Here is a 72089-nt window from a genome sequence, read left to right as displayed (position 1 = left end):
AAAGTATCTACTTGCTGCTGAAAAAATGTTCAAAAACCCTATGGTTTCATTGTGATTTTTGAACTGTTTTTTCCCTTAGAGTATCAGATTTTGCAGATGGATAATTATATTAAGATCATCACTGCAGATGTATGTTCTTATTCCCATAACTCTTCCTCTCCATAGCAGTAACCACAGCTTTTTCCTCTCCCTCACCCCAAGTTGTCTGGTTTTAATCTTGAAACTATGGGCTTTTCAATGCCATAAGTGAGGTATCTGGGGAGATAATCTTGTCTCTTTATATTATCTCAGATGAGACAGAGGGAAGACAGAAAAGATATTATCAGGTCAAAAGTATGTCCAGAACATGGAAGTCAGGGACTGATTTCCGTACAGATGGATGCAATCTCTGCTTCAGCAGGGAGAACTCCTCCTGAATGATGAAGCCAACATCCACCTTCCTCTCTCCTATGCTCATAAACAGGCGTTTAAAAAAAAAAAAAAAAAAAAAGGAAAAAGATATGACAAAGGGTTTGTTCAGAACTAAATCTTATCCACAGCTCACATCACACAAGATTAAAACAAGTTAAAACCACACAAAATAATTAATTCTATACATCCAGTTTTCAGAACTAAAGGTTTCCCTTTATTTTTTTAGTCAGATAATTGAATTCTCACCACTGACTTTCTTTTACCTACTTATGTGTTCAAACAATGTAAAAGAGGTTTCTGTGAAACTACTTAAGATGCCATATGCTTGTATGACTCGTGACAACGCTCATATCTACATTACACACAGAAGGTGAGTGAGCCTAACCCTGCAAAAACACACCAACATTTGCCTCCACATTTATGAGCTAATACTTAGCCATATTTGTTCACTAATAAACTAGGTTTCAAAAATCAAGACCCAACTTCACTATAATCAACAAGATCATCTTGGGGAACACATCCTTACAGTAAATAACTTTTTTAGTTTTGTAAAAGCAGGATGATACTTGACCACAAATAGAAGCTAGATAACCAAGTTTAGGAAAAAAAAAAAAAAAGAAAATGTAAAATGTCTGCACAGGATCAAGATTTATGTAGGAAAAGGTTAAACATCAAACATCCCTATCTGTAGATCTACACTAGCTTAAAGACATGATTTTCAGAGGCAATAACTATCAATAATTTTGTCTTGTGTCCATGAGTACGGAGGTGCTCAACAGCACACAAAATCTAGAGAGTTGTCTCAGACAGCTTTTTTACTCTTTATTTGTTTAATGTTCATGCATGAATATGCTAGCAGGCTTCAAAAAAATCTTTTGACTAATTAGCATTCTTGTGTCAAAAAAAAATCAAGCTAAATAAGAAACCAATAATCTCCAGACCATGTTTCTAATTACATACTGTGTGAACATGCACATTATTTAATTGATAATATAATGATATATTATTTAATTGATAGTATAAAAGGTGAAAATTTGTCACCACTTATAAAAAATATATAGAAAACTATGAAAGTTCAAATAATGAAAATACCACTTTAATGATAGCTCCTTATATTTCTGTTATCTGCTTAGTGCTTACTGGCTAGAGACTTGGGAAAAAAAAACAGTCACTCTGGTATACAACCAAAAAGTGCCACTTAGAACATGAAAACCAGCCAGGAATACATTTAACTCACTAAGATTTAAGCTTCTGGCTTTTAAAAATTCTGATACTTAAATTATCAATTTTGTACTTATAGATGCCATAGTAATGAGTCCAATGGCCATCTGGAAGAGGAAATATTTTTAATAAGTTATTCATGTTGCTTTATGAATTTCAAATTTATTAGGAGGGGGGCTGGGAGTAGGGCTGTACCTAAGTAATTCCACTGCCTACTTCCCTCCACTGCTGTCTCAGACCCTTCTCCTGAAAAGGTCCAGTACAGAGCTGTCTGAACGCAGGAAAGAAGGTGAGAGAGATACAAAAGGATCTAAACAAAAATTACTGGTTCCCAAAGCAAAATGCATGTGGAGAAGAGAAAAATAATAAAACACCTCTAGTAAGGTCAGAGCTGCAAAACAAAGAAAGAGTAAGTACTACTCTTAACTCAAACTAAGGCTGAAGTCAATTGATGAAGTGACATATTTCTGGAAAATGTTGTTCAAGTAACATTTAGACCTCAAATCTAAGCTCAATGCATTAAGATAGCCATTAATATCTCAAGCCCTTCAACTTTGACAATGCAAGTTCTTTAAAATCAGACCAAGATCATGAAATTACCAGAAGCTCCCCAACTCCTGCAAAGAACTTCACTGCAGGGAATCAACAAAATGTTGATTCCTCTGTGTTTCTTGTAAGATATTCCCTTAATAAAGAGCTCTTCAGCTTGTAAGCTTCAAATGTTGTTGAACACAGCTGACTCATTCAACTGGAGTTAAAACAGGAAAAGACAAATTGTTGACTGAGTTCCTAGCTTTCTTCATAGAAGATAAGGGGGATTTGTGATAAAGATTCATTCAAATGCTGAATTACTCTGAGTCAGTGAAAGAGAAGAAGTCAGGGCATTAAACTGCTGTAATTGTTTCTTGAGACATGTAGAAATCAAATATTAAGATACAACATTTGTAGTAAGAGGAATTATATTAGCTCATCTGAGAGAGGCATCCAGCCTCTCAAGGGTTTTTTAGTGATGTGTTCCATTACATGGCTTGTACGCAGCATTCCTGAACACAAATTAATTTGACATTATTAAGGGGAGAACTACAATAAGATAGAACAATGCAGTATTACTCTCACCTGAGTGCAGACTAAGGAATAAGTGTCATATCAATCTGTACAACTTAATTTGTATGACTGTCCACATATTCCACTGCTGTACTCTCGGTAAACTTGCCCTTTCTGCCCAGTACTGTATGCCAAATTTTCTATGCCCATATGGTGAAACAAATGTTGTGGCTTTAACAGAAGACACAGAGGACATGGTGATTTCAGATGCCTTTTCTTTGCCTATAAGTATGTCTCAAAATTAGTTCTATCTGACTTTCTTCGCTGTCCATCCCCAGTAACTTCTCTTAGCACTATTTAATTTTGTCTTTAGCACTTAGCAATAAAGAAATTCCATCTTGCCACAAAGCATGCTATTTCAGTTATCATTAGAGTTTTGACTAGACATGAAAAAGACCCATTTTTCTATATGTAGATAAGGCAATCTCTGAAGGTGAAGGATGCCAGAAATACCAATCACAGCACATTAGAAGTATCCCAGCTGCTATAGTTGTTCCTTGGAAGGAAGAAAGGATTTTTCTTCTCTTGTCCTAAACGTACTGAAGGAGGTATCATCAGTTTGGCTACTTGGATTCACAGTCTTTAGGACAATACTATAACCTGGGAAGGAGCCAACAGTGGTATTTAATATTTTAGGTATAGTGTCAAAAAAAACAACCCAGAGTCTTTCCTAGTGTTCCTCACTTGTGGACATGCTCCTAGCCATGAGCATGCCAGACCAGGTCTACATTTCTTTTATCTAGTTCATAGGCATCTAAATCTAACAACAGTTATGTAAAATGTCTGCAGCCCTGAAGACTCTGAAGTGGAAGATTGATGAACCTCATCTCTCATCTTTGTTCTGAATTCCACTTTGTTCAGAGCTAGTCTACCACAAAAACCTTCAGGTCATGCTAGACCTAGTCAGGGCTCTCACAGCTCCAGGAAACCAGATAAAGTTCAAGTCAGGCAGCTGGAATATAACCCCTCTTGTGTGTCTAATTCAGGATATTAAACTATGGGGCCTATATGGATGAAAGATAGCTGCACTGGCTGTATCAATCAAAAGAGATCATTTGGATATACTAGTATATATTACCTGGAAACAAGCCAAATTGGTGAAAGGTGCTTCAAAGTGTGTATGTGCTCTCTTTTCCCTATTTTGAAAAATAAAGACATCTGTTCATTTAGTAACCTTCAAATACAAATCGCATGAACTTCTCAGGAACAAAGCTTCAAACATTCTGGCTGAAAGTCTTTTGCAGATGTGCAGAGTTTTCTTTCTATTTCTAAAAGCACCAAAACAACACTCGTGCTTTGGCTAAATACGGGAGAGCAACAACTACTCCACTGTATTGCACAAGTTTGCCTTGGACTGCTCTCAAGATAGGTAGACAACCTGCCACGGCCACCAAGCAAGAACTCCTCAGCAAGTACAACTCAAGTGACCACAGGTAATCATAAAACAGGATGTTTTATGGCGATTTGTGACACCACAGAAAGCAACTCTAAAGTGTCTAGAGCAGGACATAATGGAGGGGTCCCTTCTGACACGTCTCTTGTGCTGTCAATATGAAGTTTGATTTTAACTTAATTCTCAGTTCTCTTAATTGTGAGCATTTCAGCACATACTAGTCAGCACCAGAGAGGTATCCATGTGGAATAGAGAGCCATTTTCCTCCAAGCAAGCATATTTTTGTAAATTACTATTCTTATGCCAGCAAAATTTATTTCATGCTTCAACTTAAGAGGGGGGGTGGAAAACAACCCCAGAAAACAAACCCCAAAATCCCTACCATGCTGTGGTTTAAACCACTTTGTCTCGACAAACAACAATTAGGCTAGTGTCAGCAGAGTGAATCTGCAATTCAGCTGGGAACAGTCAGCAAATGCTGATAGCTAAATTCTCTTTTTGAGATCAAAATTTGAATTACTTGAGAGAGTAAAGAGCAGGGCAGCTCTCTGCTCCTATTCCTATAACATCCTCTGCTCCCATACCACTCACTGCATTAAGTGACTAGGATATTTGGTAAATAGTCATTCCTTCTGCACTGTTGAAGTCAAAGCAAAATGAAAATTCAGACTAAGAATTTGTCCCATGGGTGCTGCTGAGAGATCTTAAGCTTTCAAAGGGACATAAACCTGAACTAAAGCTTAGTACCTGCACAACATGACTTTAGGAAGGGGAAAAGTATATCCAGCAGCAGATTAATAACAGCTATTTGTTAGGCTTGAGCAGAGAGTGTTCCTTTGCTGCAATATGGCTCACTGAGCCACCACTGGTGTTGCTGGGGAAAGTCCTACACATTTCAGCTGCCAGTATTTAACTTCAACCTATTTGATGAGCCTTATCAAAGTATACTTCTCAAAAGCCAAGACAGAGATCTTTCTGAAGAAACAAACACATCAGAAAATCTTTCAATTGCTTTTTTTTAAGACAGAAGGCTTCATAAATGAACTTTACTCATCCTCATCAAATGCGAATTTGCAGTGGAGAAGCTACTGAAAAACATCGAAAGATTTCAGCGTTTGCTTATTTACATACATATGCCAATGAAGAAAGGACAACAAAAGCAACAGTGGCTTCCCAGCAGTCACACTACTGAATACATTTTTCAAATTATACATTCCTTGCACAGATACTATAAAATTTCCCTTTTCCATAGGGAGACACTGCTCTGTGCCACTTCCAGATATTGTCCTACTGTGGTACATGTTTAGTTCTCAGCTGCCATCCATAAGCAAGTGTTTCTCTTCATGCTGCAGTCTATAAATATTTTGCCTTCAGCAGAAATTATTTAAGCAGTATTTTTGAAGTTCAAAGAACTGTTTTAATTCTTTTTCAGTTTTGTGTATTTCTGTGTTTGAGGAGAATCAGAGGACCATAATTTCTTTCTCAGATGATCTTCTATTCTTTGCAGACAATCCTCTATTTATCACTCACCTTGGCTTGGAATTTTAGTACAAAACTGACTGAGAGGTTAAATTTTCACTCTATAAACTAAAAATCAATGATCAAGTTTTAAAATGCATGTTTAAAAGATCTTGAACTTCTCATTCATTTAATAAGCACATAAAGCAGTAGGGGACTGTTACAGGAACCCAAGCTCAGATAAATAATACAGGAGTAATTTAATTCTTTGTATGATACTATCTTGATCCCACAAACCACTTGATAAGGTGGACCATATACTCCCATCTCTACGAAACATAATTTCTTTCAAAATTTGATTAAAAACAAGTCCTGCTTTACTTTAGGTATAAGGCTTATTTATTTCCCCCCTGCTATTCCTACTACTTCTGAAGTTAATAATAATCAAACACCTGGAATTCAACAAGAATTTTCTACAGAAAACAATGTTTTGTTTCACTAGAAGTATAAATGATGTGAAACATTTCCATTCTTTTTTTTTTTATTATTTTTTGCTTATTATTTTGTTATTTCTTCTCAGACAAATCTACATGATAAAAACTTTAAAGAACAGCTGTGATAGAGTGAATTTGCTGCTATTTGTAAATGAAAATGTTTACTGTTCTTACATATTCAGATGGTTGTTCTATATTCAGGAAAATATTGCAACCTGTCAAACTGTCATATTTGCAAAATGGTAATTCTGAAAGTTTAGGCTTAGAACCAAGTCATTATTTCATATATGTCAAAGTTGTGTTTCTGCAAACACAGGAAAAAATCTGCAAACACTGAGAGTCTGCTCAGCTGAGGTTCTGGTCGTCCCTGCAGAAATACAGAAATATACACCTACCAGTTTGAAGTCCCTATAAATAGCTTATATGAATGAAACACAGGAAAATATTTCCAGATATTCACTTTTGATGTCACAGCATTTGCTCTGGGATCTAAAAAGAGTTGGTTTCATGCAGTCAGAGAGATGGCATGTTTCTTCCAAAAATAGTTAATATTTGAAATATTTATCAGATATAACACATTGCACTGAAACACATGTCCACAGTAAGTCAGTCAAAAGTCAGGTAAGTGATTATCTGAGGAAATCATAATCTGTTTTCAGGCCATTTAGGAAAAGAATTGTTACTAACTGGACTGGGTCTTAAAAATAAATGCTGGCTTTTGTGTAGACCATCTTGAAAACCCTTCTCTATTAAGTATCTTATAAAAATTTATCACAGCCCAACCTTTACGTTTCTCTTCCCACTCTCAAATTCACACAAACACGGACAAACTTGAATCCCATGCCAGAGCTCAGGTGCTTTTTGGTCCTTATCTCCCTCTGGACACTTTCCTCCCTTTGCAAGCATCATTCTGGGATTTACCTCCTATGAACACTTACGCTGCTCTTTCCAAGCTTTGTAATAAGATGTTCTTCCCCCTGTTCCTAAGTATTTCTTAATCTCTAGAGGTCTAAGCAAAGTTTATTCAAGATATCAAAGCAGGGGACTAGCTTTCTGCTCTCACCACCTGACATCCATCATTACAAGTTTCAGTTATACTTCCTTATTCCCAACTTCTTTATTACATTGTGCCTGAATATGTTCAGTTTGCCTTGAAGAGAATATGCAGAGCAAGTAGGAACAAAGCCAGGACAGCTCTTGAAAACACCATCCTATTTGGATGTGACCCAATAGTATGATTTTCTTCAAGCACAAAGGAGATCTCAGAGGACACGTGAGGCTCGTTAGGAGGCAGTGACTGGTCTGTACACCCTCCCGAGGGCAGTGCTGTACTGCACACATGCCCCAGTCAGCACCCAGCTCCACAGGCTTCACCCCCTGCAGAGCTGAGCAGCACAGGGTTTATTTCTCTTACTCCCTCTAAGGGTCTTTGGTACAGGTTGGTGTCCTTGATACCAAAGTTACAAACCTCAGCAACCTTGAAGGTATGAAGTCTGGGACAATATGAGTATAAATTAAATTTCATAATCAGAATAACTCTGACCAGAACAAATTAAAGCTCAGGGGTTTTTTTTAGCTTCCTAGACCATTTTACAACAAGCTCCACTTAGAGAGAGGACTGAAAGAGCGGACTCCTATAGAACAAATACACTGATATAGAAACATACAGTTACTTAGTTCGTTAGTTAGTTAATTAATTAGTTAGGATGTTGCTCTTATTTTGCTGGTTGGTTGCTTTTTTAAGCTCTACTTCTTTGAATTGTGCAGACTGCACTGCATAGGCATGCTGCTCAGGTCTATGCTGATAAACTCACTGGATGGCATTTCTGTCATCCTTCTTTCCTGGAGTATTTTTTTCCATTTAAAATAAAGTTTTTGTGTTTGAAAAGAATATGTGTTCTTGCCAAGTCAATGAACTTAAGCTGGAATACGAATTTGCAAGCCTCTTTCTCTCCCTGTACAAAGGTTAACACCAGCAAGTTATACCAAGATCTGTATGCCAGTAATGCTGAACATTGCCCAGAGTCTCAAGACAAATTTGAGTACTGTTCTGTGGTCTTTTACCTTACTTTTTACAACAGGGGGAAAAAATGCAAAACTCAATATTTTTAGCAAAATCAGTGAACATATGCACCACTACTGATGCCTTTAAATAGCCAAAATGTGCAGGAGGAGAAAGGGTTATCTTCCCTGAATATTCATGTTTATTTCTACCTGCTGATCACCAGATCAGGGTAATACTGTGATCTATTTAATACTAACTAGATTGGATTAATTTCTGATAGTCACACCAAAATTATTAATAGAGACTCACAGGTTTGTTAAATAGAAATCAGGAAGTTGACTTTTATGGATGAGGGGAGGGCAGAGAAGGCTGCCTATAACAATATTCTTGTGTCCAAGTTAGGACAATACAGTCTGCATGGTTGGAAATATAGATAGGTAAAAAAACTGGCTGAACAGTTGGGCTGAGGGTAGTGCTTATATGCCACCTGAAAACCAGTGACAAGTGGAGTACTGCAGGAGCCTGTTCTGGGACATGTCCTGTTTAATATCTTTATCAGTGACCTGGAGGAGGCAACAGACCACTTGCAGTACTCTCAAGGGCATGGAGACCATCCAGAGGGACCTAGACAGGTTGGAGAAATGGGCCAAGAAGAACCTTGTGAAATTCAGCAAGGAGAAATGCAAAGTCCTACACTTGGGCAGGAAGTGCCCCTTGCAACAATATAGGCTGGGGATGGACTAGTTGAGGAATAGCTTTCTGGAAGAGACCTGGAAATGTTGTCAGGCAGTAAGCTGAACATAAGCAGTGTGCCTTGGCAGCAAAAGCAAAAGGCAGCTTGGGCTGTATGAACAAGGGGCATAGCCAGGAGATTTAGGGAAGCAGTTATCCCTTTCAACATTCCCTTCTACCCTCACTATCCCCCATAACAGTGCTCACTGGACCATGTGTAGAGTATCTCATCCAATTTTGGGGCTACCCCATACAAGACAGACGTTCAGCAGAGGGTGACCACAGATGCTCAAGGCACTGGGACACTTGCCCTGTGAGGGGGCACTGAGAGACCTGGGCTTGTTTAGCCAGAAGAAAAGAAGACTTCAGGGAATCTCATTGCTACCAAAATGTAAATTCTGCTTCTGTCCAAAATCTCCTGCTCAGGACCTTCACTACACCTCTAACTTTGGTTGTGTAGGTTCTCTCTCTGTTCCACATGTAATTAACTTAATCTGACTAATTTGCCTTCCATACTTACAGTCACACAGTCTGGGCTAAGTTGTCCATGTCAGACAAGCAATATGACAATTTACTTGCTCAGACTGCATTTCTGATTATCCTGAGTTTCCAGTCAGTGAAAATTTACCTACAAAGAAGCTCTATGTGCAGTTCAACCAATTGATCTAAAAATTAAAACAACCCCCATGACCTGCATGTTTTTCTGGTTGGTCTCTAGGTCTGCTCCTCCTCCTAAAAAAAAAAAAAAAAAAAAAAAAATTATCTTTATTCTAAGCAAGTAAACTGTACTGGACCCTGTGTGCCTTCATGATAAGTCAGTATTTGCCTTAGTTAATTTGCCCATCCTTAAGAAAACCTACATCCGCATGGGGTAGGAGAGGCAACCTAGACAAAACACTGCAGCATTTAACAAAATCAAGCCCTCAAGGAAGGGGAAACAAGAAAAAAAAAGAATGTGTCACTAATTAAAAGAACAATAAAGCATTGACTTCTTTACAATGAACCAAAGTACAAAACCAAAGAGTATTCTTAGCCTAAGGATTATTTCTCAAGGACTCACCAGATTTTTGACATGAAACCCTCCCCTCAGACTCAAAGACCATAGCGTTTCAAATCGACAAGTTATAGAGAGATGCCACCTTCCATCTATAAGTCAACAGAAAGAAGAAATTTATGTAACATCTCGAGGGAACATGTGGCAGAGTGCTTCCTGCCCCACCACCACCCACCCCACCCCACCTGTGGGGGTTGTGATGGCTGCATCCAGCTTACTTCTGAACTTTGGGAGACAGATGACAGCATGGTATCAAAGGGCTGTCTGAAGCGGTGAGACAGATGTCTTGCTGGCATGCAAATATGACTGTAAATCAATCATCTTACTCCATAAACAGTGACCAGCCCAGGGCCCGTTGAGCTCTCCTGCCCAGCAGCAGGCTGCACACAAGGATTTCCCCCTGAGTAGGAACTCCTCTCAAGGTTACTGCCCAAGGTTAAGAGATTCCTTGCCACAACAGATTCTCAATAAGTGATTAATAGCATGCTAAACTTTGAAATCTTAACTAAGTGATATAGAGGATTCATTGTTCATATATAATCCTGTAGACATAAACTGTTGGCCAAACCTGGGACCAGGATTGGATCCAGCCACACCTAGACTCCTGTCTGAGAAGGAGTTTAGAAAGCAAAAGGGTCCACTCTGAACCTCATGACTCAACAGGAGAGTCTCTCTGACAGTTCTGTCTGACCTCGTTCCCTATACAGTAAATAATCAAGTGTACCTTGCCATCAAATATTGTGAAACCACTGTCACATTTACCATTGAACTTTGTTATATCAATGAAGTATATTGTTGTTTCTCTCTTATGAGTGAAGTGCATGACTCCATCCATGACAGAATGTGACCTTCCCACAGCAATGTTTCAGATACCAGAATCTGTCCATCCTAGTTCTAAGAGGATAACGAGGTCAGATGTTGCTATGGATAGTCAGCCTAGAATGGTGATAGTGTTTTCCTTCCATTGCCTTTTCAAGCATTCAGATCTTTAATAAACTTTGATAAACTAAGCCTTTCAAAACTTGGTCCAAAGACATGAATATTGCTTTCATTTTAAGAATTTTAAAAATGGGGCAAACACTGTCCTGGACCCTAGAAAGACCACAGAATCAATAATCTTTTCCACAGTTTGTTCACCCATACATAAGCAACATCTCCATGTACATTGGAATAGTACACAAAGGTATACAAACACAATTATTATTACTGTAAGTAAAATTCCTAGGAGTTTTTTTATCCATAGACTCAAATCAAGGAACCAGGATGTCAACCATTTGAATGTTTCTGCAGATCTATAAGAAGTGTCATCCTTTTGTATCTCATGAAGCATTTTAGTCTGCTTCCAGATTTCACTTTGCTATTCTATTTTGTAAAGTGATTTTAGCTTTAGTCTGAGCTTCTAGCTCAGACATTTCTTCTTGCAGGGCCTTTATAGCATAGCAAGACTTATTTCCAATTTTCTTAATTGCTGCCAAAATATTTACTATGTCTTTTTCCAATTCACTGACTCCTAACCATTGTATAAACTATCTGTCAAAGGAATGAAAAGCTGTTGGTCACTATAAGAGGTTTTGTTCTTTTTTGTAGCCAAAGTTGGTTATTTCCACTAAATTTGTCTATGGTTGTCATATTTGGAACAATTTCCCCTACAGTGCATAATCCTGCCCAGTTCCCTGGTAAAACTTTCCTTACCTTCTGAACTGGACAGACAATATTGGGCAAGCCGATATCTGCTCTTTTCCCTATTGTTATTGTACACTTACAGCTAGTGTCATTTCTCACAAAAATGTTTTGCAACAAACAATTTATCCTTTCAGGGGGGGAATTTTTTGGAAATATAATTCATAGATCTCATGTAAAGGTGCAGTTTCTACTTCCCATTCCCGAGATTCTAAAGAATTTACTTTAAAAGAATTATTATTCCACAGATTTTGCCATGACATGTTTGCAGGAATGGGTACTCCTATTAAAGGAATCCCTTTTCAACCATGTTCTGGAAAATGAGTACAAACCCAGCAATCGGACCAGTTTGCCATTGTAGCCATCCTCTGAATCAGACTGAGATGTAAATTTTTATCCCATGGATATCCTGGTTCCTGTTGTTGAGTCAGGAAAAATGGTATATAATACTGTATCATCCAAACTACTCTACTTTGTCCTTGATAAACATTTCTAGACATATATTTCACAAAAAGAATCACTATTATGAATGAAATACAAAACAATCAGTCCTTGAATACAATCTAAATCAGAATAAAACTTAATGGTTTCCCAGCTACAGTTCGTTTGATTCTTGAAATCTTCAGCTTCAAAGGTTGGATTCCTGAAGAAATTCACTCTTCCTTTGGAGCCTTCTTTACTCTGGTGTCCAAGAGTCTATTCCTTCCACTTTAAACAGCTGTATAGGTAACCAACAGGACCAGGTAAGGTCCTTTCCACTATTCCACAGGTCCAGATATAGACACTATTGCCTGGCTGGAAGCCATGTACTGGGGTATCTAAAGGTATAGGTGATCTCTGGTTTAGGTACCTGTGCAAGGAAGAGAGAACAATCCCCAAAGATAACATATATCCAGCTAATGAATGATCTCACTTTACATGCATTTGTCTATCTCTGCCAGTTAAGTCATTTACTGGCTATGGTTTACCATACAGTATTCCAAAAGGACTGACACTTTCTCTGTCCCTGGGGGTAATCCCAATTCTCATTAATGCTATTGGCACTACATGTCTCCATTTCCTCTCAGTTTCCTGACACAATTTCGAAATTTGTCTTTTTAATGTTTGATTCATTCTTTCCACTCCACTGGGGCCACCAGGGAGTATGCAAATCCCATTTCTTCTGTAGGAATTTAGCAACTCCTTGTACTATTTCAGCTATAAAATAGGGCCCATTATCCAGACATCTCTTCTGGGATACCAAATCTCAGAATTACCTCTTTGAATAATATTCTAACTACTTCTCTAAATTTGTTGGTATGGCATGGAAAAGCTTCAGGCCACCCAGAAAAAGTATCCATCAAAACCAGAAGATATTTAAAATTATTACATTTTGGTAATTCAAAAAAATCTATTTGCCAGTATTCCCCTGGGGCTTGACCTGTCTCACTTCTCTGCATTCACTATGGGGTTTGGGGTTTTGTTTTGTTTCTTTTTTTCTTTTTTTTTTTTTTTTTTTCAGTATTTCTCAATATTTCTCCACATTTACTTACCCACCAACCTTCTTCTGAGTTGGTACATTTTAAATGTTTGGCAAGCCGTTCCTCTTCTTCAGAGTATTTTGGAGGTTCCCAATGAACTTTCCTCAAAGGAATCAATACTCCGATCAATTATCTTGTTTCTACAACTTTTTTAGTTGTTTCATCAGCCTTTGAATTCCCTCTCACCACTTCTGTTTGTCCTTTCTGATGGGCTTTGCAAAGCAGAACTGCAACTTCTGTTAACTCTAAAACATCTTGTAGCAGCTTTAGAATCTCTGATCCATATTTAATAGGAGCTCGTTGGGAAGACAACAGTCCACATTCCTTCCAGATAGCTCCATGTGCATGGACCACTCCAAACGCATACTTGAAATCTGTATAGATGTTTACTCTTTTACCTTTAGACAGCTCCAAAACTCAGATTAGAGCTATAAATTCCACCTTTTGAGTGGAAGTGTTGGGCAGCAGTGCTTCAATTTCTTCTTGTTGGGTTACCATTCTGTATCCAGCCTTCTGTTCCCCTTTCATCATGAAGCTACTTCCACCTGTAAAAAGTTCAATTTCTGGATACATAACATGCAGACAATAATGCTCCAGCTCTCCCTCTCATTTATCGGAGCAGGATTCGAGTTTGAAGACATCCTTCAAGTGACATCATCTTGTTTGATCAGCATTGCCTGATATTGTGCTAGTCTGCTTGGAGAGATCCAGTGATGCCCCTTTTGTTTAAGTATGGTTATCACTGCATGTGGCACAAAAACTGTACTCAAGGCTGGCAGACTTGAGCAGGAACTCTCATTAATTCAGTACCCAGAGTCTGCACCATCCAACCATTCCCAAGAACATTCACAGTTCTTTCTTAGATAGGAGGAGGGGAGCTGTTTGACAAATAGCTTCTTTTTGTTCTGCACCTAATTCTCTTTTTCCCTGAGATATTTCAAATCCCAGGTAAGTCACTATAGTCTGAGCTATCTGGGCCTTTTTGTGGCAGACATGGTATCCAGCTAGCCCTAGGAAACTGAGCAAGTCAGTTGTGGCAATTTTACATTCCTGTTCAGTTCTGGTTCCCAAAAATGTATCATCTACATATCAAAACGGTGTGATGGAAGGATTCTTGCCTTATCATTCTTACAATTCCTTGGCAAGTACCTTACCGAACAGGGTCAGGCTATTCTTGAATCCTTGGGGCAGCACGGTCCAGCAGAGTTGCACTTTCCCACCAGTACTGGGACTCTCCTGTTCAAAGGTGAAGATCATCTGGTGCTCCTCTTTCAGGGGAATGCAAATGAAAGTGTTTTCCAAAGCTAGCACTGTAGACAATAGAGTGTAGGAGTTAGGTACCACAAAATGGGTCTTCATTGGTAAGATAAGAGTATTATATTCAGACTGACATTCCCATAACAAACCATATTGCACAAAGGCAATGATTAACAGTTCTAGTTCCACTCTAGCCTCTAATTTAATTGGATACTGCTTCTTCCTTACTGGTTGTGATCTTAACTTTAGGTTTTTTTTTCCTTCAGTTGATATGCACAATTGAACTTGCCACACTGTCTCCTCAAGCACATGTAGCTGAATAGATTCATCAGAAAATGTTAGTTGCGCTTTCAATTTACATAACAAGTCACATCCCAGAAATGGGAGGGGGCACTCTGCCATGTATAGAAAAAGTAATGAGTTAATGTAGTACCTCCAACTGTACATTCCATAGGGTTTAAAAATGTCCTTAAAGCTCGCTTTCCCATGGCCCCAACAATTGGCATAGACATTTTATTGAAAGGTCCCTTGCAACTAGTTACTACTGAATGGGTTGCCCCACTATCTACTAGAAAATCAATAGTTTCTTTACCCAGCTTTACGGGAACCATGGAGTCAGCTGGGGAGATTTTGATATTCTCCCTGGTCCCCTTCATTCAGAATCAGATGTCCTTAGCCTAATAAGGTTAACATCTGATTCTGGCCCTGCTTTTCCTGAGGATTCAGCAAATAATTTTTTTTCTCTGTGGGCATTCACGTTTCCCATACCCTTCTCTCCTGCAGAAAGCACACTGATTATGACCCACAGGGATACAGTTTGAGGATTTAACCCCTCGTCCTCTTCACCACTTCGCCCCACCTCTACTTCGGCCCCTTCCTCCACCTCTTCTGGGGCTTCCAGCAATTGTCTCTGCCAGCAGCAAGGCTTGTAATTTTATTCCTTTATGCTTCTCCTTGAAACTTTCTCTTTTCTCTTTCATCTCTGTTATTTCTACCAATTGTGATACGGACATTCCTCCCACTTTTGCAATGTGCACAGTACATTGACTGCACTTAATCAGCACACAAGCTATTAGTTACTATGTACACATCAAAGTTCTCACTTCCCACTCCTGAGCTGGAAGTGGGCTGGTCTTCTACATTTACTGGATCCCCTTTTGGGACCAACATCTGTACATCCTCAGCCTCCCTACCATCCTCCATACATTACTTTTTACACTCTTTTCCATTTTCACAACTTTTAAAACAGCTTATTTACTTTCCCTTTCCATTAACACTTTCTGCTAATACATAGATTCCATCAATGTCATTCACTAACAATTTACATTTTTCATCAGTTACTTAAAATAAAAATCAACATATTATAATTCAAGGTCCCATATTCCAGCCACCCTTCATCATTGTCAAGTTTATACATTGGGCACCATTAATGACAATATCTTAATAATTTTTCTTTTGTTAGGGGTTCACCTCTAAATTTATTCCAATGCTTAAGGATGAATCCTAAAGGGGTACAAGAGGTTATCTCAGTGGAGAAAACTGAACCCATACTGAAATTATTTCCTATGAAAAACTTCTTTAACCAAAGCTTCATACATTCAGCTTTTTTAGGAAGAGAATCCCCTGCTTCTCATCCCCTGTATGTATGTATGTATAGAAAAAATTTAAGCTCCTGCTGCAGTCCCTTAATGGAATGACTTATGCAGAGCAACCAGAATCCAAAACAGAAATTCTGACTCACTGATCCTCCCTTGCATCCCTTTACCGATATCTCGTAGAGGCGTTGCACTGTTGTGTTGCTTGCCACCTGACTGCAGGAGAGGAGCCAACAGAACTGCAACACGAGAGGGTCACCCACGCCAGGGCAGCATGGGAATGGCTGCAGCCTGTGGGAAGGACTCAGGTAGGAGAAAATTCATGGAGGACTGTCTCCTGTGAAAGGGGAGCCACATGGAGCAGGGGAAGATTATGCAGAATCCTGTCCTGTGTCATCCTGTCCCCTGTTCCCCGTCCCCCCTCCCAAGAAGAAAGGAGCGGTGAACTGACTGTAGTCCCCATTCCCTGCCCCCTGTGCTGCTGCAGGGGAGGAGGTAGAGAGATGGGGAGCAGAGCTGAGCCTGGGAAGAAGGGAGGGGTGAGGGGAGGTGTTTTTTGGACTTGGTAGTGCTTCTCACTGTCCCACCTTGTCTGTTAAGTGTTGAATTTGTTAGCGTTTGAATTAAAAATATGTTCTTTTTCTTCCCCTAACAAGTCTGTCGTCTGCCCACAACTATAATGGTGAGCCACACCTCCCTGTCCTTATCTTGATTCCTGAGCCTTTCACTTAATTTTCTTCTTCCCAGCACTGGGAGGGAAAGGGTGAGTGAACCACTGTGTGGTGCTGAGTTGCCCTCTGGGCTCATACCAGGACAGCTTGTACCGTTTATGGACAGCAAGATGAAGATGTTGTCTATTGTTTATGAATGCATTTGTGGTGGAGCACTGGCAGGACCAGCATGAGGCATCAGGCAGCCCAGCTAGAGTGAGTGCAGCATCTCCACCCACTCTGCCTGACACCGGGGAGAGAGCTGAGCCTGTACAAACCCACCTATTCTCACTCAAAGCTCACTGTTCCCTGTGTATTACTCCCATATTTCTGTCCAGGGCTTTCTGGACAGGAATACAGGCAACCAGTCCTAAACAAAAAGAGAACAGTAGCCTTAGTTCATTCACTCAGCAAAACTGAGAAACCTCCCTTCAATAATAGCTATTATATTAATTTTATAGGTTATGGAAGAATATTTTATATATTTATGGAAGAGGAACCAATGTGTTTCACAGCTGACTGGTTTGAGCACTCAAACTGTCATGTACAAACATCAGGTGAGGCTTTTATTCTTCTCAGTTCTCAGCAAAATACTAAGGGAGAACCTGTCACCAGCCATATAAGCATCATAATTTCTTGGCAATGGCCAACATTTTTGCCACAGTTACAAAAGAAACCGAGCATTAATTTCTCCTATGTAAAACTTCTAATTAAATGAAATTTGACTTTACGGATGACACTAGTTGTAAATAAGACTTACAACCTAGGAATCACCTGGAAGTCCAGAGAAACACATCCCATTCAAAGAGGCCTTATGGGAACTCATCCTGTTACCTTTTAGTCAGGAGGCAGAGGAGCACATTTAGCTATACTTAGAAGAGCTAAATGATGAATAGAAGATATAAATTCAGAAATGTTTCAGAAAGGCTCTTCTTGCCTACTCTTTCTGGGAGACACGTCTATTTGGTGTCGTGCAAAAGTAAAAGATGATTCCTTCAGTGTATCAGCACTGGGTGATGCAGGTGATGCAGAAACACCCTAACTACAGCCAGCACACTCATGTCATGCTCTGCAAGCATCACCACAGCCACACGTGGACCCACCAGACTCATGGCCACACTGGAGTGGGGCTCCCCCAAGCTGTATCACTCCCGTCTTCAATGTCTCCACCATTCCCACACCTCCGCAGCACCTGAGGTGGGGGGACAGGTGGGACAGAGCTGTCACAGGCACCCCCAGCCCAGCCCTGGTGTCAGGGCTGGAGCAGACAAGGGGGCCCAGGAGCTGTGGGGGGACCCCCAGAGACAGTGCCCAGAGCTTCTGGGACTAGGCAGCTCTTGGCACCCTGACACTGTGAAATTATCCCAGGGTTTTAAAACTGATGTAACAGGAGGTTTGGGGCAAAAAAAAAAAAAAAATAGTTTCTTAGTCACTTTCTCTATAATACTAGAAGGGCAGCTCATAGAGTATAGGAATGGGATATTTTATTATATAGAGAAAGCTGATGTAAGCAGAATTACTACATGACTGGAAAGTTAAAAAAAAAAAAAAATAGCTCTTCACTCCCTGGATAAAGCAAAGGAGAATATGTAAGTAGAGACAGGAGCTGTAGGCACTAAATCTTATTTGCCACACTGGGAGGAGAGTATGCTACAAGGTGCAGGAGAGGTCCCTGGGCTGCACTGCCCATTCTGCCCATAGTATTTACAGAATTACACAACTATTTCACAATGCTTCACACATTGTCCCTTTCCAAGAAGCAACTATTTTGTCCATCTGGAAGTGTTGTGGTCCCAACCAACTGCAGCAATCTCTGATGAAGTGAACAGCAATAGTGTCTGCCAGTTGCTTGACACTATCTATTCAGAAAATTAATCAAAACTGTGGGTCATCTGCTTCTCATCTAACCTCCCACATGCTCATCTAACTTCTGTGTCTTCTTTAAGATGATGAGAATAATCCATGTTCCTTTGTCTTATAGCAGGTTTTAGAATAGAGCAGTTATATAATTTGCCTTCAGTTCTGATGGTAGTGCAAGCGTATTTGTACCTATTTTTTCCAAATATGCAATGACTTGGACAGCCACGTGTCTTCAAACCAGGCCTGTGCCTTACACACCCATGCTAACTCTCCTGATGGTGGACTGACAGGACTCCAAGAGAGGAGATGAAAGGCTCCTGAAGGCCTCCTGGCCTGGTCCCCACCAGGGATAGGTACACTGCTGGGAAGTGTTTCATCTGGACGAAAAATCCATCCAGCAGCACTCACATGGAAGAAACCCTGACCAGTGCTTGGGCAATGCAGCCACAGGAAGAACATCAGAAGCTACCTGGTCCTCTAGACAAAGTGTTAGCCTGCCTTCATATACAATATCATGATAACACACTGCATTAAATACTAAGTACTCCAGAGTATATATTTGACAAACACACATAAACCCATCAAACATCTTGGTTTCAAAGAGTGTATTTGTATCTTCATCCAGACGGTGCCCTTCCACCTTGCAGAACTCATTTTGAATGTCTAGCATCCAACTGTGGTGCCAAGCAACTGAGCTAATACAGATACCTTGATATCACAGGCCTGTGAAAGCAGAAATTATTCAGACTGAAAGGGTTTTTCCTCTACAGCATTGAGAATAAATTTACACCTCACAACAGGAGCTATGCTGGGTCCTGAAACAAATCACTGTATGCATTTCATTACAAGGCACTGAAGTTTCCTCTGTGATATACTGTTTTCACTGAATGCATAATTCTCAGCAAGATTTCTGATACATATTTTATTAGGATATTATTTTTTATCTTAGTGATCCCACTCTAATTAAAGAGAAAACTAGGTAAAGATGGTAAATATGATAGGTACTATGTTGGACCTTGTTTTCACCAACAAGGAGCAGCTGGTGGGGAATATGAAGCTCAAGGGCAGCCCTGGTTGCAGTGACCATGAAATGGTGGAGTTCAAGATCCTTAGGGCAGTGAGGAGGGCGCACAGCAAGCTCACAACCCTGGACTTCAAGAGAGCAGACTTTGGCCTCTTCAGGGATCTGCTTGGTAGAGTAGCATGGGATAAAGCTCTAGAGGGAAGAGGGGCCCAAGAAAGCTGGTTAATGTTCAAGTATCACCTCCTCCAAGCTCAGAAGTGATGCATCCCAACAAAGAGGAAGTCAGGTAAGAATGCCAGTAGGCTGTATGGATGAACAAGGAATTCCTGGACAAGCTCAAACACAAAAAGGAAGCCTGCAAAGAGTGGAATCAAGGACAGGTAGGCTGAGAGGAATACAGAGAAATTGTCCAAGCAGCCAGGGGTCAGGTTAAGAAAGACAAAGCCCTCATAGATTTAAATCTGGCCAGGGATATCAAGGGCAACAAGAAAAATTTCTATAGGTATGTCGGTGATAAAAGAAAGACTAGGGACAATGTGGGTCCTTTCCAGAAGTAAACAGGAGATGTGGTTACCTGAAATATGGAGAAGGCTGAAGTACTCAATGATTTTTTGCCTTAACCTTCACTGGCAAGGGCTCCAGCCACACCATCAAAGTCGCAGAAGATGAAGGCAGGGGATTAAGAGAATTAAGAACTGCCCACTGTAGAAGATCAGATTCAAGACCATCTAAGCAATCTGAAAGTTCACAAGTCCATGGGACCTGCTGAGATGCATCTGCAGGTCCTGAGGAAACTGATAGATTAAGTGGATAAGCCACTATCCATCATATTTGCTAAGTTGTGGCGGTCCGGTGAACTTCCCGCTGACTGGAAAGGGGAAGCAACCCCCATTTTTAATAAGGGAAAAAAGAAAGATCCAGGGAACTACACGCCAGTCAGCCTTACCTCTGTGCCCAGCAAGATCATGGGGCAGATCCACCTGGAAACTGTGATAGGACACATTGAAAATAAGGAGGTGATTGGTAACAGCCAACATGGCTTCACTAAGGGCATATCGTGCCTGACAAATCTGGTGGCCTTCTACGATGGGGTTACAGTACTGGTGGATAAGGGAAGAGACATCAACTACCTGGACTTGTGCAAAGCTTTTGACCCTGTCCCGCATGGCATCTTTTTCTCTAAATTGAAGACACACAGATTTGACAGATGGAACTCTCGGCAGATAAGGAATTGGCTGGACAGTCACACTCAAAGAGTTATGGTCAGCGACTTAATGTCCAAGTGGAGACCAGTGACAAGTGGCGTTCCTCAGGAGTTGGTGTTGGGACCAGTGCTGTTTAACATCTTTGATGGTAACATGGACAGTGGGATCGAGTGCACCCTCAGCAAGTTCACCCACTGCACCGAGCTGTGTGGTGCGGTGACACACTGAGGGCAGGGATGGCATCCAGAGGGGCCTGGGCAGGGTGGAGAGGTGGGGCTGTGCAAACCTCATGGAGTTCAGCAAGGCCAAGGGCAAGGTCCTGCCCATGGGCCAGCGTTATCCCAAGCACAAATCCAGGCTGAATGAAGAGTGGATGGAGAGCAGCCCCAAGGAGAAGGACTTGGAGGTTTTAGTGGCTGCAGATGTGACTGTGAGACATCAATGTGCATGCACAGCCCAGAACCCACCCATGCCCTGGGCTGCAGCCAGAGCAGGGGGGGCAGCAGGGCCAGGGAGGGGATTCTCCCCCTCTGCTCCGCTCTGGGGAGACCCCCCTGCAGTGCTGGGGCCAGCTCGGGGGCCCCCAACAGCAGAAGGACACGGAGCTGCTCGAGCGGGGCCAGAGGAGGCCACGGAGATGCTGGGGGGGCTGGAGCAGCTCCCCTGGGAGGCCGGGCTGAGAGAGTTGGGGGGGTTCAGCCTGGGGAAGAGAAGGCTCCGGGGAGCCCTTCGAGCGGCCTCCCAGGGCTTAAAGGGGGGACAGGAAAGGTGGGGAGGGACTCTGGATCAGGGGGTGTAGGGATAGGATGAGGGGTAACGGTTTAAGCTGAAAGAGGGGAGATTTAGAATAGATATAGGGATGAAATCCTTCCCTGTGCAGGGGGTGAGGCGCTGGCCCAGGGTGCCCAGAGCAGCTGTGGGTGCCCCCTCCCTGGAAGGGTTCAAGGCCAGGTTGGACGGGGCTGGGAGCCCCCTGGGCTGGGGGAAGGGGGCCCTGCCCGGGGCTGCAGGGCTGAGACTTGATGATCTTTAAAGTCCCTTCCAATCCAAACCATTCTATGATTCTGTGAAATATTACAAGAACTGTTGAAAAAACATAGGCCAATATAGGGTATCCTGGCCATAAAGATTTTACCATTCAGTCTTTAAATAAGCACAAAGACAAGAGCCTTCTTGCAGATCTTGATCGGGTTGTGGAGTTAAGTAGGCCATCCTGAAAAAAGAACACATTTTTCCTTTTTTCAAAGTAGTTTTTTCTTGTTTCAAAGTTGGTCTTGTGTGCCCATGAGGCTTTTCAAACTGGTATTATTAGGAGTTTCTACACCAGCTACAAAAAACCTTGAGGTCAAAATTTACAGATGGTTTAAAATGACAACTCCATCTGGACCTATTAACTTCAATTACTTGAAGATCAGATCTTCAATATTAAATATTTTTACTCAGTAATAAATATTACTTCTGGGCTAATAGAAAAATTAAACAGTGTAATTGTGTTGTGTGAAAGGGGACAATAGAAAAATATGTAGCTTGTGGAGAGAGGATAGATTGTATCTTATACAGTTAAAATTAAAACATTTCCAAAAAAAAATTGAGGTCTTGCTCAAAATATCCTCAGTGACAAAAACATGTCAGTGCCCTTCTCAGCTTAATTTTCTTCTAATATACAACTTAAGAGTCATGTTTGGTAAATATACAACCAAATTCCCTAGAGGAGATTCCCTGTGTAATCATTGTCATAGGAAGCTGAAATAATCAGAGGTTTCAGGCAACTGTGAGAAGGTTCCAGCTGGTTCTGGCAAGCCTATATGCTAGCCATATGTTAGGCCAGGTTCAGCCTGATGCAAACCAGATAAATTGAAATAAGAGCAAAAAGCAGGGAAAATACTGAAAAGGAAGACAAATTGCATGGTTTCCCCTTAAAAATGAAATAATTTTACATGGCTACATTTCCAAATTAAGCCCCAGTTAAAGTGTAAATTCAGTATTAACTGTTCTTGGTTCTCTATCTTGACAGCTTACAACAAAAGCTGTTCCAAAACAATTTTGTAACTAGATATTAGAGAATATTTTCATCTACTAGAAGCCTGACCTCCAGCTAGTGAAGACTGTATGTCCAAGAGCCTGCACAGCCCCAAAGCATAAGAAAAGGACCCTAGAAATTTCTTCTCACTGAAGAAACACCATCTTTTTTAAGGTCTCTATCTTTAAGCGTTTATCTGCTTCAAGTTGTTCTGTTTTCTTATTTCCTTCTTGAAAAAACTTGAATGAATAGATTGCTTACATATGTAGTTCCAGTCCCCATACTTAGCATTGACTGACATGCTCTCACAGCCTGTGTGTGGTACATTCTGGACAATGAAAAAGCACAGCTCTCCATGTGCAATGCTTTCAGCCCAGTACTGTTGTCTTGCCGCTAGCAAAAATAAGAATCAACAAGTTTTTCATGCAGTAAAAATGAGGAAAAGACTTTTAAGACTACACAATGCTTAATCAAGCTTAGTAATTGCTTAATAAAAATATCCATTCAAATAAGTACCCTTACACTTGAGAAAAAAAGAGCTGCAAAAAGGGAAGGAAATGCAGGAGAAGAACCTATCCTGGGCCCAGTTAGCAGAGGCAGGTCTTGCAGAAGCAATGCTTGCTTCACTAAGATGTCATCCTCAGCCATCAGGGAAGCAAGAATTGGTTTGAATGCTGTAGCGCCAGACTTCTTCCTCTCCCCTTGTCCTGGCATAATCCCCTTGATTCTCATCAATATGAGATCTATTTGATTGCTGTGAAGAGCAGCATCTCCTCCCAGTCCTTGACTCACACAATGGAAGACGATGACCAAGGAGAAGACAGAGGGAGAAAGGAGTACAGTTCTTGTAGTTATCTGCACCTTTCTTTTCTGTGAGAATGGTTTGCACAAGTCGAATACCTCATGAATCAGACTGTACAAAGTGCTGTTGACTTCCACATGCTCCTCAGCATGAGAGGCTTTTGACCACACCCCTGAAGCCCACAGTCAACAGTGTCCAGGCACAGCCTTGACTCAGGACACAGTTGCTGTACAGTGTATGTCCCACAACACTTTCAGCATAAGGATGGATGATGCACCAACACCCCAGTGGTAGCATGATGTTAACCATGCATTACATCCAGGCACCCATACAATCACATATGGTAGCTTTGTGCCTCACTCTTCTGCCCTACATGGCCAAGTCAGACCCTCTTCTGCAATATTTGACCCTGCTGTATCCCTGACCCTTTTTTTGTCTTCAGACCATGACAGTGCTACCACTGTGGTCCTTCTCTACTTTAGGAGTGGGAAAAAAAGAGGAGCCAGAGCCAGGCTGCACTTTTCCTCCTCTTCCCCTAGCCATTGGTCTTCCTCCCTTTCCTGAGCAAGTTGCTGGTGCAGAGCTGCAGCACATATGGGATCAGTGAGTGCCCTGGGGCGGGAGGGAAGGAAATGCTCTTCTGTTGGGGAAGGAAGAGGTTTCTAACTGTAGAAGGGGGCAAAAGAGAAGCAGGCCTAAGTCCTCAACTGCACATTGTACTACAAGCCAATGTCATCCTGGGCAGAAGAGCCCTGGGGCTAAATCAGAACCTTCTGGCAAGGCAACCCAGCAAATGAGCCAGAAAGAAGCATTTGCCTTTTCTCCAGTCCCCCAAAACTCATTGACCTTTTTTAATCCCCCACAGATTTGACAGAAACCCAGCACTCAGCAACTTGATTTTATCATTGGATGCCCAAAGGTTCCAGTGCTGTTGCCCACCATTACTGAGGTAAAAAGAAGACTCTGGCTCTGAAGGCCATGAGACCACATGCCCGCAGAGGAGGTCAAATATCTGGTTAGTGAAACCTAATTTGGGGGTGTATGTGTGTTTTTTTGGAAAACTTGGAAACCCCCATTAGGCCAAATGTTCTGCCCCTTCATGCCTCCGAAAAGGAAGGCACCAAACCAATAGGCTTCCCTCTATGATGGCTCTGTAAAAGTAACCTGCTATCAAGACAATACTGAGTACAACCTTTAGGCCTTTGCTTTCAACTTATAATAGCTGGCAATACCAAAGGCACAAAACAAGTAACCAACAGATCACAACCATAAAAACATAACTGTACATAATCAAATTAAATTATGCTATCTGTTGCTTGCTCCTCTAGAACTACACACTGGGTCCCCTATGTCTCACATACCTGATGTATAAACATTTTATTCTGTAAGTACAAAGGACCATGTGAACTGACAGCAGTAGTCCCATCTGACATTGCATTGGAGAGGGAGGAAAAAAAATTATAACCCTTTCAAAGTACCGCCCCTGCCAATGTGTCTTGGATATTCAATATAAGCAAGACCTCTCACATCTTTAATTCACTGATTGAAGGTTAACTTCTGATTTATATGTGAAGGAAGCAGAACTAGAATGTTAAAAATACATACAGCGGAAGGCCTGTAAGAAAGGTATGTGGTAAATGCATTTGGAGTCTCATTTCTAATGCAGCTGAACAAAATGTATTGAGCATATCCTGCTGTTCCTCGCTGCCCTTAGGCTATACTACAATGCCAGGATGCCTTAATGCTATAGCAGTTTTTACAGTTACCTCCTTTTCTTTAGGTTTGTTGTTTTGTTTTTTTTTTTTTTTTAAGAAAAATAAATCTGTAGAAAGGCCTTAAAACCTGAGTTACCTAGGAAGCTCTACATAAATCAAAGGATTTAGCAGGATTAGTTTCACTTGACTTGCAGTGAAATTTCTTGCAATGAGAAAAGCCAGAACTGCCAGTCAAAGTAAAGCACTTCAGCTATGACTTTCAGATCTGGCTGGAAGTGCATTCTCCTCAGCTACACGCCTGGGGTGAGTAAATTATTTGTAATTTAAGTGGATGTTTTGCTTTTATTCATAAATTATTCATAAACATATATATTTTTTTTACTGTTTTTCTAAATTACAACAAAATAATTTAGGAAGATATAGCTTCAGTGAGAACTGTAGGTGTGATATGGATTTGTTCAGCAAGCTAAAATGAAAATATAGGGGCCAGAGAAATCTATGGTTTAAACACTCTGCTTATATGTATGCATAAATAGATATAAATCATTTACTTTAAAAAGAATAGCACAGGTCAGTTGAAACATGAAGGGTAATAACTACTCATCAGGTTTTTCTGAAATAAAAAAGTAATATATTAAAAAGGAGGCAACAAGTTTTAGTTAAATGAAAATATTAATTTCTGTAGCTCTCCTTTATAAGCAAGATAGTGCTTTCTTCCTGCTTTTTAAATTATCAGTTTGCCTTTAGAAATTGGACAGTTAAGACTTATAAATATCTTTTCATATGAAACACAGTTTTACTGCTTTTAGAGTTTTGTCTCATACTGGCCTCAAATTCTTTATATTGTAAGGGAAAATATATTATTTTCTTCAATGTGGAAAGTTAAATCTTGTTTTCTGTTTCAGGAGTGATTTAATTGATGTTAGATTGCTTTCTTTAAGCCATTTCCAAAATCTTTGTTGCCCGCTTCTGTATTAGCAACTCTTATTTATAAATATTATACATTTTATCTGTTCAGATTTATACAAGATGTCTTTATGATGTGCATAAAATTCTGAAACCTGTAAACACACTGATGGTATTAACAAGGATCAGATGTCTATTGCCTTTCTTGTATAGAAAATAAGAAGGTAGGAGTTCTGAATATTTGAAGAATTTAATTAATAGGTCTTTAAATGTGATGCTTGATTCCATGTGCGCGCAGTTTTGTGGCTCTCGCAAAAATGCTAAAGAAGTTTTATGCTTTAAGATTAATTCTAGCAAGTTTCTGAGAATGTGCACTCCATTTGTTGAAGGAAGATAGCGCGCTCGGATAATTTTTGTAGGACAATTAGATCAACAATCTTAATTTCCACTAGTTTTAATTTTTAAATGGTAGAAGAGAAAAATGAAAAAAAAAATAAAAATAAAAGAAGAAACATCTATTGTAATGCTGGATTTGTGAGGGATTTTTTCCCCTTTCAAACCCCTTTGCAACAAGAAAAGATATCAATTTATCACAGTAGCACTAATGAGAACTGCCTAATAGAAAATGTTGTTGCAACGAACAGAAATGCGGGAACATTAATTTAATATTATGGGGTATTTAAAATCCTTTTCTGTGTTTAGCTACAAAGTAGATGTAGTAGAACAATTAAAATTCATTTAGGAGGTTCCAAGATACCATCAGCACAGCCTGTTTTAATGCTTAGAAACATCCCTCAAAGCACAGTAAATCACTTAAGGTGTGAAAAACGTTATGACTGTAACATGAAGAAACAAAGCTATGAATGTAGAATGTAAATTAGCTATTTAATTAAAATGCTGGTTTTCCTTTCATGGCTTGGTCACAACTTTCATTACAGCTTGTAATTTAAAATGCAAAGAATAAAATAATTTCATGTCAAATATTGAAGCAAACCTCACTTTATATATATATATATATATATATAATATATGCATGTAGTGCATGTATTTGACATTTTGAGGCATAGTGATGCACCATGCATTAGTTTTGCAGTGATCAGAAATACAAGAGGATCTTCAAAGAGTAATGAAAATCCCTTCCCTAAAAACATTTACAATTTAAAGTCCTGAAAAGCTATCATGGACATGATCAGAGCTGAAACAGATACAAGTAACACATCCAGAAAATATTACTGACAGTAATCAGCGTATGTCTGCCACCTTTAAGAATCTGTCGCTATTGACTATTTCTTCCCTGCATTATTCCTAATGCTCTACCCTACCTGTTTTGCTCTTGATGTCTCTATTCTTTAGACAAGTGAAGAAACTTTTAACTGAGGATACATCCTCTGAAGTTTTGCCACTTATTTCTATGAAAGAAGGAGCAAGCCAGATAAGCTTATAACACAAATTTTAAATACTTAGTCTTCAGTTAAATCCCTTTCTGATTAAATCTGAAAGAAAAAAAAAAAAAAGGTTAGGATTAACTTTTCATGGGTGGTTGAACATATGGTTAAACATAATGAAAGATAGTATGGATTGATCTTTTAAGTTTTTCAGTCCATACTTTGCCTAGTAATGTTCCAGTCCAAAAGTTCTGACATTTTCAATATTTCCATGATCAATATACACTCTATATTTATTTTCTCTGAGAAATGAAGCATTTAAATTGCAAAGCAAAATCCTATATCTTGTATTGGCCACAATGTACTGAAAATTAAGGCAACAGGTAAAAAAATAAGGTCAAATCTGGCTGAAAGATTTTAGATCATCACGAGAGTGAAAGACAACACACGTTATGAATTTCCTAGCAATGAAAAGGAATAAGAGAAGCTGTGGTAATAATGACAATATCATAACATGGTAGGGATAGGGGGGTTTGGCAGTTTTTTATGTTGTATAAACACAGCAGTAAATCTAATACTAACCTGTAGCCTTGTGTGGATTTCATTCCTTTTAATTGCTTCCAGTGAAATAGCATCCTTTGATTTCTCAGATTTCAGGATAAAGCATTAAATACCAGACATCTCAAGCCTAAAGACAAAACATTCTCCTGATCTGATGTAGTATTATTTTACCAAAATGTAATGCAACTATTTACAATGTTTTATTTGAAAGTATAAATTAGGTCACTTTCACTTGCATCATGCATATGTGTCATTTCTCCAAATGCTAAGGTTTCTCTAAATGTTCTTGAAATATGCCTATCTTCTCTAGTACTTATTACAGAAAAAAAATGCTAATTTTAGAGCAGTGCAACTCCCCAGAACTGGTAGCAAGAGATGTACCACTGAAATTATAATGATCTTAAACTAACTTCCACTGATTTTTGCAAAGCCAGTTGTGCCTAAAGTGGTATTTCTGAGACTGTTGTTACATTTATTCCCATACAAAAGCCAGAACTAGATAAGATATAATGCATTTAACCAAGTGATCTGTTTTCAGGAGGGATCAGGACCTCATATTTCAGAGAATGAGAAACCTCACTGAGAGATGATAGCCCTTCTGCAAAGGAACTCTTTTATGGCTGATTGAATTGTTCAAACCTCATCCTATGATGATGTTTCAGACATTTCATTACACTATTTTTAATTCTTTTTATCCATTTTGTAATGTATGGATAAGGTTTTATTTGCCTGTAATAATCTGTTCCCTTTTTAAAATATTAGATATATTAGCTGCAAATTTTTACTCTGATGTTCCTTCTATTACAAGATTTTTGTTAGTTGTCAGTTATTTCCTATTTGCATTCCCAGATCTCACTGTATCTGAGAAATATAAAGGTTTCTAATCAGAAAATGCCTGATTAGACATGTCATTGAATTAAATTGATTCAGAAAGCTTGTAAGAGTCTCAAAGTATGGAAATGCATAAATACGATTTTGCTCAGATAGGGTTTTCCATCCCTACACTGTATTGCTGCCCAAGCTGGGCTTCCAACTTTATTATTTATATATTAGAAAAAACACCTTAATCTAAGTTGCAAAGGTTTTCAGAATAGCAATGGTTTCCCAATAAAACCATTTGCACCTGAGAAAAAAAAAAAAAAAAAAAAAAAAAAAAAAAAAGAGGTGTTACATTCTTGCACTGTATAAATGTGGAAAAACAAGGATGTATCTTGCTGCTTTCCTTCACACAAACATAAAATCAGAGTCCTTTCTGAGAGGAGTCTGGTCTCACATAGCCATGAAAGACATCAAATCCTATTACAAGATAGCATGAGGCAGTTAAAAAATATGTTCTGTAACTATCCACAGACTTATTCAATGGACTTTGCAGATGATGGATGCACACTGGTCCTTGACTGAATGGCAAACAGACAGCATGCGCATCCAGATCCTTATGGGAACAGGAGAAAAACTCTGTCTCTTATCTCATCCCAGTCCTAATGCAACTACTAACATCTGCATAATGATGTGCACATGAGGAGGGTACTGGGTACAGGTAGGAGGTAGGCATGAAAGAGTCAGGGTGTCATGCAACAGTATGTGTTGGGGATAATAAACAGTGATGAAGGGTATGGTGAGGGAGCCAGAAGAATTGACAGCATGGATAATAAAAAAAGGAAGGTGAATAAAGGAAAGACAGAAAAGAGAGCCTGAAAACATATCAAAGAGAGAAAAGGGAAACAGTTGGGTAGAAAAAGAAGTGTAGAAAAAAAAAAAAAAAAAACATAGAAATGTATGTTCATGAGAGAGTACAGAAGAAGAGGAAGAAAAACCAATATGTGCCAACTACAGAAAGAAGGAATAAGGGGAAAAAAAGGAAAGTCAAAATAAATACGAAATTAAAATTACAACAATAGAAAATATAGTGAACCAAACAGGGAGAAAATGAAACACTGGCTGAGATCAAACAGGGAAGAGAAAGACACACAAATGCACACACACCCCAAAATTTTCACAAGGCTACAATGCCTGGTACTGTGAATGCAAACCAGGCTTCCTGCATCATGTCTGACAACCTAAACCATTCTCCAGAGTGACAGCTGAGTTTCATTTCAAAGCAGCACAGAACAAATCCCTGGGATTTCTTTCTTTTTTAAATGAGAAAATTAATTACATCCCATAAATGTCTACAATATAACGAGATGTAAATTTGGTGCCTCCAGGCTGGAATAGAAGCTAAGAACAGAATTTGGTCCTAATTCAGATAACAGCAGTGTCTGAAAAATAGATGTTGCTTCATCGGAAATTTTGACTAAGTTATTTTTTATTTCAAATGCAAAAAAAAAAAGATAAAACCAGAACATTTTTAACTTGAACTTTTGAAATGGAATAAGAACAGCATTTTCTAAAAAAAGGAAATTGCTGATGCTGTAAATTCCCCTGCAGATATCAGCACATAAAGTTTTGTAATCGAAATTCTTTCAGTTGGAAAATTTGGTTACTGTTAAAGTTTTTCATGTGATAAATGTCAATTTTAACAATTGAAGACATTCCAACCCTCTAAAATTTGATCAGTTCTACCGCTATGTGTGCTACTTCATATTCATCACACGACAAAAGTGAAGCAACACAAGCAACACAACAAAGGAAAAGCATGTCCTTTCAAAAGCCTCAGAAATAGTTTATGTTCATGCAAGCCTGTCTCCCTCCTGTTGTTCTAGGTTTCTTCTCAGAGCTACTCTGTGAAGCTACTCAGAGGATCATGCAGTTATTTTTGCTCATGGTGTTCATCCCCATCTGGTCCAACATAGCTTCTCAAGCATCTCAAACACGTTTAAGTAAATCACAGAAGACACATTTTTTTGCCCACATTTCTGATTGCTGGACACATCTTTCCTTCAGGCAGGAACTCAGTGGGTAATCCCTAAATGCTCCAGAATCCAAGCTGATGCTCTGGACGCTTTTTGGAAAAGCAGAGGCTAAGCACTGTGTATTTCCTTTAGTAGGAACAGAAATCCCCAGGTGTTCTGCAATATAATTTAGTTCATATATTAACATCAAACATTATAGTTTCTGAAAACCTTTTGGCCTTTGCTATATTTGTCTGTACAACAGACGAGCAACATTCAAACTGGATTTAGTTACTTATATTGATGTCACAAAATTTAGGTAAGGTTATCTACACACATTTCAAATCAAATGGGGAAATTAAGTTTCAGTTAAATGTTCAAAGGATTACAAGCAAAATGGCCTATGCATGTAAGATTGCCCAAAGTAACCCCATCTTCCATGGTACAAGTTTTGTCATTATATGTGTGCTTAACAAGTAACTAATTATCTTTGTTTCACCTGGCTGAGTTCTTGCACATTTCTGCTGGCTTGCAAAGCAAAGAGTCTTGGCCACAAATGGCTGGTTTCACATTAAAAACTTGCTTCCTGATGACATCTCACTATTACCGCCATACTGCAACAGCACCTATCTTAGTAAGGAACATTAAAAGGGTGTTACAAATGTGCGGTTTAGTTACCTCTTTTATTGCATAATGATGCAAATATTAAGTTCTTAATTGCTACTTCTTTGAAGGCACTTAGAATTTTTTGCTTGACAGTATCAGGGAAGAGAATGGAAAAACACATTTCTGTATTTTTTCTTGCAAAAAGAGACATCTTAGATGCAGAAGGTTTTCTTTGATTTATAAAGTTATTCAGTTTGAAGCAAAAAGGTGTTAACAGCCCTTTTTCACCCTGGTGGGTTTTAATTTAAATGCTGAAAGTCTACATTAGTGCTATCAGTTTACTGCAGTAGCATTATAAACTCCTTAGCATTGCATTTGCATAATGATTTTATATGGTTATGTAAGTCTTCTGTAAAAAGCTGATTTTTGATCAAATTTTGTTCTCCAGATCTAATCATCTCCATGTGAATCTGGAATTGCTGCATTATGACTTAAGTAAAACTCCTTTAGACTTCTGTCTCTGCAAAAAAATTACCTTGAATCAGGAAACCATACAAACCCATGGTCACTTTTAAGTGTCTGAATAACTTCACTCACTGTAATAGATTACCTACATACTTAAAGCAAATAATTACGTGCTTTTTGTCCCCTCAGAGTCTTGCCATGTGTCAAATATCACTCAGGAAAAAAAAAAAAAAGAAAAAGCAACTTCACAATCTGTTAGTGCCTTAAATGAGTAATAGAAAAAAAAATTCTTTTTAGATTTTTGATGTTTACAAAATTTTCCATTGTGTGGGTTGTGAGGAGTGGTTCCAACTCCAAAGCAGCAATTCACATGGTCCCATGTTTTTTACCAATGTTTCAAGTCCTGTAAAATCAGCTTGTGTTACCCTGGTATCATCTTTCTCACCTAAACTATCATGTTTGGGAGGCCTACTGAGAAAAAAAAAAAAAAAAATAAAAGGACTTCCCAAAAGAGCTATTTTTTCCAAGCCAGGACTGGTCCTGATGAGATCCTGAGGGAACACAAAAACTATCTTTATAAAAATAAACTTGTTAATCACACAGAGAAATGCAAAGGGGCTGCGGTGGGTTTTTTTGCATTAAGGGCCTTTCCCATGTCCATCATCTTTTTTCATACAAACACTCCTGAGGCTGTTAAATGACATTTGATCACTCAGCTTCCAAAAATCCATGGATGCTTTGTCATTTATTCCAGTCTGAAACTTTTGGTGCAAACATGAGCCGTCTTGTCAGCGTCTAAATAACTTAACAATTGCCTATTTCTATCTATCCCCTTACAGAGAACTTAACCAATTAGGCATAAAAAAAAACTCATGGCACACATGACATGCACATGGCTGTAAAATAGCCAACAAAAAGTATTACTATACCATTGAAATATATACTTAAACACTTGAATTATAAAGGGACATTTGATATGTTTTGAATAATTGCGTCCACATTCTGGTAAACTCATCTGGTTTTTGTACATGCAGTTATCAAGCTTATGACAAGAGCTTTTCCTCCTCTATGTTCTTACTTTTAGTTACTCCACAAAACTATCTCATTGGAGTGGAGTTAATCAGTGAAAAACTCCACTATTCTCCTGCTTAGGAAATGACTGAGGAGCTGCTTGTGCACATGCCCAGCATTTATAATGATCTTTCTAGGGACTGAAACAGCCAGATACAGAAACTTGTGGTAATGAGCCCTAAACAAGTACGAAAGAGCACAGTAGCTTTTTTTCTATCTGCAGATCTTTTCAGTTGTTCCCCTGTTATGTACCTTTTTCTACCTGAGTGACAGAAAAAACTTGGCTGCCATCAGCTGAAAATGTCTCTGCCTGAAGAGTGCTGGATCAGGACTGTCCCTACGGTTTTCAAATGGGGAGAAAAAGGAGGGGCTGAGGGACAACATTCCATCAGACTTTTTCAGAGCAACAGTGAAAAAGAGAAGGGAAAAAAAAAAAAAAAACACAAGAGCACTGAGAAACAGCAGAAATAAAAGTAGAAATTAGTAGAGTGTCTATCCTCATTATAATTTTGTCAGCTAAAATTTAGTAAATGCTTCTGGTTTGCTTTCGGGAGGAGGTGATATTTAAAAGCAGGCTGCTCAGCAGTCAAACGGGAGTACAAACAACTCCAAAAGCTTTGCCTATGTTCTGTGCAGATCAGCAGAACAAGGGAGACCAGCTGCATTGATTTTCGTTAGGGCCTGATGACTAGGACAACAGCTTACTGTTTCGGTAGGACCAAAACATTTAACCTCTTCTATAGGGCATTTAACTTCCACTGTGTTGCTTGGACTTAAAAGATCGTGCTTTACTGCTACATGGAACTGGAGATATTTGTCTTCCTTTACGCTCAAATCAGTCCTGCAAATCTATCTCAATGGTGTGGGAAGCAGTAAAGCTTTAAAACTCTCTTAACTTTGATATTTTACCTTTTTGCTCTTCTGCATTTATTTGCTCCGGTTTTCTGTTCAAATACTTCTTTTTTAGTATTGCCCGTGATTTAGATTGTTTCAATTCTGTTTGATATATCTGGCTCTTCAATTTTTTGTTGCAAACTTTGCTTTTTAGTTTCCTCTACTTCTATTTAAGTTTTTTTCTGAAGTTATTTTAAATGTTGTAGTATCTCTATACAGTGTTTTAATGTGTGATTTTAATGTTAACAAAGTACATTTCCTAAACTGTATTTTTACACTGCTTCAATTGGTTAGTTAAATCATTTTTTTTTCCCAGTCCAAGTGAGGTAAATAAAATTACTATATAATACTGAAATAAAATCTTTATTTTCCTGAAGCTTTTATAACTCCTGAAAGATTTTAAGGGTTTATAGTTGATTTGTTTTGGGAGTGGTAATATTTCTCGTCAAACTTTGAACTGTAATTCTTTTTCTAATATGCTCTGTAAGTTCTCTCTATAGCACGGCACAAAAAAAAGAAATTTTACGCTACACATATCCAAGTGTCTAATCCTCCTTTAATATTCATGGAATCATAGAATTTTGTGCAAGATTAGCAAGTAACAGTTGCTTTATGTAACAAGACATGAAATGTAGAGATAATTTATTATTACCATTTGCAATACCAGCATTTTTCTTCCAACCTAAATTTCTTCAGCACTTCTATCAATTTTCTAGTAACTACAGTCACTAGAAAATGAGCAATAAAGTTGTTCATTTTATTACGTTTGTTATTTTCCTAAATGGCTGCATTTCTTACTGTTTTCCATATTTTTGTCTACTTTTTTCCTGCTTTATATCTCCTTGTATATTATACAGCTCTCTTTTTCTTTTGAGTTGCAGCCATATGATGAAAGAAAAGGTTAGACCATTGTGTTCAAAAGTGCCTTTGTTGCTTTGCTGGAGTTTTCAAAGTTTGTGAGCCATCTTCTTAGTATCAGAAACACTTCTGACTAAGACAGGAAGGGTTCTTTAGAGGCATTATTTGACTGTAGAGTCTGCCTCGCCCTCCCCCCCCCCCCCCCCAAGTTACGTGCATTTTATTTGGATAATTTGAAGTCTCTCCAGTCTATATTTTAGGTAGTTTTAGTCACCGTCTCTCTCAAAAAGGTCTTTTCAGGCTATTAGGTGGGGGGGGGGGGGGGGGGGGATTTTTGTGGTTTGTTTTTGGTAGTTGTTTGGGGCATTTTTTGTTGGTTGGTTTTGTTGTTTTTTTTTAAAAGAACATTTGTCTCATTTGGCTTTCCAAATACTGAAATGGCATTGTCCTATGCATCTCTCACTTCACAGAAAAATTCTTTTTTCTGTGTTGAAGCAGGCTCAGAAAGCTTTCAAAAGCATTCTAGCCCAAATGCAAAAATACACAAATGATCACAGATAGGGAAAATAACTAGGGAAAAGTATTATTTTTCTTGTACATGGAAAAAAACAATTCACTGAAAACTGAAGAATTTTGCCAGTATAGGTTTTTATCTTTAGTGTTCCTTTTAATCTGTTACACACAAACAAGCTTGTAAATAGAGCTACACCCATGAATTAGCCCACCGGATTTTGCAGAGTAAAGACCTACTAAAACCCTTGATTAGATAGTTAACACCTTGCTAATTAATTGTGCATGCTCCTGTGGTATACATATTTGCACAGAAGAAATACTGCATAACTTTTTTATTTTTTAAGTTTTAACAACATTTCTTAAAAACAGCGAATTTAATGGAAAAACCCACTGACTTCTTGAATAACATTTGTTTATGAAATTTATTTTTCAAACCATACTATTTATCTTCAATCTTCTTTGACTCAGGTGATTAAAATTTTATTTAATTTGAAATATGTATATTGAACTTGAGTTATAAGGAAGTAGAAGGCAGCAGTGACCAGTGCTCTACTCGTGAAACACTCACTACACCTTTTCCATTTGTTTCTCTCTGCATTTGTAACTGCTTATGCCATGAAAAAAATCCGAGATGCAGTGTACAAATACTTAGGAAGACATTACATTAATGTCAGTGTTTAATTTCGCATTTGAAATCCATTCAACGTGATAATTTTAACTGTTTAACAAAGTATTAAGTATGTTTTCATCCTGTCAATAGAAGTATTTCAGTTAAAAACGTGTAAACCGAGTGTACGCATACAAGCCTATTTCTTCTCTTCCTGCAGAGCACACTTTTTAGTGGATTTTGCCATGTACTTTTCAAAGGTGTCTATAACTAAGGTATTTCCTGTACCAGTGTAAAGCAACCCTGAAATAAGGAGCTCTTCTCAGAGCAGCTGCAGGTCCAGTATCCAGCTGCTGATGGCAGCAGGTATGTTCTTTTAGGGCAACGCTCTGGGAAGGCTGCAGCTGGTAACGGTGCCCATGCTTCTTGAAGGTGGCAATATGTTTGCTTAAAAGGAAAACTACAAAGGTGACTGATGCCACTGTGGGGAACCATCCGCAATGACCCACAATGAATCATCAGTTGTAACATATGATAAAATCAAATAAAGCTCTGTGCCAAGAAGATCTCGTTCACTCCTGTGGTCAATTAAAAACATGAGTTAGAAAGAATCCATACAGACACCTTTCTGAGCCCAAACCATGCAGAATCTACAAAGACGTATTTCCTATCCTATTTTTTACACAAAGTGGCAGACAAGCAACTTCAGGCAGATCATCTGAAAGCAATACACTTTGCATTTCAAGGGAAACAGTGCATGAAAAAAATCAGCACGTTGCAGTTACTACATATTTTTTATATATCCCTAAATAATATCTATGTATATATCTCTATACATAGTATTTAGGGATTCACCCTGAGCTTTGTATCATTCGCATGTTGAATTTCAAAGCTTGTTGTTTCAGAGTATGCTTTTTTGGATTTTGGAATGGGCTGATTCAGTAGGTCTGAGTCAAAGCCTGACATTCTGGAGATAAATATGATTTATTTTACTAGAGCTAAAGAGGTTTTACAGGTCTCAGGATTTAAAAAAAACGAAACAAAACAAAACACTACAAAAAAAAAAAAACAAGCAAAGCAAAACAAAACGACACAAACAAAAACAAAACAAAGCAAAAAAACAACATACTTTGAAATAAATAAGCGGAGAGGTAGGTCAAGTTGATAGGAAAACAGTAGTGCCATAACTGTAAAAGCAACATTTCTGTCTCCCAGATTATGTGTGAGAAGGGTGTCCCCAGCATGCCCTAGCTGAAGTGAATATCCACACTCTTAGCACAGATTCAGATACTTGTAAGATCATAAATAAAACTAAAGGTCCAATCACTAGTTAGCACATAACACAAACAAAATGTAATTTTCAGCAATTTTGCTTAGAGTTTGTATTTCTTGATTAAAAAAAAAAATGGATATGTATATATACTAAGTTTCTGTAGTAGAAAACCCATATCAGCCTTTGGATAGGTGTTCTAATACATAATTGTTAGTGTGCCAGAGTAGTCCAGATCTTGGAAATGTTTTAGACCTGGCTTCTACTTCTGGTGACTTAATTTCATTATGCTTTTGGTATCTTGCTTGAAAACCCTTCTGTCACTCCATCCCCCCTCCAACCCTGCCAAGTATGTTCAGGAACTGAGACATTCTACGGTTTCTCTTTGGTATTAAAGACATTGAGCTTTGAGAGCTCTTTTTAGACATACTTTTCCATTCCTTTGATCATTTTTACAGTTTATTCAAACTCTTTCCGCTCAATTAGTGTTGTTCTTGGAGTGCCTTCCAAAAATAGCCATACCAATCTCAAATAAATACTCTGTCTCCTATTGAAGTTGGTCCTGTTTTCTCATTCAAGAGCTACATTAACACTTATCACAACAGTGTTACACTGAGAGCTCATTTTCATCACAACCCTTTTGAGTCACTGCTTTCCAGAACAGTATTTCCCAACCTCAATGTGCAATATTCATTTTTTTTCTTAGATGTTTGTCCATAATTTTTTCATTCTTAGAATGTGTGTTGTTTTCCTATGGGTAGTTTATCAACCGACACATATCTTCCAAACATAAGTCTTCATCCTTATTTCCCACTTATGGTCCACACATGGATTTCCTTTCTTCCATGGAGAAAGCTGTGCCTCACAGCACTTTGTAGAGATAGTCCAGATCTCTCGTTGATCTTGTGTAGATACCCAAGACTGCTCTGATGTCTTTCTTCCATATGGTACACAACATCTGAGTCACTGATGCCAGGTTTTTCCACACATATACAAGAACAATGCAATTGGTCTTACTCTTCTTTTCTATTTCCTCATTTATAAAAGGGCATGTAAGTGCAACAAATTGATTTGCATTATGTAACTGCATACTTTATTGGCTCCAACTGTTATTTGTCCATACCACAATCAGGAGAACACAGCCTAGCCTGGGTGTGGAAGGAATGTCCAGAAACATCCATTTCTCCCCATAGACATCAACAACCATGCCAGAAGTTCTCCCTCCCATTCAACGCTTTCTTGGCTGTGGCAGGCCAACACATCACCAATATGCAAGTGGTACCTTCAACAGAAATTATGCTTATTACCAGACAAACATTAGCACGAGTCAGAACCCTCTAGTTTAGGATGTCAGGGATATAGGCAAGCAGAACAGTAGGATATTAGAAGTTTTTAAATCTAGCCCTTTAGTCATAGCCCCTTCAAGTTTCCCTTTTGCAGGTCTTTCTGCCATCAGCTGAGGAGGAATTCCTTCCTTCTCCTTGGCATCCAAGGGCAGGAGGGAGCCCGCTGAGGAGGCACCTCCCAGCTCTTCCCCAGCAGCCTGAACCCAAGTTACAGCTGCGCAGTGTCAGAGCCAAGCCTGAGCACAGGCAGACAAACCACCAGCAGTGGGGAAGAGGCTGCAGACCCTTCTGGTGTACTCCAGCCCCAACAGTGTCTCAGATATAACATCCTGGACTGATCACCAAGTCTGATCACCACAGCTGTACCCCATCCTTTATGCATGTACTACACAGTAGGAACCTCTACCAACACTACATCTCCTATTACTCACTTTGCTTTCCTTCCACTGCAAATAGGTATCATATGGCACTCAGCACTCTTCCAGTTCCGTTACCTTCACTGTGAAAACTCTCCTCTGACTTTCAAGCAAGTCACTTAAAATTAATCAGCAGGAAAAGCCAGAGCGTGATTTTATTTTGGTTTTACCATCAGATATAAATCGACTATTGTTCCTATTTATCACATTGTCATCATCATCAGAAGGATTATTGCTGCCCAAAGGGTTTCTGAAGCTAATCCACCATCAGCCTCCACCAGTCACAGATCAAATATCTCATAACTCATTTCCTATTAAAAAAAAATAGCTTCACCTCTTAGATGTCTTGACTGTAACATAAAATCCAGTTTCTTCCTGAATGTACAAATTGAACACAACCTAAGACAATAAAGGCTTTATAGTGAATACAAACAGGAAATCTCATGTATCCATGTCTATAAAAGCCCCTATCTAGTCATGCATAGGATGAGAGTAGAAGGACATGTCAAAAAAGTAATGTTTCTTAATCAAAACAATATGTAAGCTCTTACAAGATAATACAGGAATAAATATTTCATATAATTGTTTCTCTGGAAAGTGAACATGGAGCAACAATAGTTTCACAGCTTATTCTTTCCTACAGTCTTCAAAGATAGACACTTCGCTGGTTTCCCATTTTCTGAGAACATGCCTACCCTCCTAGAGGCAGCTCCATAGAGCTGGAACTAATTATAATTTATATTTCTCCCAAATGAGATAGGAGCGACTCAAGCATGCAGAAAATGAGGGACAGCCCAGAACACTTGAATGCCTCATAAAGTGCCCTAAGTCCCAGTACAAAGGCAGGAGTACATTTTCAAGCAATCAAAGAGTCCTGTCCCTGAGCTTCAAACAACGTCAGGACCAGAAGAACACTGTTTAAAGCAATTTTAAAAGGATAAAATATTATAAGCGCTTGATGTTAGTAAAAATAAATCAGAAGATTTGAATTATTTAAAAACTCTGTATCATTTTGCAGATTAAATTCCAAGTAGGTCCTGTAGAGTGCACTGGAGATAAGGCCCCCTAATAATGCTATGCATCTATTACATGATAGCATATGACTTGAACTTAAACCAAAAATAACAATACAGAAAAGACAAACTTTTTTTAAAAAAATATTCCATTCACTATTGGAGTAATAACAGACATTGAAAACACTTTACCTTCCACCAGTCAATCAGAAGACAAGTAATGAATTTGTTTTAAATCAACTGGTCTAAATAACTTGTCACAAAGCATTTAACATGCTGACTGATTATTAGCAGGGAGTTTATCATAACTGAGATGTACATCTAGCACTGAGAGAGGGGATCACTCCTCCCCCTGTAGTCCTTAAAGCAGGAATACAGGATTCCTTCTCTAATCAGTGGACTGACCGATTGATCAATTCATCTATCTATCCACCCAACCACCACCCCAAAGTTTCATCCCATACTGGTGGAATCAGTTGCTCCTTCAAGGAAGGCTAGATAACCAGTTTAAAGTAGGTGCTAACTGTTAAACTGGTGAATGGGTGGGAAGCTCATTTTCGATAAGACCTGGAATAGCTAGATAATTGCTGGTAACTTAAGTGACTACACGGACAATAAAGCCATTATATGTGCATTGGCTTGACTCAGATCCTAGAAAAACTTTAGAGCAGAAAATAGAGAACTTGATTAAAAATAACTAGAGTGGAGTAAGGAGATTTTTTTGGCATCAGCAAGGTCTCTAAAAGAACACTACCTCTGCTTCTAATGAAAAATTAGAAAACTGAACAGAAGACCCTTGTGGGTAACTGAAGACCTGTGAGAAAAGTAATTTATACTTAGTAATTCTATGACCTCAACTTGTTCACCTGAGCTGGGAGAATATTAGGAGGCTACTTGCTCATTCAAGAACCTCTCAGGAGGAGAAGAAAAGAAAACAAAGGCATTTTCCACAGTGAAAAGGAAGGTTTAGGAGGATTCAGTTCCTAGAAATTGAAATAAGACAAATTTAGAGTAACAAATTACCAGGCATTTTATCACTTTGTTTAATTAAGAATTAAGCAGTGAAGTCCAGTCAGGGTCTATGGCCTGTTATAGAAGAACTCAGACCATATGATCACAGTGGTTTGTTTGATTTTGTATGCTTGTAGCTTCATGCCAACTTTACTCTCCCCTAGATATTTAGCAGCACATTTTTTATCCAGTCCTATCATAGGGGCTTCTGGGTACTTTCTCAAGAGCGTTTCTAAAGCATCAGTTCAACAGTCGCTTCTAAATCCACTGTAAACACAGTAACAAGCACAAGAGCTCTGTTACAGGCAGAACCCATGAAACAATTTACAGGAATCACATCATTCATAATGAGCCCTACAAATAGGCATAAAAGTTAGTGGTTCCCTATGTGTTTTCCACTTGGGCAGAACAACACCCCCTATCATTCAGAACTGCTTCTTTTGACATTAGTTGTGTCTAGTTATTTCTGATATTACAATCTGGTTTTAGTTTTAAAATTCACTTCACCCTGAATTGTGGTATCTAACATCTGAATAAAAAGTGAGACAAGGACCCAACACTTTGCTTTATATGCACCATCACAATGGATAGTTTTTAAGAGGATGTAGTTTTGTCTGGATTTTGGTTTGGTTTTTTTTTTTTTTTTTAATCTGTGTTGGCTATGAATATGAGAAGTGGCATAGCAGTCTGTCTGACAGACATATGTATAACTCATTCCTAAATATCTCTGACTTTGGAGACTGAATAATTATCTCCGGGCGAGCTATTCCGGTGCTTCCTTATCCTGAACATTAGAAAGGTTTTCCTTATGTCTCATCTCAAACTTTTGTTCTGTAATTCGAACATTTGCTGTTGTCCTGTCCATCTTAAACAAAGAATGCAGAATCTGAGCAGACAGGGATGGCTCCAAATGATCAATAGAAGGGAGGAGAGCAAGCAGCGTAACTTATATTGAGTTATATAAACAGTGATGGACAAGTTTTTCTTCTAATAAGACTCTTCCTTTTTAGTGCAAACATAATTGATCTCTGAACTCCACTAAATCTTGGATTCTAGCTGCCACAGAGTGATTCTCACCCTTTTCACCATCCTGAAACTTGAGCTATGATGGCACAGCGGACTCAGATGAAGGTCCTCAAGATGGAAATGCATTTTCTTCCTTTTCAGCCCAACCAGGCTGAAGTGGTTTTAGTCTAAACTGTGAGATATATGGCTTAATTACAGGGATTTCAATAGAGGACTGTAGCTGCAGAGAGAATAATAAGCACAAGTTGGTTTGAGAGTTTGTTGTGCTATCCCCTCCCTTACACACACACACGGAGTTAAAAATGACTGCATTTATATATATCTACAAAAATAATACATACAGCATCTGTAAATCAGGGATTTTAAATATACACAAGCCAAATTATGCCTGTCATTGCATATTTCTGCACATGGCAAATCTTTTTAGATTGGCTGTGTGCCTTGTTTGTCTTAACTGCTCTGTAGTCATCAAGAGTCCCCAAGCAGTCTGAGGTCATAAGAAGTGTTGATGCAGTCCAGACGACTTTTACAACTGCATCTGTGTGTATGGTTATCAGACACAGATAAAGGAAAGGGTCAACTTTCTATCTGATCAAATTATGACTACTCTTAACAGGAAGAGACTGTAGAGGCTGCTATCAGTTTCATATTGATACTTTTGTTATATATATGCATTATATGAGATAATCGAAAGTATGAAAGCTGTAAAGCCTCCTGCTTCAGTTACTGAAATGTGTGTTGTCCCAAACTTTGAGAACACCACCCATCCAGAATTTTGGCACTGGAGTCCTCCAGGATTTGAGGACTGGCTTCCCCAGAACTCAGTTGCTGCAGTCCTCCAGTATTTGAGGACTTGAAGGATGACTGTTATGTTATTCTTTATTTGATGAAGGAACAGGTAACATTAGACACAGTAAAGAGTAAAGCTCAAAGTCAATACAACTGAGTTTACTATGCCTCAGGTACTTTAAGAACTGCCTTCCTTTTTCAAAGTAAAGAGGGAACATTAAAACATTTTCCACTGTAGCACATTTTACTTTTATTGAAAATAAAATAAAACAGTTTGATGCGATCAAGGAAATGAGGGAATGGCATATGTTAGTAAGATGCTTTTAAAACTGTGCAGTCAGATGTAATAAAAGTGTATTAGTATGCAGGCATCCTTAAAAAAATTCAAGAATATTTGACTCCTAAAGCATTGTTTCTAGGCATAGAACAAAATCCTTTTACCTGATAACTTTCAGGTTTATCACAAGTGTAAATAAAATGTTCTCACATTTGTCATGAACATGTATGAGGGAATGGAGGCCTGCACCACTTTCTGCATTAAGTCATGTCACGTGGAATATAAAGAAATAGGACAGTATCATTGGAGAGATTGCTAGGTTACATGTCATCTCAAGCAATGACATTGTCTAAAAATTTTATTATTCTTTGTTGGTATCCATTCTAATTTAAATGCATTATTGCTCCACATGGGTGACCAAAATTGGACACAATAAACTAAATGAAGACCAGTATCTGCATATAATAGTGAATGCTTTCATATTTCTGTTACAAATATTTCTCTTGATATAACCTATAATTGAATTTGCTCTTTTCACAGCTGCATCACATTGTCACTCTGGGTCATGCTGTGATCAATACATCCAGTTCTTCCCCTTCTATCATTTGAAATCCAGAAGCTATTAACTTCAGAATTTTTTTTTTCTCTATAGCTTAAGTGTTTGAACTTGGCCTCTGCACTGTTGCATATCATCCAGTTTCACTGCTTCATTCCTCAGGATTATCCAGCTGGAGATGATGAGGACAAGGTAGGGAAACAATGAAAAAGTATCAAAGCATAAAATAACTAAATGCATGAAAGGCAAGACAAATTTGTCTAAAGGAAACTCTGTGTCAAAAGCAACAGGGCACGGTGGATCACTGAAAATTAAAGAAAACAAAAGGTAGAACCAAAAAATAGAAATAAAAGTAGGGGAGCAAGAAGGGTAGACTGAGTTTAATAAGTTTAAAAAAATGTTAAAGTTAATATTTCACAGAAACTTAACATACTGCATCAAACACTACAGAAGTCTCTGGTGCAGTTGTCTCTGTACAACACACACAACTCATTTTAGTAAACTGATTGTGGTTTTGGTATAGAGAAGCTAGAGAAAAGACAGTGTCCCTTGTGCTAGGTCCCTGTAAAGTCCATAGATAAGACTGGAATTAAAAATAAAAGGAATGAGAACGAATTGAGAGAAGCCCTCCAATGCCAGTTTACACTTTGACTTTGGTCAATAGTATTTTATAGCCTTGTTTTTAATTTAAAGGAGGAAAGAAGAAATTTGGATGTAACACACTGTCATCCAATAAAAATTTTAATCCTAGAAATTAATGTAATTTTTTTGTTTAAAAACAAGTTTAGATTGCACCATTTTATACAGGTCAATAATGATTTAAACCCATTTTATAAAAAAGGGAAGCTGAGTTCTTGGAACTACCTGGCCACAGCAGGAAGGGACATGGTGTCCCATCATCTCACCACCCTCCATGCGAGGGTCTCAAGCAGGCAGCAGGAACAGGTGCTTGTCCAGCAGCAGTTTGGGCAGGTTGATGAAATCCCTGAGGGAAAGGTGTGTGACCACTGAGCTCCACTTGCGGTTCTGGTTCCAGGTTAATTTCTGGAAAGCTTAAGGGAAAACACATAGGCTGGAGGAGAAACTTAGCTGATAGCACAAAGTAGAGTTGTTAGAGAACTATAAAAATAGTTTCAACTGTTACCCTTAAAATAAAAAAGACTTGGACTTCAATTTGCTTGAAGTCTGAAACGGTTGCTTTTCAGCTACAGACAAGTCCATCTTCATACATAGCACATAGATCATTTTTTAACAAAACAGGTTATATTTAGACCCAAGCACACCTTTACGTTTTTCTAAACAAGGCAAAATGCAAATGGAGAACATGAAGTAATGAATGAAGTGTCAGACTGAAACAGTCTCTCGAAACATGCAACCTGTTTTCCACAGTCAATTTTTTAAGAGCAAATCAGAAAAGTTAAGTTAGAATGGTTAGCTATCCAGAAAAGAAGTACACAAATGTGATAATTAAATAGTGGTATTTCCCCTGGCCCTTGACTAACATAAAATAGATATTGGGGGGGGGGGGGGGGAGGGGAATCAGGAATCACTGACTCTTATAAATATGTAAGCATGTTCAGAAGAAATGCAATAGCTATTATGGTTTGTGTAAAATGCACTTGTGCAATTATTTTTACAGTTATATATGAGGGATCCACATAAATGTAAATCTGAATTCCTGTTTCAATGTCAAAACTCATTGGTAAGTGGAATTAACGTTGCTCTCATGGATTCCAGAACAGCTGAGTTTGCAGAACTCAAATGCTGTGGTAATTATAAATGCAAGTGGTTTGAACTAGTGAGAAACAAACCCTGCAGAGACATGCCCATGCAAGGAGCTGCAAACAGCAGGGCTGGAAGCAGTCAAGAAATTTATCTCCAAGCATGTAGTGGTATTTATTATACTACATCTAGTTGTACTGAAAAAAAAGAAGAAAACTTGGAGTATTTTGAGGATTTCCTATTATGATCAGTAGCAGATGGAGATATACAGGATATTTCCCACAGGAAAAAGCCTTTTACATTGATCCTGCACTTAAGGTCAAAGGAAGGGGATGGATGTGCGCATGAGGAGACCCGCTGTACTCCATTTCATCTTTGTTGTGGGTAGTGAGGCCATAAAAGTACTTTAGCTATGATGATTATTGGTAGTTAGGTGGTTAGGTTATAGTTATGATTAAGTGAAAGCAGCACATTCAGTGTCATATGTAGGGGGACTGTGGATGAGGAGCACACACTGGAGTTCAACAGCTGACCAGCGTGAATCACAGCACTTAACTCTCAGTGCAAACACCCTGGAGACACTGCTTGAGTCCATGCAAGACTGCTATGGATGGCACGGTGACAGTGGTGCTACTCTGCAGGGCACACTGCTGGCACCGCCGTGTTGTACCACCCAGGAGGATACAGCCACCGGGTCTCAGCCACAGGGAGTGCCCTGGGCAACCCCTTGAGCCTCGCATCTCTGCAGGTCACCGGGGGAGGCTCTGCAGGAGGGGTCTAGCAAACTCAGTGTCCTCCAGGACAAGGCTGAACCCAGTGTCTGCATCAAGAGGAAGTGGTGGGAGAAAGTCACCAAAGACGACCTACTGGAGATGGAGGCCCCTATCTGCCAAACTCCAAAGATTTCTTGCTTGCTAGGGGCTAAGATTTGAGAAGTTGCAGAGAGACTGCCAAGGTTCCTCTGGATCCCCATGCTATTACCCATTGCTGCCCAACCACACAGCCAACAACAACACAGCCAAGGGAGGCTTTGAGCATACCCAGAGCGACTCAAATGGAGCAGGGATAAGTAAAAAGATGGAGTACTTGATGTCTTCTCCAGTCTGGTCAGGTCTGCTTTTAGCCTGAGCCTAGAGGCAGAGCCTCTGGGAACACAGCATTACCCACTGCAGACAAAGATACAGTACAGAGGGCACTTAATCAGCTAGACATAGAAAAGTCCCTGGGGCCAAGCAGGGTGCATCCCAGCATGCTGAAGATGCTGGTTGATGTTACTGCCAGGCTCCTCACTTTGAAAGGTCATGGCAGCTGGGGGAGGCTTCTCATGCCTGGAAAAAGGAAATATCGCATCCATCTTCAAAAAAGGCAAGAAGGGAATCCATGGAACTGCAGGTCAGCTGGGCCGACCTTGATCCCTGGGAAGGTGGTAGAGCAAATATTCCTTGAAGCTATTTCCAGCCACAGGAAAGACAAAAAGGAATTGTGAACAGCAAACATGGGTAGACCAAAGTCATATCACACCTGGCCTGCCTGATTGCCTTCTGTGCTGAGGTGACTGGAGATGCAAACAACTGAATGCATGCATAAATGGAAAAGAGAACATATTGCTCAGTGTACACTCTGAATTCAAAAAGGCCTCTGACAAGGTCTCCCATAGTTTCCTTATAGCCAAACTGGTGAGATACAGAATGGATTAGTGGGCCCTAAGGGAGGTGGAAAACTGGCTGGTGTACAGTTTTAAAGGGTAGCGATCACTGGTATGAAGTTCAGCTGTTGGCCAGTTACTAATGGAGTCCATCAAGGGTCAAAACTGGGGCCAGTACTATTTAGCATCTTTATCACTGATCTAGTTGATGGAATGGCGTGCACTGGCAGCAAGTTTACTTATAACTTACTTATTACAAATTGGTAGGAGTGGCTGATAGGCTGAAGGAGCTAATCAAATTAAAGGTTTTGTGAATTCTGCCCATGGAGATATTCAGGCCTTGACTGAATGAGACCCCAGGTCAATCTGATCTAATTTGGCACTGGTTTGAGCAGGAGTTAGGACTACAGATCTCCATATGTCCCTTACTGCCTAAATTACTGTACAGTTCAATAGCAAATGACTAGTCAAAGTTGATTTAAGGAATACAGTTCCACAGCACCACAGAGATTACAAAAGTATCTCATGTAATAAAGACAGAGGGATGCATGGTTGATTTCTCTAATAGCTCAGCCAGAAAGAAAGAGGAGAAAATTTAGTACTGCAGGATAATATTGCCACAAGGACCACAAATATTTAGGGACAAAGAATAAATTCAAGCAGAAAATTAAAAGGAAATTTAATTTCTATATGGAAAGTAAGGAGGGAGATATGGAAGGGCTTTACAATTGGAGTAACAGAGGTACACCTGGTCTTGCACCTACAAAGAGACAAACGTGCTGATTATGGGGATAACAGTGTATTGGACTCAGAAATTCAAGAAGTTCCACTCAGTTTTTCTCCTTCCAGTCTCAAGAGCTAGAGGGTTAATCATAGAATCATAGAATGGTTTGGATTGGAAGGGACTTTAAAGATCATCAAGTCTCAGCCCTGCAGCCATGGGCAGGGCCCCCTTCCCCCAGCCCAGGGTGTTCCCAGCCGCGTCCAACCTGGCCTTGAACCCTTCCAGGGAGGGGGCAGCCACAGCTGCTCTGGGCACCCTGGGCCAGCGCCTCACCCCCTGCACAGGGAAGGATTTCTGCCTTAGATCTCATCTAAATCTGCCCTTTTTCAGTGCAAAACCATCCCCCCTCGTCCCACCCCCACCCCCCTGACCCAGAGTCCCTCCCCACCTCTCCTGCCCCCCCCTCTAAGCCCTGGGAGGCCGCTCGAAGGTCTCCCCAGAGCCTTCTCTTCTCCAGGCTGAACCCCCCCAACTCTCTCAGCCCGGCCCCCCAGGGGAGCTGCTCCAGCCCCCCCAGCATCTCCATGGCCTCCTCTGGCCCCGCTCGAGCAGCTCCGGGTCCTTCTGCTGTTGGGGGCCCCCGAGCTGGCCCCAGCACTGCAGGGGGGTCTCCCCAGAGCGGAGCAGAGGGGGAGAATCCCCTCCCTGGCCCTGCTGCCCCCCCTGCTCTGGCTGCAGCCCAGGGCACGGGTGGGTTCTGGGCTGCCAGCGCACGGGGCTGGCTCACGGGCAGTTTTCCCCCCCCCACCCCCCCCCAGTCCCTCTCCTTGGGGCTGCTCTCCAGCCACTCTTCGCCCAGCCTGGATTTGTGCCTGGGATAGCACCGGCCCATGGGCAGGACCTTGCACTTGGCCTTGTTGAACTTCATGATCTTTGCATGGGCCCATCTCTCAAGCAGTCACACCAAATGATTAGAACATCAAAAAATTCAGACTACAAAAAACTAAAATGAAAAAATTTGCAATACCCTTCTTTCACAGCTAAAATAATGCCAAACTTGTGCCAATTGTTCTAAGCATTTTTTTTTTCTATCAGATCATCACGTATTTGGTCTTAATCATTTGATTCAGTTTCATTCTAGCTTTCTATCCACACACTAGGCTTCTGAATGCTGGGGTTTTTTACTTTGGATTTGTTTCTTGTGGAGTTTTACCTATAATTTCTGAACTTATGGAAATCTGTTTTCTTGAAGTCCATTGGTTTAGTTTGCTCCCCTCTCTCCTTTGTTTATGAAGACTGAACTCTGTCAAACACGTATTTGTTCTTAATGATTCTTCTACACTATTGTTAAAGGAGACTCGAACTCCGTCGTGGGTTACTCTAGGATTTTATTCAGGTCCAGCAGCGTTGGGTCACCTCCGCAGAGAGTGACAGCTTACATGAGTTCGCATACATGTATTTATGCACCTACAAAGCATTACCTAATCCAGAATACACAGAATTATACTTTATCAGTCATTATTATCTTGACAGTGGGTTTCACATCTTGTTCTGGAGTCCGACCACTTCGTTGTTTGTTTCTTCTTTCTTTTAGTCTTCAAGGGAGATTACCTCAAGTTCTGTACGTCTCAGTTCTTAGTAGTCACAATGATAGATCTCCCATTGCTTCGGTAGCTAAGGGCCAGTTTCTCATACATCAACATCCTTTGAACTGTCAGGCCCACCATTACCTTTGTTACAACATTTTATTGATGCTCTATTCAGTTGACTGTGCTTGCAGCCCTGGGCTGGGGCTATACAGGGGACAGAGCTGATGGAACAGCTTGTGCAGCAGCACTGCATTGCAACATTTTCCCAACAACTATGAGACAATTTTTTATGGGGCAATGTCTCTTGTTGTTGTAATCTTCTGCTATTAATCTTACTGGTTTTGAAGATTTCAGAGTTTTTCTCCTTAATTCTCAGTTTTACTACATACATATGCTATATTTACTTGCTGTGTTCTGCCCCCCATATTAATTTCTTTTTGGAAATTTCACATTAATTTCCTGAATACACAGTCTAGAAGGTCACTATATCCCTTGAAGACACTATCTGGGAAATTCTAGTTTACTTATTAATATTTTTGTGAGGAAAAGGTGTGCTTCTAGTGATAAGCCTTTAACATCAGCCCCAATTCAAATCTTCATCCATAACACTTTCTGCCTTAGCATTGTCATTCCCAGTATCAGCAATGACAACCCCCATTGCTAAAGAACCATCAAGTTCAAGATTGTCATCACTTACTAGATAGCTGTAAACCAGAGCTGATCTCTGACTCCACTGGTGGGTCTTATTACATACTTAGCCTTGTAATGTGTGAAAGTGTCAATGTTGTGTGTGAAACCTATTTGGAGCAAAAAGCAATCTAGAAGTGATTTTCTTCTATTGAAAACACAACTAATCGTACTCCTTCAGATGGGCACACAACTTGCCTTCCCAAACGTATAATTCTCTCACAGTTCCTTTTAATCACTGTTGGGCCACTGACAGATGGGTTTTTTCTTTCACTTTAGAAATTTTATGTATTTTCAGTATCTCCTTGAATCACAGATGAGGATTTCTCTGCTGAAGTGGTAGATTAAGTAACCTTTTATGTTTAACTTTACTTAAGGAACTCTTAGACCTTTAGTTTCCTGACAGTTCTCCTCAGTAGTTGTCATTTTGTTCAAGATAGCATGCTGAAATGTTTGCCACAGTGTATTTCATCTATTGTTTCTCTATACATGCACTTTCACTTATACTATAGTACCTAACCAAGCATTTCTCAGCAGCAGGATTCCTAAATAGCTTTTAATTTCTGTAGCTAGCTTAGGGAATTTTGCTGGGAATTAAAACTTGTTTGGCACAGCTCTTATAGTTGTTGCCGTTGGATGCATACATCTTCCCATTATATCAGGCCACACCAGACACTGCCTTTATGAGGATGAGAGAAGAACCAGTCAGCCACTTGTCTTTCTACAAAATTTCAGCAAAGCAAGTCATGGCTGTAATGTTTCCTCCCTTTTTGAGAAATAAGCCTCCCCTATCACTAATGTGGGGGATGCATTGTTACCTAACAGAATCAGTGAAGGTGATAAAGATTAGAAAACATTTGGAAACTGAACTTCATGGGCAACCCCAGAGAAACTCTTCACTTCAGTCTGAAGTGCAGGCTGTATAAAACAACCTGTATGGGTCTTCCTGCAACAATTTGAACAGTGAAATCACAACTACCAAGCTGTACTTAAAGCAACATATTACTAGAACAGAATGGTGAGGAAAACATATTCCCTGATGTGCCCAGGAAATTAAAAATTTCTTGTGTTTTTATTGTTTTGGATGTGCTCAAGTATTTGGCTTTTGCAGTTGCATTTGAAAAGCATGAAAACTTGATCTTCAAATGGCCTAAGAACAAAAAGACCAGAACAAAACAGAGGAACAGAAACGTGCTCTTATTTTCCTTCTCATGCTTCCAAGGCCAACTTCTTAACATGCAAAGGCTGGAAACCACACTAAACAAACCAGAATTGAGCATGTTAGGTCTGTATGTATACTACATAGCCACAGTTTCATAAAGCTGACGTTATTAAGCTCTTATTGAACTTTTCTCCTGTTTCAATAGCATGCAAAACAAGGGCAGATGTGTTGAGTGGGGTTGGCAAAGAGCTTTCTGGGTGAACATGGATAAACATGGGAAGGGGATTGAGGAATTCAATTGTCTACCCAAACACCAAAAACTCTCTGCAAGATTTGGCCCTGTGATCCTTCTCTCAGAATCTCAGAAGTGTACAAGAAGTCCCTGTAAAAAGGGGACCTAAGATTTTCAGCCCAAAACTGAATGAAACAACTCAAATGCATTGAGATTCAGGTTAGACTCCAAACAGGGCCTCCAGCTTTATTCTGTGGGGAGAGCTTTGCTTGCACTGATTTAATTTTAAATTATTTTGTGCTTTGAGGATCAGGTATTTCTTTATATTTACTCATGTGTTTTTACATCTTGACAATGCCTTTTAAAGCATTGAAAAAGCACATGGCTTTGCTTTGCTTTCTGTGTAGTCAATCCTAACCTGCTGTTAGGAAACTAATACTGCAGAGAAACCCCTGTGACTGGGGACAGTGGAGCACTGCCTGGAGCACTAGTGATTCCCATTTGTCCCAAGTGGATTCATTCTTTTCCCTCCAAACACCCCTTAACACACCATTTCCTTTTTTGTTGCTATTCCTTTGCTGAAACCTGATGGTTGAGATGGGATTGCTCTGGAGACTGGATAGCATGGCTCTAGATGACTGTGAAATAATCACTCAGAACCTCACAGGTCATCCTATTAACCTTCGTATTACATTTAATTTCCTAACTTTTTCAGACTCCCTTCATGTTAAAATCTTAACATCTTTCAAAGCATCCACTAATTATTGCTTTTTCCCTTGCATTCCCTCTTTTTCTGTCTTATCCTTTTCAAAATGGGAGCACAGCAGCAGAGCATAGGTGATTTGTCTGCGAGTTACCGAGTGATATAACACATTTTTCAGTATTTTATATTTCCTTGTGCATGTACTTTGACATTTTATTTTTCTAAGCAGCTGTTTTCAGCTATTAATAATGATGTTGGTTTATTTATGAGTTGACCCAAATTTGTCAGACCTCCTAAGAAAATTTCAACTTGTCTTTTTCAGTGTTTATGGCAGACTTCATGTATGAATGTCTCAACTGTTCATTCTGTTGTTGTATGAGGATAAATCTCTAAATAGAGTGAAATCAGCTGTGACAGGAAATTAGTTCCCCTCAAAAGTGCTGAATGTACAGGGTGTTTCTGGGGAAATCAAATTTCTTCATGAAGACTTTTAATATGTCCCAAAAAATAGATTATAAAGAGAAAAAAGTTGTTTCACATCATCTTTCATCTTCCAAATTTACATTCAGGAAAAATGCTTGTGACAGCTAACAATTGGGGTAAATATTAAAATACCTTATTTACATATTAAATATAGTAAGACATAGCCCAGAGAAAATGGCATAGAGGAGGGTACTGTGAGCTCTGATGACAGTCAACAAACTTTTAAATGCTTGCTTTTGTTTTGTTTTTAAATGTACTTTTGTCACTCTCTTGACAACAAAGGGCACTGCCATATGTTAACTATTTACTTACATAATTTGCTAAACTGTGGCTAAAGTTCAGTGGTTAGAGTTCAGTGCTGTGAAAACTAAGTCCCCATAAACAACAGTTAAAAAAAATAATACATTAAAGTCCTCCTAATACATTTTAGTTTCGTTAAAGCAAAAAAATAGTCACCCTCTAAAGATACTAATATTAAAGCAATTTACTTCTCCACTTTTAGGAGCTTGATAGGAAAATAAACTCTTTTAAAAATAAGTGTTCATCAAAAAGCAGATGTGAATCTTGCTGGAGCTAAGGAAAATTACTTTAAGGAAAATTGCCTTAGACAGCCCCTGATGAGTCCCAGAAAGAAAATTAAGAAAATAATGAGGAGAATTAGGAAGTAAACCTCTCTTTAATGCCAACAACAAAAAATAAAAACAAACTTGGTCAAAGCTTTGTGATATGTTGCAAAAAATGAAACCCAAAGTTAGAAGCATCTTTTTTCTCATCTTGACTTCTGATTCCACTTTTCATCTCTTTCACCTTTTCATGAACTCCGCTGCACACATGTAGCAGACTATGCTGCTCTAATGAGTGTTACCTCTGTAGCCAGTTGGTACAGCTTTCAGATCAAATGCATATTCATCAATATATACATTTTCCAGGTTCAAGCAATCACGTGAAGGCTGAAAAATTCCTACCACGTAGGTGCTTTTGGCAAACAAAAAACATGTGCACAACAATTCAAATCAACACATGCAGCTAGGTTTGCATTTTAACACCAGAGCATGTTCAGATGTCACTCTGTTTGAAGTGAACAGATGCAAGCTGTAAAATTTTACTATTTTATTACATTTGTGCAGGCACAATTGTAGTCATTGGCAGTTCTGTTGAGATAACGACAAGGAAGTACAATAGAAACAACATTTTGGGATGGAATAAGTTTATTTAAACAGTACTTTGGGGGCATGTTGACATGGTCTCCAGCAGACAATTATGTGCCACCTGTGCAGATGGGCAGCACATACTAATCTGAAAATCAAAGATATGTTATAGAGCATATCTTGCAACCAGGCTAAAAAGTTGCTTAAAAAGGCAAAATCTATAGTATGAACACCACTATGCACAAATCTAAACAGCTGCCATCTCACACCTCGCTCTCTTCACTCCAGCTCAGAGCATGGAAAGAATTAGAGCCCAAATGTTTACATCTACCTGTCATATACATGTCCTGTATCATAGAATCATAGAACAGTTTGGGTGGGAAGGGACCTTTAAAGGCCATCTAGTCTAACCCTGCCATGGGCAGGGACATCTTCAACTGGCTCAGGTTGCTCAGAGCCCCATCCAGCCTGACCTTGGATGTTTCCAGGGATGGGCATCTACCACCTCTATGGGCAACCTGTGTCAGTGTTTCAGCACCCTCATCGTAAAAAATTTCTTCCTTCCCTGTATGCCTAGATCCTGCAAAAATCAGCATACTTAAATGTTAAGCAAGCTAAGATTTTTTAAGCAATATATTTTATTTGACTGACTGCATGTTTGGAAAATGTAGACTCACTTGTGGAAACACAAGCCATTATTCAGCTCTTTTTTGAATTTTAAGCATATCCTTAGAGTATGAACATCACCAGAGATACTTGATTTGTTAAAATTAGTTACATAAAAAGAAGTTTTAATTTTGACCTGAATCATTATGACCATTATATGATTATAATAATCTTGATGCTTTCTAAAGACTATTCTAATATATGATTAATAATCATATAATGTGTTAGAATAGTCTTTAGAAAACATCAAGAAATCTCAGTCAGGTTTGGGCATCTTTTGTGAAAGGAGATGGGAAAAAAACTATAAAAGGGCACCTCTATTGCATTAAAAAAAAAAAAATCAGGATAGATTCCTGACCTAGCAAATATTTTCATGTACTTCCCATTATTCATAGGCAACTACCATAGGCAAAGGCTGAACTTCTGTATAAGAATTTGCAAGACCACAGTATGTAAAAAATTAAAACAGATATGCCATCTTGATTCTTTACTAAATTGCAATAGCTGAAAATTCAAGCCCACAATTTTACCATCACAATAAATTTTTATGGCAGTACTTGTTCCTTTTGTTTATCGCAAATTTAATTTTCTTCTAAAGAAGATGTACTTTCTCTTCTAGTAGGCGATTTGTCATCAATTTAAAGACTCCTTCCATATTGTATTACAAAATTTTAATCAACTCATTTGAAGGTTATGTCTATCCTCAGTCATGACTATGATCCAGTCTCAATTTTTATACTAGCTTTGAACTACACCAGCTGCATATCATTTGAAATACAGACATATAAGCACTTGGTTCCCTATAGGTTAATCTGCCCTACTGTAAAACTGCAAGCTCAGATATATCTGGTTTTGTTGCAGCTCATGCAGATGTCTAAATCACAAAGGATACAGCAGGAAAAGAGTCCTAATAGATGTGGGTGCATACCCTCACAGCACAGCTGTAACCAGCACTGAAAGCAGTGTCAATGTACTCAACACTGTTCTGTTACATCAGCATGGCCTTTAGAGCAAACTATTTTAGAAATGAGCCCACGCACTTGGAATCGGAGGCATAATATTCAACATCTCACAAGGAAGAGTGTGCGGAGTGGCTGGGAGAAAATAGGCACTTTGTGAGCGATCCAGACCGAGGGGCCTCACAACTGCAGCTGTTGTGAAGGACATATGCAAGGTCGAAAGAGATAATGAAAATGGGGTTTTGAGAAACTGCCTATGTTGCAAAGAGGTAAGGAGAATAGAATGTAAGAAACAAGATAACAAGAGGGAGAAACAGAATGTAGGTACGGCAGAGCAAGGCGTGTGAACAAGCAGCTTTAACCTATTAGCAACCAAAACGTAACGTGTGTGCTTTGTGCTAGTGTATAAATTGCTGTGTGTCCTTTAATGAAGTGGCATTAACTTGATCACACTGATGGTGCGTGTTGTGTCCGAGACTTCCACGTCAAGAGTGGGTCAGTGGAGGCTACAAAAGCAAGTGTAATACAGACTCAGTTTAACAACAGTGATTAGACTGAAGCCCTTCCAATGCAGAAACCCTTTATCTTTTAACTCTCTAGTAATTAAGTCATTACAACCAGATTAATTGCTCAAAACATTTGGTTTCACTTCCTCTTTTTACGACTACTAGTAGTTTGTCACTGACAAAAAGCTACCCATAAATCTGGAGGCTGGAGGTGCCTTTGGGGGAAGGTTCCCGTAACTCTGACACAGCATAAAACTAATGGAAATAAAAATAACTGTGAACTTCGAGAGTGTTAAGAATCTACAAGAAAAGGATATGAGGATGGTGAAATGCTCTGTGTACCCTGTGTAGCTGCACTGCATCATGCAGAGGTTGACCAGGGCCAGTGGCTTTTTTCCAAGATGTATGGCCACATTCTGCAAAGCTCAGGCTTCTCCATAAGCATGCTCAAATTCCATAGACTTTGTTACATCTTAGAACTTATTAAGTACATACTAAACCCTGAGACCCATAAATGCTTTAGAGCACTCTTCCTTTTATAACTTGCATAAGTTACGGCTATCACTCACTGTAGGATCAGAGCTGTACATCACTGTACCTCAGGATATAATAAAACAAGATGATTTCTTCATTACTTATTTTTAAATAGAGAAAACAATAGGAAACATAATTTATGGGGTATTAAATTATCGTTATTTTTCTAGGTTTTCTAGAACAAATTTGTAAACAATATTTTCTGGGAAAAATCTGATGATGTGATTGATCTGGTCAAATGTGACAGCAGAAGTTCCTCTCCCCTTGGTCATACAATAAACAACATCATAAAACTCAGTGGAGAGAACTCACTCACAGTTTTGGGGAAAATATACCTTTTGAGGAAAGAATGAAGAAAAAAGAAAAAAAGACCATCTAAGAGAGTTATAGTTGAGATAGTATTTTTCAACTTAAACAACTGCAATCTTAGGTATTCTGGTATCAAAGGAAAAGTGCTGGAAACAAAAGAATAGTCAAAGATATATTGTTAAAGCTGTGTAACATGACAGAAAACCATTGCTGAGATTCATATTCTTGCATCTTTTCTATATGCAGGTTTTGACCAGCTTTGGTTTTCATGACAATGGAATTTCTCCTCCCCAGGATGGAAAGTAAGAACCTTTTCCTAAGCCTACTGCTCTGCTACAGTTTGCTCAGAGCTGCCAATTCTCATCTGGTAATTGAAGAGAAGACAGAATGCAACCTGTCAAGGAGCAACAAAATGAATCTCTCAGATCTTCCACCCATCTCCATAGTAGGTTAGTAAAATCTGCCATTCAGTGCCAGATTAAGAAGATTTGCAGAAAATACAATTGTCAATTAACATGGATTATTTTGATAGTTTACTGCAACTTTGCAATTTCATACAAATGCCTTAGTAGTATGCAGAACCACAGTGGCAATGCAGCCACAGCATCCAAGAATGGCAATATGGCAAACCACAGTTTAGAGTTTAAAAAAAATTTTAAAATTAGACAACTTATTTTAGTTTTACAGATTTCACTTCAGGTCCTATCGTACTGTAAGTCTTATATTGAAGAGAAGTGTTTTTCCATTAATGAGGGCATTAATCTTCCTCTGAGAGACTAGTGCAAACAGAAAAAGTGAACATAACATTTTTTTTTTTTAGGATGTGCTCTTGTAGCAAAGAAACCAACAGTTTTCTCAGATATTAATATAACTTCAGTTTACCTGTGTGCCAAGTGATCTTCAACCAGGGGAAAATAAGAGCACTGCAAGGGAGAGCCAGGGGTCATCTATTTATCCAAGACAAAACCAGCCATGTCCCTGCTGTTACCGGCAGGTGACTATCTGTCCTGTTAGGGAAGAACCTTGTTAGGGCAATGCTTAACTCTTCACAAATTTTTTTCCCAGTGTCTTCCTTAACTCTTTCAAAGTAATTTAAGCCAATTTTAAAATTTCCAATGAAATCTGAACCTCTGAATCCTGAATTAAGTTAATGTTGTTTAAATGCAAGTTTATTAAAGCTGTGCTGTCCTGCAGCCTCCTAAACCATATCATTTCATGGTCCATGTGATCCTAGATGCCTTCAGTCACACACTTCCAATATTTTTTTTTATTTCAATTAAAATCAGAGATATAAAATACATTCCCTTCAGTTGATTCTTCTACATTCTCAGAAAAATGTGCCCATGTGTTAAACATGGCAGATAGCAAGCAATATGGCATGACATAGCCTAACAGACATCCAAGATCACAAAAAAACCCTAATGCTGTCAGGTTCTTTTGCTTTGGAAGGTTCTGCGATGCCTCACAAAAATCCTTCCTCCTTCTCTGTCCTGTTTGATTATCTGAAAGAGACTTCTCCCACAGAAGCAGAGCATCCATGTATCCTCAGCACTCTGCAGAGAAGCCCAACTGTGCTGCTTTACATTCATTCTTCTCCTGAATGCATACAAACATAGTGAACATTTGATGCTGAAAACGTAAGAATAATTCAAGAGAGCAGATGCCGGCGTAACACTCACCTCTTCTGTAGTCCACTTGTCTAATGAAAATCATTCATTACATACAGGCAGTGCTTATTACAAACCTCACACACACAGAATAAAGGTATCAAAAATACAGTAACAGATTAGTGAGCTGAGAAGTGTCTCACACTTTAACAGTCTTGCTGTGTTATATCCCAAAACAAGTCACTGTCATGGAGTTTATATAGTAATAAATAGCATTAGAGCTGATATGATGATAATAACAACAGCAATGGCAGTAAATGCTTAATGGGGCTATGAGGAAGTTCACAAATACTAGTGATTTGATCTAAAGAAAAAAAAAAAGTTACATCAGGCATAGTCAGAACACCACCCTCTAAATTTACCAGATCCAAGATTTAACTCTACAAATATTCATGAATCTTTCAAAGCTACAGGCACATTGATGAAACACCTTTGCAAGTAACATTTTGTTACTTGTTGAACTTGCTGAACTGAAGAATTAAACGTGGCATCATACAGATGAAGAGTCCATGCCAAATCAGCAAAGAGGTTTTTGTTTGTGAAAACCAGCATACACTTGTTAATTCCTGACAAAACTATGCAGGTAACACCACCTTTTGACAGAAAAAAAAAAAAAAAAAAAAAAAAAGAGATTCTAAAGGTTTTTCCTATTTTGTTCATGTGCTTAATGTGCATATGTACTCCCATCTTTTACGCAAAGACCTTCAATTTTATTACTCTGAAACTATTTTCCTTGTTCGCATCTGACTAAACAATGTGTAAAAAAGCCCTTCTAAAATACAAACATCAGTGCTCTTCTGCTTTGCACAAGCTGCAGTGATGGCATGATTTCAAACATGCTGTGTGTGAGGACAGCACCTAGAAATGAATATCTTCACCATAAAAGATGCAGTGATGAGGTGGCAATGCAGGTTATCTGCCTTCTCTTGCACAGAAATAGTATTCAGCATCTCAATTAAATAGCATATGCTGTAAAATTGATTTAATATTATGTTGTGCTATTCTTTTTGAAGATTTAACTAAAAGATCCCAGAAAGTCAGCAGGAAAGAGGCAGAGAACAGGAAAGCTTCCAAGGTAGGTGGCTGTTCAGAAAATATTGTTGAATTAGAACAGTTTATTACTTCTATAGTTTCCCTCAGTGAATCAATTTGCAAGGCTTTTACAGACATTTACTTATTTAAATAATTTACATACCGTTTGAAGCTCGAAATACTTTTTAAAAAGACGCAGAACATTAATGGTAGAAAGAAAACTGTGATCGTAGATTAGCCAGAGGCTATTTGGGTTTGGGTGTCTTGTTTGTTTTGATTTTGCTGTTGTTTTTTACAGTCCTCTCTTACACAAAATGTACTTTAACCTTGAGCTGGTTTAAGTATTTGTAAAATTATTTAGGCATCCACCACAAACAGGTATCATTCCCAGTCACACTGTGTGGGTTAACTGTACAGGCTCTGCAGCCCAGGGGCACAAACTCACTACCTGCTAATTTTTAACTGCAGGTGCCAAAAAATTAGAGGCACACACAGAAGTTGGTATTTTCTTGAAAATGTCAACTAGTAATTTTATCAGATCAGTAGATTCAGACTGATAGATTTCCTTATATGTGAAGTTACTCATAGGTCTCAAATGTGAAGTTTTACATGGGCTGGACTTATGTTTTAAAGATTTTCTAGAAGAGCAGAAAATAGCATTTTTACTTTATTTTCAGTATGTCATGATAGCTATTTATAGCCAAACCAGTCATTGCTGCAATGAGAAACATTTACGAGCTCCTTCTTTTCCTTTTAAATTGATCTCTTGTGTGGTTAACCCTCCTTGAAACACCCTAAATTCACAGGATGACAGAGGTTGGAAGGGGCCTTAGCACATCATTTAGTTCCGCCTTCAGCTCAAACCTGGACATTCTTGCAAAAAAAAATTGTCAAAGTTTTTCAGCTTAAAAGCTCCTAAGGCACTTAAAGACCAAGAACATTTTACCTTAAAATTGAAACTCTTGAGAAACTATCAAGTTAAAAAAGTGCATAGGGTGCCTGCAGCTGGAGGGCTCGAGATTCCTCCCAGGTCCCAGACATATGTTCATGAACCCAAAGTTTTCCACCTTTCCAAATCACAGACAGCGAAGCAGCACTCCTTGGGTAGCCTAAGAGGTCTTTTTCAGCTTGCTTACCTGTGTCTGGAGTTAAGGATTCCCAGGTACAAACCCAATGCACAAAGGTTTACCAAGCTCCAGAGGCAGCTTGACAAACCAACCATGTGAGGTTGAGCACTGCCGAGTCATCTCCCCTCTCTCTCAGCCTCGCAGCTCAGGAAACAAAGTGGCTACCAGCCCCGCAGATTGACAGGGAGGTTTCACTCTTTCATGTGAAAAGTTCAGGGACCCAGGAGTAATTCCTTACTTTGTTTTACTGATAACATCATTGTCTTTGCAGATTCTTGCATCTCTTTCTTCACTGCTACCATATTTTTCCATACAGAGCATTTTCCAGTGTTCTATCCAATCATGTTTCTCATTGCTCAAAATATAGGGCTCATGAGGTTTACCATTTTGCTCAGTAGGTCGGTCTCAAGCCACCATTTCCCATGATCCAGTCCCACCACATCTTTATACTGGCACTAATACAGGTCTCACTGCTAGCAGCCACCTACTCATCTCAAGCCAGAAGCTCCCATGGTTCACTTTCTTTGCAATTATGCTTCACTCTGAGCCATATTCATTTTATATTTATACTGATCTTCATGTTTTTTCTTCTAGAAAAATGCTCTGAAACCAAGGCCCACACCAGCTGCTGACTGTGTGCCAAACTTCAAAACCTGCAAACCACACTTGAATTCATGTTGTAACTACTGTGCTTTGTGCAAATGCCGAATTTTTCAGACCATCTGCCAATGTCTAATGTTAAACCCAAAGTGCTAAGCCAAACTGGGAACACAATACAGCTTCTGTCTTTCCTTAGTTTCTCAAGTGCGTATTTCAAACTGCCCCATGTGTATATCAATCAAAGTAGAGAGCTTTGAAGCTGGCAGCTTGGATTTTCCCCTCTTAAAATTAAATGGACAATGTTTTTTTTTTTCATGGGGTTAATGCTATCATAAACAGGATTTTTTTTCAGGGAGAAGAACATCAGGGAGATTGATATTGAACAGGTGTTTTTAGCAAAACTGACCTACCTTTTAAGAAGAGTTGTGGGTTCTTGCTGGTTTGGGGTTTTCTTGTTTGTCTGGGGCTCATTTTTTTTTTTTTTTAAGGGTCATATTCACCACAGACTACAGTATTGTCTAACCAGCACTGCAAAATCTGCACCAATGGCATGCAAATGGCCACACTAAAACAGAACTGGTTAATCCAGTGAGGCACCAAAACTTGGGTTTGCCCACAAGGGCAGCACAGCACCAGCTTCCAGCACAGCCAAAATACCACGCTAAAAATGGAGGTTTCAAGGTTAAGTCCCTTTTCACACATTCAGCAAAAATCAGAACAATTATATATATAGGTTATTCTACCTGAAAAGACAGACTCAAAACACAAAAGCAATTTTTTAATCATCCCTAGACGAGCATCACTACATCTACCTCCTGGATTTTTAGTCATTCTACCAGTAATCAGTATCTCCAAAGTGGATAATACACATGTATGTTTGAACCTTGAATGTATGTGTGCCTCATGATTTAAAAACCAGATTATTTTTCCCCAGCTGTATCCATAGGAATAGAGTCCATGGTCCTTTGTCTCCTGCTGCCAAGGACACTGCGCGTATAGACCCCAAAAGTAGGAACACATATCCAGGACTCTGAGGAAGAAAGGAAAGATCAGCAAAAAAATGAATGTGTATCACACATACACATATTGAAGAAAACCATTATAAGCAAACAATCTCTATTTCTTTGCCCATTCTTACTATGGGCAACTTCCAGCACCTACACAAAGCATGAATTTAGGTGGCAATGTCCATGTAACCACAGGAAAAAAAAGAAAAAATCAAATGCTGCATGAACTCTTAAAGGCTCAGAAACAGGTCTGAAGGTACGGATGAAGCTCAAAGCAGCAGCAAACAGGTGTCTAGAAGACATCTTTCTCTTATTCTTGAAGCTCTTTGCCTTAATCTTGAGTTATGCAAGATGGCAGAGGAGGAAACCCTTTCTTAGTTAAACTACCTGGAGACATGCAGTATGTCACCGGAGTGAAGAGGGAGCAGACCCAGCTGTTCCCAACACTGAAGACTCTTCATCTGTCACACTCCAGGTCTTGCTTTTAACCTCCTCTGTTCTGTATCTACAATGTCACTCTCCCCCACTCCTGTACACTCTTTGCCATGGGCCTTTCTTGATTTTTTTTCTCTTACGAGACCCCCCTGCAGTGCTGGGGCCAGCTCGGGGGCCCCCAACAGCAGAAGGACACGGAGCTGCTCGAGCGGGGCCAGAGGAGGCCACAAAGATGCTGGGGGGGCTGGAGCAGCTCCCCTGGGGGGCCGGGCTGAGAGAGTTGGGGGGGTTCAGCCTGGAGAAGAGAAGGCTCCGGGGAGCCCTTCGAGCGGCCTCCCAGGGCTTAAAGGGGGGGCAGGAAAATGGGGAGGGACTCTGAATGAGGGGGTGTGGGGGTAGGATGAGGGGGTAACAGTTTGAAATTGAAAGAGGGCAGATTTACATGAGATCTAAGGCAGAAATTCTTCCCTGTGGGGGGGTGAGGCGCTGGCCCAGGGTGCCCAGAGCAGCTGTGGCTGCCCTCTCCCTGGAAGGGTTCAAGGCCAGGTTGGACAGGGCTGGGGGTAACTTGGTCTAGTGGAAGGTGTCCCTGCCCATGGCTGCAGGGCTGGAACTAGATCACCTTTAATGTCTCTTCCAACTCAAACTACCTGGTGATTCTATGATTTCACTTCATACTACTGCAGTCACCACCACAGGAGTCACGTGCACTCCCAGCGTTAAAACCACACCTTCCATGTTTACTCCACCTGCCTTCTAGATGATTGCATCAGTGTCCCTACCACTAGCCTTTAGCTTTCACAATGAGATATTTTCTAACAATGGATTTCTAATCCCAATCCTGAATTTTCTAATGATCTGTGCAGGTCTACTTGAGAGGCCATTTCTTTATTGGTTTATTTCCAAGCACAGCTAAGTGCTACAAAAATTGTCAAGGCTGGCAATGATGATACAGACGACACCATAAGGGACTCAAGCCCTATGAACTTGTTTCCTTCTAATAAGCAATTCAAAGCTCAGAGGTCAAAACATAAGTCAGATGTTGACAAAAATGTTTGTTCATCGTTGAGATATACCTATATATATTTGACAGAGGTTACTCTAAGAACAAGCCCAAATGATGACAAGATGTCATTGCATTCCTTATCTTTTATAAAATACTACAGCTGTTGTATTTGGTGAAAGCTTGAATTCTTTTAAATGTACATAAATAGGTCTTTTAATCAGATATCCTGGCTCAGGAATCTGTAAGCCATTCACTTACGATAAAAAGAATATGAGAAGGAAGAATGATACATTACAATAGTCTTAGGAAACAGAATTTGGCCCCTTCTTTTACTAGATAAAGATTTAGGTTCCTGTCAAGTTGCTTAAAAATTCTCAGAACGATAAGAAATTGTCCTTAGTTGATACTAAAAACCTATCAATAATCATACAACCTCTCATGTAGAAGCAATATCATTTTCTTATGAGAATGGCCAGCTGGTCAGAAAAACTATATTTTACCAAGGTGGAAAGGAGCAGAAGGGAAGAAAGGAGAACCAAAATCAAAGAAACAGTTGTTCCCTAGATAGCAGCTCCCACTCCAGATTTGTAGAATCATGGAATGGTTGAGGTTGGCATGGACCTCTGGAAGTCATCCGGTTCAAGCTCCTGCTCAAGTGGGGCCACCTAGAGCTGGTTGCCCAGGACTACATCCAGACAGATTCTTAGTATCTCCAAGGAGGGAGACTCCACAACCTCCCTGAGCAACCTGTGCCAGTGCTCAATCACCCTCACCGTAAAAAAAAAAAAAAAAAAAAAAAAAAAAAAAGTGTTTCCTCATGTTTGAATGTATGTCCATGTCTGACTCATACTGGGGAGCCCCGACCTGGACACAGCACTCCAGGTGTGGCCTTAACAGGGCTGAGCAGAGGGGAAGAATCACCCCCTCGCCCTACTGGCAACAGCCCTCAATGTAGCCCATGACACCATTTCCCTGTCACTGCAAGGGCACGTTGCAGGCTCATATTCAACTTGGTGTTCACCAGGAGCCCCAGGTCCTTTTTCTGCAAAGCTGCTTCCCAGCTGGGTGGGCCCCATCCTCTATTAGTGCAGGACTATGCACTTTTCCTTGTTGAACTGCATGAGGTTCCCGTCAGACCATTTCTCCAGACTGTCAAGGTCCCTCTGGATGACAGCATGACACTGGTATATCAGCCACTCCTTCCAGTTTTGAGTCAGATGCAGACTTGCTGAGGGTAGACGCTGCCCCATCATCCAGATCACTAATGAAGACATTAGCCACAGCTGGCAGCTAAGGAAATGGAAAGTGCCAACGCTCACAATGAGGAGCGAGAGACATGGAATCTAAACCAGCAAAGTACAGGATTGAGCATAGATGCTATGAAGGAAAAGATTCTTTCATATCAAAATGAAGGGATTTGCTTTTCAACATATATGCACATACTTTTTAATATAGCATTTATACATAGTTAATTTTGACAAATTTATTAATAAGTCTTTTTTGTAAGTGGAATTGATTAGAAAGAGGTTATGCTTTCTTTGACATTCATCTATCACACCAAAGAATATATATTATCAAATACTCTGAAATTGTTATTAGCCATAGTGATTTTACTTTTCTAGGTAAAGATCACATTGCATGAGGTATTGATAGGATACAGAAATGAGTAAAACATGTACACCTAATATTTGCTTCCTGTATTTAATTTGAATAGATATTTATACTGAGGAGTTGTTTGTATGTGTAAGAGTTCCCTAAGCAACCCATCTGAAATGTCATCAGCACACAGCTGATAAAACATACTCATAACAAAGACAGAATGTTTAATTTTTAGTTGTCACATACCAAAAGATCTCCACTGAAAACTTATTGGAATTCAAGCTTAGAGACAGACCCAATAATGCTCCATGACAGTCATTTTGCTCCTAGAAACTAATGGAAATTTTACCCTAATTACAGCATAGTAGGATTAAGTACAAATAAATCAGTATTAGCTTTTCAAATATTGCCTATCTTGTGTGCATTTAAAACAGATACTGTATTTTCCCATCTAAAGTCCTGACTTGATTGCTTATTGTCACACTCAAAGACCATAAAGTCCAAGTTTATCCTGATGGACAAAACAAATGGTAGAATTAACATCTTAATGACTATACCAAATTAGCTCTAAACACCTCAGCTTACCAAGCTAATTATTGAAACTGTCTGGGAGACTGCAGAAGGAAAACAAACTCCCCATGTCAGGCTTTAGGATCTTCTAACAGAAGAAAAGATTTGATGGAATGTAGAACAACTTTTTCCAATATAGGAGTCAACAGTATCTGTGATGCTGCTTTGGCTAAGGGTGATGAAAGACTCAATAAAGTCCCTTTGAGATGCAGAGATAGTGCTAACCTCATGATGAAATGAATTATAGGAGAACCAGATGGAGATTTGTACGATTAAACTGAGGAGCCAAGGAAGAACTTGTACATGCCATGCCCAAAGCTGACTCTGTGGGAGCTCTAATTTACAGTGCAAAAATTAGATTATCTTAGTCTTATAGCAAGCATGCTTCTTGAGACTATTGTGGGACATGCTATTTGTGAGATACTGCAGTCCCGAGGTCACTCAGTGTATGGGTGTAGAAATTAAATGACATCCAAGGCCAGTACAAAAAAGCATTAAATCATAACATTTTTCAAAGCATTTCAAGTTGAATTAGACGATCCTATGGCCCGAAGTGATCCATTCAGCATTTGTTCACATCCAGCATCCTATTTAACTCAGACACACATGACTGAGTTGCAGAATCAGGGTTGAATGAAAATAATTAAAAACAGACTCCCCTAGCAAATGCATGAGCACTTTGAATCTTTGTCATGGTTTAGGCCTGATTGGCAGCCAACCACCACGCAGCAGCCCTCTCTCCCTTCCCCTCCGGCAATGAGAAGGGACAGAGAGCCAGGCTTGGGGTTCAAGATAGGACTGGGATGGGGAAAAATTCCCCCTTTATGATCACGAGCAAAAGGCAGACTCGTTAGGGGAAGAAAAAAAGAACATACATTTATTACAGACACTAACAACACATAACAGAGTAGGACAGTGAGAAGCATTGCCACATCTTGAGAACACCTTCCCCCCACCCCTCCCTTCTTCCCGGGCTCAGCTCTGCTCCCAATATCTCTACCTCCTCCCCCAGCGGTGCAGGGGCAGGGAATGGGGGGTGCAGTCAGCTCTGCCACTTCCTTCATCTTCGGTGAGGGGAGTGTCCAAAACTTGTTCCTCCTGCTCCATCGTGGTCCCCCTCTCACAGCAGACAGTCCTCCACAAACTTTCTCCGACTTGAATTCCTCCCACGGGCCGCGGTGTTCCCCACACTGCTCCGTCATGGGTCACTAACTTCCTCTGACTGGATTCCCTCCCACAGCTGCAGCCCTTCCCGAGCTGCTCCAGCGTGGGACTCCCCCCGCATGCCGCAATCCTCCCAGCACTGAATTACAGCAGTGGGGATACCTTTTCCCATGAGACCCCGGCCTTCTTCGGGTACAGAACCTTGATCAGCTGAGCAGGAGCAACAGGCCACAAATCAATGTCTGCTCCACCGTAGATCTTCATGGGTGGCAGGGGGGGCCGCCCTGCCGTCTCCCCACAGGATACAGGGGGGTCTCTGCTCCAGCACACCTCCCCCCTCCTTTCTTCCTCCGTTCTTCCACTGACCTTGGTGTTCATGCAGCTGCAGCGACTCCTCCTCACAAGTCCCACTGCCCGTCACCACGTCCCTTCTTACATACGTTATCGCAGAGGCGCAGCTGATGGGCTCAATTTCCCAAACAGAAGTGGAGCTGACGTGGACCTGGGGGAGCTTCAAGAAGCTTCTCACAGGGGGCTGTCCCTATAGCCCCCTCCCCTGCCACCAAAAAACTCCACCACTCACTCAACCCAGGACAATCTTTTTCTGTATAATTCTGAGCTCTGAACTCTTGCCTTCTGGACAGTCTTTTCCATACAGTAACCTTCAACATACAGAAGGAAAGACATGGGATGGCTTGCTATGGTTACTGCATTGCAAAATCCCAATTACCTCTGTAATACCTGGAAAAGATCGATCACAGACATTTAATTTCCAAAACTGAAAGTGCACAGCGAACAGCTACTCATTTCCAAAGAGAAACATAATCTTGGAATTTTGTAGTACACTTGCTTCCTATGTCAGGTGCAAACCACCTCAACCACTGCATGCTTTTCTGAGGGGATTAAGCAAAATCCCATGTCATTTTTGATGGGCAGCCCACCAAAGGCAGTAAATCCCCTAATCTGCCTAAGGCTACAGTTAGCAAGTCACAACATAATCATAATAATGCAACTGGGGGCATCAAAGGTGGGTCCACATATGGGCAGTGCTGAATCTTGGCCCTCCCTGAGCAGTTCTTTCATCTCTGTTCAATCTCCACTCAGAGCTGTTTTCACTTTCATTTTGCCAGTATCCAGACTCCACCAGGCACTTTTCAATGGCATAATCAGCTCCCACCAGTGCACAGGAACATGCACAACACACCCACAATACATCTCCTTACTCTTAGTAGCTCCTTAAGCCTGTAAAATGGAAGCAAAATCTTGTGACTCCTCACCCAAGTTAATTACATAGCCAGCTACAGGACCTGTTGTAATATCCCAGTACTCATAACATGCTTAATACCTTTCTTGAACACAACAAAAAGAGACAGCATCTGCTCCAGAAAGCTTCAAATTAGAGATCTTGAGATGTTCTGCTCATAAATCTAACATGCTTTAACAAGGCTCCTGATTTCTTCAGATCCAACAATAGATCAAGGATCCTGAATCTGCAGGATCTTGCGGCTCTGTTTAGTTATTTCCAGTACATTGAATAACAGTGAGAGAAGTTTTATACCTAGGGAGGATTTGGTGGAATTTTCTTACCCTTCTCCACCAAATTACCCTGATCTGGGGGCCGAGACACCCAAATGTCAGGTTTTTTCTGGTCAACACAGGTATTTTCTGCTTCTTGCAGTTATATTTGAAGGAGCTAAGAGGAATACAAAAATTTGTTCCACCTCTTCCCCCACCCCCGCCTCCCACCTCTGGTAACTGACTTTCACAAAAGGGCCAGTTCAGCTGCATCAGCAAGTGCCCAGTGCCATCCTGGACACATCAGGAACATCAGGAACACCCATGCAAGGCTGGCAGATGTGACACGGGACCTGCTGTCCCCTTCTGGATCAGCAGCACAAGGCCAGAGACACCCTCGGCTGCCTGAAGGGGCGATCATTCCCTCTCGAAGTGCCCTTAAATGTGTGGTGCCTGCAGATTACTTTCAGAGGTAATACAAAGTTTTTTAATGGCAAGCTTCTCAAATAATATGCAGATGGGCAACATATGGCAAAGTCCCTCTCCCATCTCTCCCTGAAGAAAAAGGAGGCTTTAGTCTTTTCTGCACAATTTTTCAGTGAAATTTAAAAAAAAAATTACAATTGCTGCATAGCATATGCACACGTATTCCTATCCAGGAAATCCTTTGAGATGAAATCCTGGCCTGAAATATCAGAGCCCTAAAATGGTTGTAATAGTGTCATAACACAATTCACATGTGGCATTCATTTAATATATATAAAGGCAGGAAAAGACAAAAATATACCCTCTACTTCAGGCCGCTTTGAATCAGTGGAAATCTTCTATTGACTTTAATATACTTTAATGAACACCTCCATTGCTCACTCTCTACCATCAGGTGGATTTAGCTAACAGTGTTCTTGTGGTACCCTTGCTAATTCTGGCACTTTCCTCAGCTGAAGTGTCATTCATGATCTCATATGGGCTTCCCTTCACTCTGTGTGGCAGCTTCAAGTAGGTAAACAGTGGTTATACAACTTGTAACAGTGAAAGGCAGAAATCAACCATGAGAATATACAGTCTCAGTGTTCCTTGTGTTCCATAAGAAACAAATGTAGCATTTAAAAAATAAACATATAATCTCATTAAAGGCTAATGGTTCTTTAAGTCCTCCAGAATGGAAGTGGGAGCAGATGTGTTTAAAGTAATTCAACAGCCAAGGGTTCCTCACTCTGAAAAGGTCTCAGAAATATCTGGCAGAGCCAGATGACTTGAAGCTAGAAGGTTTTAGTATTTAAAAGACCTCCTTGGTATGAATTGTATCACAGCTTTATCATTTCTCCATTTGGGAAGCAAGTATTTGGAGCACTAAATGAGCATACCTGATAGTTTACTTCCCTGTATTCTTTTCAACTTGTTCAACAACCCTCCATCACTACGGCTTTCTTCTAAGTGCAAGGGTTTGGTCAGAGATGTCATTCTTTATCTACAAAATGGCATCTTGGTAGCAGGTCAGGCAATATCACAGGCAAAGGCCTTCGCTGCCAAAAAGACTCAAAAGGACTTTGTATCCAGTTGTTAATACACATAGGAGGCAAGTCTTGGAGGGGAAGAAAAACAGGACCACCAAATGCGAGTGGAAATGAAGTTAATAACGCAAAGCAGAGGCCTACAATAAACACTGGCTCAAAACAAAATTTGGGTGTCAGCCTGATTACTAAGCATTTAAGGTGCTTCCAACATCTACAATATTGCAACTAAGATGCTGTTCAGTTTACTCCTAAAATGCTGCTGTTCCATTAGGAAAGAGGAGCACATGCCCATGAATGTGGCCTATTTAATATTCCCTTATGGAAATGATTTCCCAGTTGATGAAACTAAAACCAGAGTGCAACAGAGAAGTAACAGGTTTGCTGAAAAGTGTCTCTGGACTCCACAGATGGAACAAGAATTTAAAAACTTTGCTGTAGACTTTAAATATCCTAAAGAGTTTGATCTCTCTGCTACACAGTTTCAGGGAATTAGACAAGAGATGTCAGTCCCCATCCAGTTCAAAAGGATGGGGCAGAACCTCAAACCCTTTTTGTTTTTATCCTATTAAGTTCTGGAAGTATTTTTCCACAGGACTTTTTCTTCTTCTTTCAGTCTTTTGTTTGTTTTTGCTTTTCCTAAGTTGGCATGCAAAACACAAGCACTCATCAACGGTTACTGATTTTTAAAAAGGAAAAAAATACTTAATTGTCATTGATGATTCTTATAGTTGTGCAAAGTTGTCCAATGGCAAACAATGCTACTGAAAAAACTACTGAGACTTCACAGCATCCATTTACTACATTTATCTTAACAAAAAAGCCCCAAAGGCAGAACCACAACTGGCTCCTGAGAAACTCCGTATCATCTTCAAGAAAAAACACTGCTATGAAAACAAACTCAGTCATGAATCACAGAGTTATCAGTTGAACATTCATTTACCCATGCTTTGTTCTCTGACCATAGTGATCTCTATTTCCTAGGCCTATCTGTACACCTCCATCAACCTCCGCTTCACAAAGCATCTAGCCATGCAAAAAAAATAAAGAGCAGGACCTATCAAGACTATATTGCAAATAATTTGTGTATCTAGTTGAGATAGAGAAAAGTGTATAGCTTGTACTCTTTATCACTTCTGACTCAACAGTGGAAGGAAAACAGGGGCAAGAGTTGCCGTATTTAAAAGAGAATAGTGTTTTCACTGGTAACAATAAGGAAAGCATTAACAGAAAATTAATCTGAAAGACATTGAGGAAATACGCAATTATTACTCTTGGCCAAATCAGAGACCTGTCTGAAGACTAGGAGTACAGTCCATCATTAACTGGAAATCTCACTTTTATTTCTACCTTTCAAAATGAGCCTGCAAACAAGACTGGAGGAAGACACACGAACTGGAAGGCAGGGCTGCTCTAACACCTACTACATTTTCTCAGCCTGGTTGAGGACCAGGCACTCCTTGCTACTCTGCAACAGCCTTCTGGCTGTAGCTTTCCACAGAGAACATGTGCGAGTGTACAGTTAAGTGCATCACCCTGCTTGCCCGTACACCAGATCTGTTGATTTCCACAAATCTGAGTATGAAACTTGCATGTGTTCTCACTTCACACACTCATCCCTGCCTGTGTGAATGTCTCTATACTTGCAATACGGCACAATGACCCATTTCCCCCTCTCTGGGATCCCGCGTGTCAGATCCAGAGAGCCTGCAGCTCACATTTCACCCCATCTGCTGTGCAGAGTCACACAAGTGAGAAACACTGTAGTCTGTCACAAGGCTCACCGTGCCAGATGTGGGACACCATATGAGCTGATGCATGGAGTACTCACGAGCCTTGATACCTACAGAGGCTGGGCCCTCTTCAGTGCTATTGCTCTTCATTAGCTCCTGCTAAAACCACTGTAATCACAGTGGGGCTGGAAATCCTTATTCAGGGCATCGGGATGCTTGACCCCAGGCTAGACTGAATACAGAACTAATTGCAGGTAGATTTATAAACAAAATAAGATAAAAAAATTAGTTGTAAATGATTTAGTGAAACCCAGTGACAGCAGATGTGCTCTTGCCAACAAAAAGCAAACAAGCAGTAAGCCTGAATAATTTCATACGATCATTTAGTTTATA

The 72089-nt window shown here is 39.7% G+C and overlaps 1 protein-coding gene across 6 annotated transcripts; it reads left to right on the top strand.

Annotated features, from left to right (window-relative positions):
- The first annotated feature begins 25081 nt into the window (after nt 1-25081).
- Nucleotides 25082-62045, top strand: LOC104362787 (agouti signaling protein). 6 transcript variants are annotated; one of them, XM_032985055.2, is made up of 5 exons: nt 25084-25171; nt 43758-43853; nt 56977-57179; nt 59411-59472; nt 61151-62045. In XM_032985055.2, exons 3-5 carry the CDS (start codon nt 56999-57001, stop codon nt 61310-61312), a joined length of 405 nt encoding a protein of 134 aa, XP_032840946.1. In that variant the 5' UTR covers nt 25084-25171; nt 43758-43853; nt 56977-56998; the 3' UTR covers nt 61313-62045. The 6 variants fall into 6 exon arrangements, with proteins under 6 accessions (XP_032840949.1, XP_032840946.1, XP_032840945.1 ...); XM_032985054.2 differs by lacking the exon at nt 25084-25171 and adding an exon at nt 25497-25563; XM_042800994.1 differs by lacking the exon at nt 25084-25171 and adding an exon at nt 33528-33797.
- The last annotated feature ends 10044 nt before the right edge of the window (nt 62046-72089 follow it).

Source organism: Tyto alba, unplaced genomic scaffold (genome assembly GCF_018691265.1).
Source record: "Tyto alba isolate M040663 unplaced genomic scaffold, T.alba_DEE_v4.0 Super-Scaffold_33, whole genome shotgun sequence".
Taxonomy (NCBI): domain Eukaryota; kingdom Metazoa; phylum Chordata; class Aves; order Strigiformes; family Tytonidae; genus Tyto; species Tyto alba.
This window is presented reverse-complemented; position numbering and strand designations above follow the sequence as displayed.

Coding starts and splice junctions, on each gene's coding strand:
- LOC104362787 (XM_032985058.2), top strand. CDS start 56,999: ATGACAATGGAATTTCTCCTCCCCAGGATGGAAAGTAAGAACCTTTTC. Junction 57,180..59,410: donor TCCACCCATCTCCATAGTAG/GTTAGTAAAATC, acceptor TTCTTTTTGAAG/ATTTAACTAAAAGATCCCAG. Junction 59,473..61,150: donor AGAACAGGAAAGCTTCCAAG/GTAGGTGGCTGT, acceptor TTTTTCTTCTAG/AAAAATGCTCTGAAACCAAG.